Raw genomic sequence first — 72089 nt, 5'->3', positions numbered from 1 at the left:
GGAGCAGAGCCAGGCCGGTGCTCCCGAAGGCAGCAAGATGTTGCGAGCCACAGCTCCCTGCTGGTTCCCACCTGCATACCCAGAAGCTAAGAAGGTGGCCGAGGAGGCGCCCCACGTGGCAAGCCGCCATTTGGGAGTGGAGCAGAGCCAGGTCGGTGTTCCCGAAGGCAGCAAGATGTTGCGAGCCACAGCTCCCTGCTGGTTCCCTCCTGCATACCCAGAAGCCAAGAAGGTGGCCAGAACCATTGCTGTTTCCCCTCCATAGCCCTGCCACCCACTAAAGAAAGTTGGATGAGATTACTTAATGATTTCCCATTAAGTTGTATTTCCAAATATCATGATTACCATTTGAATGCAGTTGGTATGGAGCTTCGTGAGTGTGTGCTTCGTTTATTATGCATCACGTTCAGCTCCTTGTTATTTGCCTCCTAGTTATCATAGTAAAACTCTACTCCTCTACTCCGAGGAGCCCCTACCATCCGTATCGTCACTTTCCGGCCCAGCACTCTTCATGCTCGTTCGTTTAAAGCATTCTACATTGGGCAAATGAATCTTGGAAGGCAAAAGCTACTGAATTTATCGAGTTTGTGGAGGCGTTCCTACCGGTCAGCCAGGTGGAGTTCCACACACCCGATGACTGCACAACTCCTATAAGGCAGCAATATGTTGCAAACCCAGACGGCCACTCTTCTCACCCCTCGTCCCTTTGCTGTTCTGGATAATGAGGTCAATAGTCACCTAGGCAACTTGCAAAACTAACTGAAATGGAGAAAGGCCTTCCGGCTGGTGACTAGCCGAGGTCCACCTGGCCCCAACAAGCTGCTGAACAAGAAGGGCTGCCAGAAATTTCCCCCTAGGGAATTTGGTGGAGACGAAGACCTGCTCACTGGACAACGGTTCCTCCCAGGATACCCCCAAGCTGAAGAAGCGGGCTCTGAGCCACCCCCTTTCACCCTCCTTTTCCACACCCTGGCCTGGTGAAGGTGCGCGTCAGGATGTGGACTACTGAGCCCTAAAGAAATAAGTCCTTCCACTTTGACCCCACGGAGGATTGCCTGTGCCGACCTTCAACGAGTCTACCAGTGTCTAGACACGGGAGGAGTTCTGTCTGGCACAGCAGCTCCCTCAAGGAAGACAAGAGTGAGGAGAAAGGAAACTCAAGTCTGACCATTCTGTCCTGGGAGACAAGAGGAGGATCTCATCTCTCATCTTTCCAAGCAAGGCAACGAGACTTTCTCTCATCTTTCCAAGCAAGGCAAGGAGACTTTTTCTCATGAGGAAACAAAAAGAAGTTGGAAGGAACGAAACCAGCCTGGAAGGTGAATTCCTAAGGATTGCCCATTGAAACTGACAAAATGGCCCTTGTTTGATGAGAGGAATGAGCAGAGCATTGATGTGGTCAAAAAGGACTCGAGTGAGACTTTCCCAGCATGTTTCTACCAAAGCTTTGTCTAAGTTTCGCAAAACACTCTCCTAATAAGCAGATGTTTGGCTCTTCAGAAAGTCAACATGCAAAATGCCTTGAGCGTCCCATAACACTGATGCCATGAAGTTGCCTTTGTTCTGCCCTCCTTTTCCTTTGACTGGACCACTGCCATCTCTTGGTAGCCATCGCTTTGATGACGCTTTGTCTTCAGGATCATATTGGCAATGCCATGTTCCAAATTCCGGTTACAAATTGTCAAACAGGTGCCCCAGGATCGTGATCCCTCCTGTTGAAAATTTCCACTGATAGCTCTCGTCGTCACTGCAGCTGATCTGGGCACAATGGTTTTCACAGCCACTGCAGGATTCATCTTCCACATCTTCCCATCTGTTCTTGAAACAAGCCATACCTCCGTAAAGAGTTGATTTCTTTGGGCTAGTGTCCTTAGAAGCTTTTCTTCAAACATCAATGATTTCTTCATTCTTCCACCCAAGCTTCACCGTCAATTGGATGTTTGCTCTTGCTGCAATTTTAGCGGAATTCAAGTTGCACTGATAGGAGGCCTTTTCAGTGGATGTCTCATCCTTCTTAGTGCCTCCAATGAGATCCAGTTCAGAAAGGTTGTAAGAAGATAGTACATGTTTATTTTAGTGTAAACGAATTGAAATCCATGCATAGATTTCTCACCATGTACATTTTCTATGAACTTTCGGAAGACCCCCTGTACTGAATATTGCCCAAATCCTGGGAGAGAAGTGGATGCGGTCCACTTCCTGTCTTCAGTTTGCCCACAGTGGAGGAGTGCACAGAGCAGGGAAAGGCAACCCCAGAGAGAGGCATGCCCTCCAGCATGCAGCAGACTGCTGGCCCAGTCCTGGCTCCATGGGTTGCTGTGTGGGCCCAGCAAGCTGACCAACCTCCCTGAACCTTAATTTAATCCTAGGTAGCCCAATTCCACTCGCTATTATAGGACTGCTGTGCAGAGACAGTCAATTAACTTAAGAAAAGGAACCTAGCTCCAAGGTTGGCAACCGGGAATTCCAGTTGATTCCATGGGCGGACCCCCTGAGGAATTCCCAAGCTGAAGTCTCGTGGAAGATGAGGTTCAGTGTGACTAGACTGAAGCACCAATCCAATGAAGGGGAAGTCCCACCCACTCTGCCCTGTGCCTGTATAAAGGTGAGGCGGGGCGGCCGCGCCACTCATTGAAGCCGCCAGTTGGGAGAGGAGCAGAGCCAGGACGGTGCTCCCGAAGGCAGCAAGATGTTGCGAGCCACAGCTCCCTGCTGGTTCCCACCTGCATACCCAGAAGCTAAGAAGGTGGCCGAGGAGGCGGCCCACGAGGCAAGCCGCCATTTGGGAGAGGAGCAGAGCCAGGTCGGTGTTCCCGAAGGCAGCAAGATGTTGCGAGCCAAAGCTCCCTGCTGGTTCCCACCTGCATGCCCAGAAGCCAAGAAGGTGGCCGAGGAGGCGGGCCTAGAGGCAAGCCGCCAGTTGGGAGAGGAGAAGAGCCAGGCCGGTGCTCCCGAAGGCAGCAAGATGTTGCGAGCCACAGCTCCCTGCTGGTTCCCACCTGCATACCCAGAAGCTAAGAAGGTGGCCGAGGAGGCGCCCCACGAGGCAAGCCGCCATTTGGGAGTGGAGCAGAGCCAGGTCGGTGTTCCCGAAGGCAGCCACATGTTGCGAGCCACAGCTCCCTGCTGGTTCCCTCCTGCATACCCAGAAGCCAAGAAGGTGCCCGAGGAGGCGGCCCTCGGGGCTCCAGAATTCCCACTGCCCTCTCATCAGCCTGCCCAGAGCTTCGGGCTCTGCGTGCCCCAGATGCACAACCAGGCCTCAGCACTCGTGGACATCCGGGCGGAGCCCCAGAATAGGGTTCCGGCGGTGCCCCCAGCGTGGCCCAAGATGGCGACGGAGGCGTGGTACTTCCCCGCGCAGAGGGGGTCGGCCTGCTGCTTGCCAGCCGCCCCAAGGCTGACAGAGAGGCCCGGTGGAGTCCGCATCTCAGCCCCCAGGGAGAGGAAGAGGATCGCCCACTTTCCCAGCCCCTGCTTGGTCGCAGGTCGCACCGATGCCAAGAGAACCCGGGTGGCCGGCAGCAGCCAACGCTCCAATGGCTCCAGGGTCGGCACACAGCCACGGAAGACTGGTCGCAACAGACGGGGGAGGGCATGCAAGACCTCCACCACACTCAGCTCTAAGCGAATCGTCCGTCGTCCATCCTTACCGACTTGGAAGAAACCCATTATCCTCCGAAGGTCTCGCTGCCAAGTCCCCACCGTCATCCGCCGAGGCTATCTCCAACTGTTCACCAAAGAGTGTCTCAAGTTCTGCGCCTCCAAGCAGGAGGCCGAGGAGAAGGCGCTGAACGAGGAGAAGGTGGCCTACGACTGCAGCCCCAACAAGAACATGTACCTGAATGTGGTCCTGAACACCCTCAAGAGACTGAAGGGCCTGACCCCCAGCTCCATGCCGGGCCTCAGCAGGGCCGCCCTGTACAGCCGCCTCCAGGAGTTCCTGCTCACCCAGGACCAGCTCAAGGAGAACGGCTACCCCTTCCTGCACCCCGAGCGGCCCGGAGGCGCCGTCCTCTTCACTGGCCAGGGGAAGGGGCCCGGCCACTCCTCCTGCAGGGTCTGCTGCCGTTGTGGCACCGACTACCTGGTGTCCTCCTCGGGCCGCTGTCTACGCGACCAGTTGTGTTATTATCACTGGGGGCGGGTGCGCTCCAGCCAAGTGGCTGGAGGCCGGGTTCGCCAGTACACCTGCTGTGCAGCTGCTCCTGGCTCAGTGGGCTGCCAGGTGGCAAAGCAGCACGTGCGGGACGGCCGCAAGGAGAGCCTCCATGGCTTCGTGAAGACCTTCAAGAAAGAGTTTTCCACAGACGCTTATCCAGGAATCTACGCCTTGGACTGTGAGATGTGCTACACCACGCATGGCCTGGAGCTGACCCGCGTCACCGTGGTGGACGCCGACATGCAAGTGGTGTACGACACCTTCGTCAAGCCCGACAACGAGATCGTGGACTACAACACCAGGTTTTCCGGAGTGACCGAGGCCGACGTCGCCAAGACGAGCGTCACGTTGCCCGAAGTCCAAGCCATCCTGCTGAGCTTTTTCAGCGCCCAAACCATCCTCATCGGGCACAGCCTGGAGAGCGATCTGCTGGCCCACAAGCTGATCCACAGCACCGTGGTGGACACGGCCGTGCTCTTCCCGCACTACCTGGGTTTCCCCTACAAGCGTTCCCTCAGGAATCTCGCGGCCGACTACCTGGGACAGATCATCCAGGACAGCCAGGACGGCCACAACTCCAGCGAGGACGCAAACGCCTGCCTGCAGCTGGCGATGTGGAAGGTTCGACAGCGCGCCCAGATCCAGCCACGCCACCGGTCCGCCTCTCCCGCCGCCCTGGCCTGTCCTGAGCCCCAGGCCTCTTCCCAAACTGCCATCGATCCCGAGAGCTAGCCCTGTCCACCTCGCCGCAAAGCGAAAGAAACTGGAGCAGCCGGCGGCAGGAGAGGGCCAAAAGCCAAGACTAACCCCGACCCCGGACTCCCAGTCCCCCGGAGTCCCTGCCACGGGCCGTCGTCCCTGTCCCCATTCCTCTGCCCCTCCCAGAGCTCGGTCCTTCCACCAATGGGCTCCCCGAGGCCCCAGCCGCCACTCCCAGTCCCCGGAGACCCTGCCGCCGCCCCTGGCGCCTGTGCCCATCCCTCTGCCCCTCCCAGACCTCTGGCCTTCCACCACTAGCCTCCCCCAGCCCACCTGGACTTCCCCGGCCTCTGACAACAAGGCCAGCCCACAGGCCCACCAGCCTCCTGATCGTCTTCGTTCTTGGGCCTCTTCCCCTTCTGTGGGGCTGTCTGAACCTCCCCTCCCCCACCCGATTTTTCCCCCGCCCCCGGGGCAGGCGCAGAATAAATGTCTGTATGAAGTTAAAAATTAAAAATAAAAAAAAAGCTAAAAACTACTGAAAGTCCTTTGCTTTTGAATGTGCGCTTACCTGGTTTTCTCTAGAGGCACCACTGTGAGGTGGCTCAAGCCCTTAGGCTCTGGAGTTAGACATCTGGGTTCCCATTCCAATTCCACCACTTACTAGCTTTGTCATATTGGACGCATAACTTTTTTGCGCTTCTACTTCTTGATCTTTCAAGTGTCATCAGAAGATAATTAGGCACCGACACAATAGCAATGGGAGATTTTAACACCCCACCGTCAACATGAAACAGATCAACGAGACAGAAAGTTGGAAAGGATATCCAGGAACTGAACTGAGCTCTGCACCAAGCAGACCGAATAGACATCTACATTAACTCTCCACCCCAAATCAACAGAATATACATTCTTCTCAGCACCACATCACACTTATTCCAAAACTGACCACATAGTTGGAAGGAAAGCACTCCTCCGCAAATGCAAAAGAACAGAAATTACAACCAACCGTCTCTCAGACCACAGGGCAGTCAAACTGGACCTCAGGATGAAGAAACTCACTCAAAACCGCTCAACTACACGGAAAGGGAGCAATCTGCTCCTGAGTGACTACTGGGTACATAGCGAAATGAAGACAGAATAAAGATGTTCTTTGAAACCAATGAGAACAAAGACACAACATACCAGAATCTCTGGGATACATTGAAAGCAGTGTGTAGCGGGAAACATAGCATTAAATGCCCACAAGAGAAAGCAGGAAAGATCTAAAATGGACACCCTCACGTCCCAATTCAAAGAACCAGGGAAGCAAGAGCAAACACAATGTCTGAATCAGTCAGTCAACTTCCAACAGGGCTCCAAGAGAGAATGAACCACCATGCCTCTTTAAATCCACGTTTCTATTTGGAATCTTCAATGAGAGATGAGACACTAAGCAGCTAGTTTTGGTGGAATGGCTGATTTTGTCAATGTTTTCGGTGTGTGAGTGTGTGTGTGTGTGTGTATGTATAGATAACTAAATTAAAATGATAATCTGGATGCTTACATTGCCATTCATTTAATTTGTGTATGTGAGCCCACGCACACGTATATACACACACACTAACACTTCCAGAACACTGACTTAGTGAAGAACTGGATTTCCAGTGTGTCAGACAAATTTCAGAAAGCGCTGAAGAAGGGCATTTCTGATGGATTTCACCGTTCCTGGAATTTTACTTTCCTTTATAACTTACAGTTCTTCTCTGGAGATTTAATAGATAAAAGTCTTTTGCAGTGTACGTTATTTCATTGTATTTTTATAATTTATTTAAATTGTCATTTTAAATTGACAAATAAAAATGATATATATTTATGGTGTACAACATGAAGTTTCATATATGTATACATTGTGGAATGACACAAAAATCAAGCTAATTAACACATTCGTTTCCTCACATACTGATTTTATGGTGATGAGAACATGTTTCAAATCTACTCTGATAGCACATTTCAAGTATACAGTACATAGTTACCCACTGTCGTTGCCGTGCTGTTCAACATATCTCTAGAACTATTCGTATCTGGAATTTTGTATCATTAGACTAACATCTCCCAATCCCTCCCCGGCCCCTGCCTCGGGTCAGCAGCGTTCTGCTCTCTACGACTCTGAGTTCCACTTTTTTACATTGCACATAGAAGTGAGATCGTGCAGTGTTTGTATTTCTGTGTTTGCTTTTTAAAACTTTATGATGTATTGATGTATTTTTTCAGACAGTGTCGGAGTCTGTCACCAAGGCTGGAGTACAGTGACACAAACACGGCTCACCACGGCCTCCACCTCCCGGGGTCAAGAGATCCTCCCACTACAGCCTCCTGAGTAGCTAGGACTACAGGCGTCCAACACCACACCTGGCTAATTTTGGTATTTTTTGTAGAGATGGTTGATCTCCAACTCCTGGGCTCAACTCTTCCTCCTCCCTTCTCCTCCCAAAGTCCTGGGATTACAGGCCTGAGCCACTGTGTCTGGCCTTTGCTTTATTTCACACAGTAGAACATCCTCTAGGCTCATTCATGTTGCTAATGATAAGATTTCTTTCTTTTTCAAGGCTGAATAGGATTCTATTGGATATATGTACCTATATATATAGATAGATAGATAGATATACATTTATTATTATTGTTTTGGGGGGGATATGGTTTCGCTCGTGTTCCCCGGGCTGGAGTGCAGTGGCATGATTTCGGCTCACTACAACCTCTGCCTCCCAGGCTGAAGTGATTCTCCTGCCTCAGCTGAGATTAAAGGCATGTCCCATCATGTGCGGCCAATTTTGTGTTTCTAGGAGAGATGGGTTTTCACCATGTTGGCCAGGCTGGTCTCGAACTCCAACAATTCTACTTCAACTATTTATTGGATACAAATATTTATGTGTGAGAAACAAGATTTTCCAGAGTGAAAGATTTAAAAACGACTTAATTGTACATCAGTAAGAGGCTGGCTAACTAAATCAGAGTACGTTCATCCTTACAGAAGAATACTATGCAGCTAGAACAAAACCAAATGGAGGAAACTCTTCCAAATGGTAACTTGGAATGATGTTCAAGACTTATTGTAAAATAAGTTTACAGTAAGGTGTAAGGTACCTTATGGCAAAATTCTCTCAGAAATGTGTGTGTGGATTTCAAGTCATCCCAGTCCTAGAACATTGTGCTCTTTAGAGATGCCATACCTGTCTTTCCCTTTGTAATATCAAAGCAGTAATATCTTCTCTGGAGGCTTGTTGGGTGAATTGAATGGAAGAAAGTTAAGGAGGTACCAGAACTATTGCTGTTTCCCTTCCATAGCCCTGCCACCCACTAAAGAAAGTTGGATGAGATTACTTAATGATTTCCCATTAAGTTGTATTTCCAAATATCATGATTACCATTTGAATGTAGTTGGTATGGAGCTTCGTGAGTGTGTGCTTCGTTTATTATGCATCACGTTCAGCTGCTTGTTATTTGCCTCCTAGTTATCATAGTAAAACTCTACTCCTCTACTCCGAGGAGCCCCTACCATCCGTATCGTCACTTTCCGGCCCAGCACTCTTCATGCTCGTTCGTTTAAAGCATTCTACATTGGGCAAATAAATCTTGGAAGGCAAAAGCTACTGAATTTAGCGAGTTTGTGGAGGCGTTCCCACCGATCAGCCAGGTGGAGTTCCACACACCCGATGACTGCACAACTCCTAAAAGGCAGCAATATGCTGCAAACCCAGACGGCCACTCTTCTCACCCCTCGTCCCTTTGCTGTTCTGGATAATGAGGTCAATAGTCACCTAGGCAACTTGCAAAACTAACTGAAATGGAGAAAGGCCTTCCGGCTGGTGACTAGCCGAGGTCCTCCTGGCCCCAATAAGCTGCTGAACAAGAAGGGCTGCCAGAAATTTCCCCCTAGGGAATTTGGTGGAGACGAAGACCTGCTCACTGGACAACGGTTCCTCCCAGGATACCCCCAAGCTGAAGAAGCGGGCTCTGAGCCACCCCCTTTCACCCTCCTTTTCCCCACCCTGGCCTGGTGAAGGTGCGCGTCAGGATGTGGACTACTGAGCCCTAAAGAAATAAGTCCTTCCACTTTGACCCCACGGAGGATTGCCTGTGCGGATCTTCAAAGAGTCTACCAGTGTCTAGACACGGGAGCAGTTCTGTCTGGCACAGCAGCTCCCTCAAGGAAGACAAGAGTGAGGAGAAAGGAAACTCAAGTCTGACCATTCTGTCCTGGGAGACAAGAGGAGGATCTCATCTCTCATCTTTCCAAGCAAGGCAACGAGACTTTCTCTCATCTTTCCAAGCAAGGCAAGGAGACTTTTTCTCATGAGGAAACAAAAAGAAGTTGGAAGGAACGAAACCAGCCTGGAAGGTGAATTCCAAAGATTGCCCATTGAAACTGACAAAATGGCCCTTGTTTGATGAGAGGAATGAGCAGAGCATTGATGTGGTCAAAAAGGACTCGAGTGAGACTTTCCCAGCATGTTTCTACCAAAGCTTTGTCTAAGTTTCGCAAAACACTCTCCTAATAAGCAGATGTTTGGCTCTTCAGAAAGTCAACATGCAAAATGCCTTGAGCGTCCCATAACACTGATGCCATGATGTTGCGTTTGGTCTGCCCTCCTTTTCCTTTGACTGGACCACTGCCATCTCTTGGTAGCCATCGCTTTGCTGACGCTTTGTCTTCAGGATCATATTGGCAAAGCCATGTTCCAATTTCCGGTTACAATTTGTCAAACAGGTGCCCCAGGATCGTGATCCCTCCTGTTGAAAATTTCCACTGATAGCTCTCCTCGTCACTGCAGCTGATCTGGGCACAATGGTTTTCACAGCCACTGCAGGATTCATCTTCCACATCTTCTCATCTCTTCTTGAAACAAGCCATACCTCCGTAAAGAGTTGATTTCTTTGGGCTAGTGTCCTTAGAAGCTTTTCTTCAAACATCAATGATTTCTTCATTCTTCCACCCAAGCTTCACCGTCAATTGGATGTCTGCTCTTGCTGCAATTTTAGCGGAATTCAAGTTGCACTGATAGGAGGCCTTTTCAGTGGATGTCTCATCCTTCTTAGTGCCTCCAATGAGATCCAGTTCAGAAAGGTTGTAAGAAGTTAGTACATGTTTATTTTAGTGAAAACGAATTGAAATCCATGCATAGATTTCTCACCATGTACATTTTCTATGAACTTTCGGAAGACCCCCTGTACTGAATATTGCCCAAATCCTGGGAGAGAAGTGGATGCGGTCCACTTCCTGTCTTCAGTTTGCCCACAGTGGAGGAGTGCACAGAGCAGGGAAAGGCAACCCCAGAGAGAGGCATGCCCTCCAGCATGCAGCAGACTGCTGGCCCAGTCCTGGCTCCATGGGTTGCTGTGTGGGCCCAGCAAGCTGACCAACCTCCCTGAACCTTAATTTAATCCTAGGTAGCCCAATTCCACTCGCTATTATAGGACTGCTGTGCAGGGACAGTCAATTAACTTAAGAAAAGGAACCTAGCTCCAAGGTTGGCAACCGGGAATTCCAGTTGATTCCATGGGCGGACCCCCCGAGGAATTCCCAAGCTGAAGTCTCCTGGAAGATGAGGTTCAGTGTGACTAGACTGAAGCACCAATCCAATGAAGGGGAAGTCCCACCCACTCTGCCCTGTGCCTGTATAAAGGTGAGGCGGGGCGGCCGCGCCACTCATTGAAGCCGCCAGTTGGGAGAGGAGCAGAGCCAGGCCGGTGCTCCCGAAGGCAGCAAGATGTTGCGAGCCACAGCTCCCTGCTGGTTCCCACCTGCATACCCAGAAGCTAAGAAGGTGGCCGAGGAGGCGGCCCACGAGGCAAGCCTCCATTTGGGAGAGGAGCAGAGCCAGGTCGGTGTTCCCGAAGGCAGCAAGATGTTGCGAGCCACAGCTCCCTGCTGGTTCCCACCTGCATGCCCAGAAGCCAAGAAGGTGGCCGAGGAGGCGGCCCTCGAGGCAAGCCGCCAGTTGGGAGAGGAGCAGAGCCAGGCCGGTGCTCCCGAAGGCAGCAAGATGTTGCGAGCCACAGCTCCCTGCTGGTTCCCACCTGCATACCCAGAAGCTAAGAAGGTGGCCGAGGAGGCGCCCCACGAGGCAAGCCGCCATTTGGGAATGGAGCAGAGCCAGGTCGGTGTTCCCGAAGGCAGCAAGATGTTGTGAGCCACAGCTCCCTGCTGGTTCCCTCCTGCATACCCAGAAGCCAAGAAGGTGGCCGAGGAGGCGGCCCTCGAGGCTCCAGAATTCCCACTGCCCTCTCATCAGCCTGCCCAGAGCTTCGGGCTCTGCCTGCCCCAGATGCACAACCAGGTCTCAGCACTCGTGGACATCCGGGCGGAGCCCCAGAATAGGGGTCCGGCGGTGCCCCCAGCGTGGCCCCAGATGGCGACGGAGGCGTGGTACTTCCCCGCGCAGAGGGGGTCGGCCTGCTCCTTGCCAGCCGCCCCAAGGCTGACAGAGAGGCCCTGTGGAGTCCGCATCTCAGCCCCAAGGGAGAGGAAGAGGATCGCCCACTTTCCCAGCCCCTGCTTGGTCGCCGGTCGCACCGATGCCAAGAGAACCCGGGTGGCCGGCAGCAGCCAACGCTCCAATGGCTCCAGGGTCGGCACACAGCCACTGAAGACTGGTCGCAACAGACGGGGGAGGGCATGCAAGACCTCCACCACACTCAGCTCTAAGCGAATCGTCCGTCGTCCATCCTTACCGACTTGGAAGAAACCCATTCTCCTCCGAAGGTCTCGCTGCCAAGTCCCCACCGTCATCCGCCGAGGCTATCTCCAACTGTTCACCAAAGAGTGTCTCAAGTTCTGCGCCTCCAAGCAGGAGGCCGAGGAGAAGGCGCTGAACGAGGAGAAGGTGGCCTACGACTGCAGCCCCAACAAGAACATGTACCTGAATGTGGTCCTGAACACCCTCAAGAGACTGAAGGGCCTGACCCCCAGCTCCATGCCGGGCCTCAGCAGGGCCGCCCTGTACAGCCGACTCCAGGAGTTCCTGCTCACCCAGGACCAGCTCAAGGAGAACAGCTACCCCTTCCCGCACTCCGAGCGGCCCGGAGGCGCCGTCCTCTTCACTGGCCAGGGGAAGGGGCCCGGCGACTCCTCCTGCAGGGTCTGCTGCCGTTGTGGCACCGACTACCTGGTGTCCTCCTCGGGCCGCTGTCTACGCGACCAGTTGTGTTATTATCACTGGGGGCGGGTCCGCTCCAGCCAAGTGGCTGCAGGCCGGGTTAGCCAGTACACCTGCTGTGCAGCTGCTCCTGGCTCAGTGGGCTGCCAGGTGGCAAAGCAGCACGTGCGGGACGGCCGCAAGGAGAGCCTCCATGGCTTCGTGAAGACCTTCAAGAAAGAGTTTTCCACAGACGCTTATCCAGGAATCTACGCCTTGGACTGTGAGATGTGCTACACCACGCATGGCCTGGAGCTGACCCGCGTCACCGTGGTGGACGCCGACATGCAAGTGGTGTACGACACCTTCGTCAAGCCCGACAACGAGATCGTGGACTACAACACCAGGTTTTCCGGAGTGACCGAGGCCGACGTCGCCAAGACGAGCGTCACGTTGCCCGAAGTCCAAGCCATCCTGCTGAGCTTTTTCAGCGCCCAAACCATCCTCATCGGGCACAGCCTGGAGAGCGATCTGCTGGCCCTCAAGCTGATCCACAGCACCGTGGTGGACACGGCCGTGCTCTTCCCGCACTACCTGGGTTTCCCCTACAAGCGTTCCCTCAGGAATCTCGCTGCCGACTACCTGGGACAGATCATCCAGGACAGCCAGGACGGCCACAACTCCAGCGAGGACGCAAACGCCTGCCTGCAGCTGGCGATGTGGAAGGTTCGACAGCGCGCCCAGATCCAGCCACGCCACCGGTGCGCCTCTCCCGCCGCCCTGGCCTGTCCTGAGCCCCAGGCCTCTTCCCAAACTGCCATCGATCCCGAGAGCTAGCCCTGTCCACCTCGCCGCAAAGCGAAAGAAACTGGAGCAGCCGGCGGCAGGAGAGGGCCAGAAGCCAAGACTAACCCCGACCCCGGACTCCCAGTCCCCCGGAGTCCCTGCCGCGGGCCGTCGTCCCTGTCCCCATCCCTCTGCCCCTCCCAGACCTCTGTCCTTCCACCAATGGGCTCCCCGAGGCCCCAGCCGCCACTCCCAGTCCCCGGAGACCCTGCCGCCGCCCCTGGCGCCTGTGCCCATCCCTCTGCCCCTCCCAGACCTCTGGCCTTCCACCACTAGCCTCCCCCAGCCCACCTGGACTTCCCCGGCCTCTGACCACAAGGCCAGCCCCCAGGCCCACCAGCCTCCTGATCATCTTCGTTCTTGGGCCTCTTCCCCTTCTGTGGGGCTGTCTGAACCTCCCCTCCCCCACCCGATTTTTCCCCCGCCCCCGGGGCAGGCGCAGAATAAATGTCTGTATGAAGTTAAAAATTAAAAATAAAAAAAAAGCTAAAAACAACTGAAAGTCCTTTGCTTTTGAATGTGCGCTTACCTGGTTTTCTCTAGAGGCACCACTGTGAGGTGGCTCAAGCCCTTAGGCTCTGGAGTTAGACATCTGGGTTCCCATTCCAATTCCACCACTTACTAGCTTTGTCATATTGGACGCATAACTTTTTTGCGCTTCTACTTCTTGATCTTTCAAGTGTCATCAGAAGATAATTAGACACCCACACAATAGCAATGGGAGATTTTAACACCCCACCGTCAACATGAAACAGATCAACGAGACAGAAAGTTGAAAAGGATATCCAGGAACTGAACTTAGCTCTGCACCAAGCCGACCGAATAGACATCTACATTAACTCTCCACCCCAAATCAACAGAATATACATTCTTCTCAGCACCACATCACACTTATTCCAAAACTGACCACATAGTTGGAAGGAAAGCACTCCTCCGCAAATGCAAAAGAACAGAAATTACAACCAACTGTCTCTCAGACCACAGGGCAGTCAAACTGGACCTCAGGATGAAGAAACTCACTCAAAACCGCTCAACTACACGGAAACGGAGCAATCTGCTCCTGAGTGACTACTGGGTACATAGCGAAATGAAGACAGAATAAAGATGTTCTTTGAAACCAATGAGAACAAAGACACAACATACCAGAATCTCTGGGATACATTGAAGGCAGTGTGTAGACGGAAACATAGCATTAAATGCCCACAAGAGAAAGCAGGAAAGATCTAAAATGGACACCCTCACGTCCCAATTCAAAGAACCAGGGAAGCAAGAGCAAACACAATGTCTGAATCAGTCAGTCAACTTCCAACAGGGCTCCAAGAGAGAATGAACCACCATGCCTCTTTAAATCCACGTTTCTATTTGGAATCTTCAATGAGAGATGACACACTAAGCAGCTAGTTTTGGTGGAATGGCTGATTTTGTCAATGTTTTCGGCGTGTGAGTGTGTGTGTGTGTGTGTATGTATAGATAACTAAATTAAACTGATAATCTGGATGCTTACATTTCCATTCATTTAATTTGTGTATGTGAGCCCACGCACACGTATATACACACACACTACCACTTCCAGAACTCTGACTTAGTGAAGAACTGGATTTCCAGTGTGTCAGACAAATTTCAGAAAGCGCAGAAGAAGGGCATTTCTGATGGATTTCACCGTTCCTGGAATTTTACTTTCCTTTATAACTTAGAGTTCTTCTCTGGAGATTTAATAGATAAAAGTCTTTTGCAGTGTACGTTATTTCATTTTATTTTTAGAATTTATTTAAATTGTCATTTTAAATTGACAAATAAAAATGATATATATTTATGGTGTACAACATGATGTTTCATATATGTATACATTGTGGAATGACACAAAAATCAAGCTAATTAACACATTCGTTTCCTCACATACTGATTTTATGGTGATGAGAACATGTTTCAAATCTACTCTGATAGCACATTTCAAGTATACAGTACATAGATACCCACTGTCGTTGCCGTGCTGTTCAACATATCTCTAGAACTATTCGTATCTGAAATTTTGTATCATTAGACTAACATCTCCCAATCCCTCCCCGGCCCCTGCCTCGGGTAAGCAGCGTTCTGCTCTCTACGACTCTGAGTTCCACTTTTTTACATTGCACATAGAAGTGAGATCGTGCAGTATTTGTATTTCTGTGTTTGCTTTTTAAAACTTTATGATGTATTGATGTATTTTTTCAGACAGTGTCGGAGTCTGTCACCAAGGCTGGAGTACAGTGACACAAACACGGCTCACCACGGCCTCCACCTCCCGGGGTCAAGAGATCCTCCCACTTCAGCCTCCTGCGTAGCTAGGACAACAGGCGTCCAACACCACACCTGGCTAATTTTTGTATTTTTTGTAGAGATGGTTGATCTCCAACTCCTGGGCTCAACTCTTCCTCCTCCCTTCTCCTCCCAAAGTCCTGGGATTACAGGCCTGAGCCACTGTGTCTGGCCTTTGCTTTATTTCACACAGTAGAACATCCTCTAGGCTCATTCATGTTGCTAATGATAAGATTTCTTTCTTTTTCAAGGCTGAATAGGATTCTATTGGATATATGTACCTATATATATAGATAGATAGATAGATATACATTTATTATTATTGTTTTGGGGGGGATATGGTTTCGCTCGTGTTCCCCAGGCTGGAGTGCAGTGGCATGATTTCGGCTCACTACAACCTCTGCCTCCCAGGCTGAAGTGATTCTCCTGCCTCAGCTGAGATTAAAGGCATGTCCCATCATGTGCGGCCAATTTTGTGTTTCTAGGAGAGATGGGTTTTCACCATGTTGGCCAGGCTGCTCTCGAACTCCAACAATTCTACTTCAACTATTTATTAGATACAAATATTTATGTGTGAGAAACAAGATTTTCAAGAGTGAAAGATTTAAAAACGACTTAATTGTACATCAGTAAGAGGCTGGCTAACTAAATCAGAGTACGTTCATCCTTACAGAAGAATACTATGCAGCTAGAACAAAACCAAATGGAGGAAACTCTTCCAAATGGTAACTTGGAATGATGTTCAAGACTTATTGTAAAATAAGTTTACAGTAAGGTGTAAGGTACCTTATGGCAAAATTCTCTCAGAAATGTGTGTGTGGATTTCAAGTCATCCCAGTCCTAGAACATTGTGCTCTTTAGAGATGCCATACCTGTCTTTCCCTTTGTAATATCAAAGCAGTAATATCTTCTCTGGAGGCTTGTTGGGTGAATTGAATGGAAGAAAGTTAAGGAGGTACCAGAACCATTGCTGTTTCCCCTCCATAGCCCTGCCACCCACTAAAGAAAGTTGGATGAGATTACTTAATGATTTCCCATTAAGTTGTATTTCCAAATATCATGATTACCATTTGAATGTAGTTGGTATGGAGCTTCGTGAGTGTGTGCTTCGTTTATTATGCATCACGTTCAGCTCCTTGTTATTTGCCTCCTAGTTATCATAGTAAAACTCTACTCCTCTACTCCGAGGAGCCCCTACCATCCGTATCGTCACTTTCCGGCCTAGCACTCTTCATGCTCGTTCGTTTAAAGCATTCTATATTGGGCAAATGAATCTTGGAAGGCAAAAGCTACTGAATTTAGCGAGTTTGTGGAGGCGTTCCAACCGATCAGCCAGGTGGAGTTCCACACACCCGATGACTGCACAACTCCTATAAGGCAGCAATATGCTGCAAACCCAGACGGCCACCCTTCTCACCCCTCGTCCCTTTGCTGTTCTGGATAATGAGGTCAATAGTCACCTAGGCAACTTGCAAAACTAACTGAAATGGAGAAAGGCCTTCCGGCTGGTGACTAGCCGAGGTCCACCTGGCCCCAATAAGCTGCTGAACAAGAAGGGCTGCCAGAAATTTCCCCCTAGGGAATTTGGTGGAGACGAAGACCTGCTCACTGGACAACGGTTCCTCCCAGGATACCCCCAAGCTGAAGAAGCGGGCTCTGAGCCACCCCCTTTCACCCTCCTTTTCCCCACCCTGGCCTGCTGAAGGTGCGCGTCAGGATGTGGACTACTGAGCCCTAAAGAAATAAGTCCTTCCTCTTTGACCCCACGGAGGATTGCCTGTGCGGATCTTCAACGAGTCTACCAGTGTCTAGACACGGGAGCAGTTCTGTCAGGCACAGCAGCTCCCTCAAGGAAGACAAGAGTGAGGAGAAAGGAAACTCAAGTCTGACCATTCTGTCCTGGGAGACAAGAGGAGGATCTCATCTCTCATCATTCCAAGCAAGGCAACGAGACTTTCTCTCATCTTTCCAAGCAAGGCAAGGAGACTTTTTCTCATGAGGAAACAAAAAGAAGTTGGAAGGAACGAAACCAGCCTGGAAGGTGAATTCCTAAGGATTGCCCATTGAAACTGACAAAATGGCCCTTGTTTGATGAGAGGAATGAGCAGAGCATTGATGTGGTCAAAAAGGACTCGAGTGAGACTTTCCCAGCATGTTTCTACCAAAGCTTTGTCTAAGTTTCGCAAAACACTCTCCTAATAAGCAGATGTTTGGCTCTTCAGAAAGTCAACATGCAAAATGCCTTGAGCGTCCCATAACACTGATGCCATGATGTTGCCTTTGGTCTGCCCTCCTTTTCCTTTGACTGGACCACTGCCATCTCTTGGTAGCCATCGCTTTGATGACGCTTTGTCTTCAGGATCATATTGGCAAAGCCATGTTCCAAATTCCGGTTACAATTTGTCAAAGAGATGCCTCAGGATCGTGATCCCTCCTGTTGAAAATTTCCACTGATAGCTCTCGTCGTCACTGCAGCTGATCTGGGCACAATGGTTTTCACAGCCACTGCAGGATTCATCTTCCACATCTTCTCATCTCTTCTTGAAACAAGCCATACCTCCGTAAAGAGTTGATTTCTTTGGGCTAGTGTCCTTAGAAGCTTTTCTTCAAACATCAATGATTTCTTCATTCTTCCACCCAAGCTTCACCGTCAATTGGATGTTTGCTCTTGCTGCAATTTTAGCGGAATTCAAGTTGCACTGATAGGAGGCCTTTTCAGTGGATGTCTCATCCTTCTTAGTGCCTCCAATGAGATCCAGTTCAGAAAGGTTGTAAGAAGTTAGTACATGTTTATTTTAGTGAAAACGAATTGAAATCCATGCATAGATTTCTCACCATGTACATTTTCTATGAACTTTCGGAAGACCCCCTGTACTGAATATTGCCCAAATCCTGGGAGAGAAGTGGATGCGGTCCACTTCCTGTCTTCAGTTTGCCCACAGTGGAGGAGTGCACAGAGCAGGGAAAGGCAACCCCAGAGAGAGGCATGCCCTCCAGCATGCAGCAGACTGCTGGCCCAGTCCTGGCTCCATGGGTTGCTGTGTGGGCCCAGCAAGCTGACCAACCTCCCTGAACCTTAATTTAATCCTAGGTAGCCCAATTCCACTCGCTATTATAGGACTGCTGTGCAGGGACAGTCAATTAACTTAAGAAAAGGAACCTAGCTCCAAGGTTGGCAACCGGGAATTCCAGTTGATTCCATGGGCACACCCCCTGAGGAATTCCCAAGCTGAAGTCTCGTGGAAGATGAGGTTCAGTGTGACTAGACTGAAGCACCAATCCAATGAAGGGGAAGTCCCACCCACTCTGCCCTGTGCCTGTATAAATGTGAGGCGGGGCGGCCGCGCCACTCATTGAAGCCGCCAGTTGGGAGAGGAGCAGAGCCAGGCCGGTGCTCCCGAAGGCAGCAAGATGTTGCGAGCCACAGCTCCCTGCTGGTTCCCACCTGCATACCCAGAAGCTAAGAAGGTGGCCGAGGAGGCGGCCCACGAGGCAAGCCGCCATTTGGGAGAGGAGCAGAGCCAGGACAGTGTTCCCGAAGGCAGCAAGATGTTGCGAGGCACAGCTCCCAGCTGGTTCCCACCTGCATGCCCAGAAGCCAAGAAGGTGGCCGAGGAGGCGGTCCTCGAGGCAAGCCGCCAGTTGGGAGAGGAGCAGAGCCAGGTCGGTGTTCCCGAAGGCAGCAAGATGTTGCGAGCCACAGCTCCCTGCTGGTTCCCTCCTGCATACCCAGAAGCCAAGAAGGTGGCCGAGGAGGCGGCCTTCGAGGCTCCAGAATTCCCACTGCCCTCTCATCAGCCTGCCCAGAGCTTCGGGCTCTGCGTGCCCCAGATGCCCAACCAGGCCTCAGCACTCGTGGACATCCGGGCGGAGCCCCAGAATAGGGGTCCGGCGGTGCCCCCAGCGTGGCCCAAGATGGCGACGGAGGCGTGGTACTTCCCCGCGCAGAGGGGGTCGGCCTGCTGCTTGCCAGCCGCCCCAAGGCTGACAGAGAGGCCCCGTGGAGTCCGCATCTCAGCCCCCAGGGAGAGGAAGAGGATCGCCCACTTTCCCAGCCCCTGCTTGGTCGCAGGTCGCACCGATGCCAACAGAACCCGGGTGGCCGGCAGCAGCCAACGCTCCAATGGCTCCAGGGTCGGCACACAGCCACGGAAGACAGGTCGCAACAGACGGGGGAGGGCATGCAAGAACTCCACCACACTCAGCTCTAAGCGAATCGTCCGTCGTCCATCCTTACCGACTTGGAAGAAACCCATTATCCTCCGAAGGTCTCGCTGCCAAGTCCCCACCGTCATCGGCCGAGGCTATCTCCAACTGTTCACCAAAGAGTGTCTCAAGTTCTGCGCCTCCAAGCAGGAGGCCGAGGAGAAGGCGCTGAACGAGGAGAAGGTGGCCTACGACTGCAGCCCCAACAAGAACATGTACCTGAATGTGGTCCTGAACACCCTCAAGAGACTGAAGGGCCTGAACCCCAGCTCCATGCCGGGCCTCAGCAGGGCCGCCCTGTACAGCCGCCTCCAGGAGTTCCTGCTCACCCAGGACCAGCTCAAGGAGAACGGCTACCCCTTCCCGCACCCCGAGGGGCCCGGAGGCGCCGTCCTCTTCACTGGCCAGGGGAAGGGGCCCGGCGACTCCTCCTGCAGGGTCTGCTGCCGTTGTGGCACCGACTACCTGGTGTCCTCCTCGGGCCGCTGTCTACGCGACCAGTTGTGTTATTATCACTGGGGGCGGGTCCGCTCCAGCCAAGTGGCTGCAGGCCGGGTTCGCCAGTACACCTGCTGTGCAGCTGCTCCTGGCTCAGTGGGCTGCCAGGTGGCAAAGCAGCACGTGCGGGACGGCCGCAAGGAGAGCCTCCATGGCTTCGTGAAGACCTTCAAGAAAGAGTTTTCCACAGACACTTATCCAGGAATCTACGCCTTGGACTGTGAGATGTGCTACACCACGCATGGCCTGGAGCTGACCCGCGTCACCGTGGTGGACGCCGACATGCAAGTGGTGTACGACACCTTCGTCAAGCCCGACAACGAGATCGTGGACTACAACACCAGGTTTTCCGGAGTGACCGAGGCCGACGTCGCCAAGACGAGCGTCACGTTGCCCGAAGTCCAAGCCATCCTGCTGAGCTTTTTCAGCGCCCAAACCATCCTCATCGGGCACAGCCTGGAGAGCGATCTGCTGGCCCTCAAGCTGATCCACAGCACCGTGGTGGACACGGCCGTGCTCTTCCCGCACTACCTGGGTTTCCCCTACAAGCGTTCCCTCAGGAATCTCGCGGCCGACTACCTGGGACAGATCATCCAGGACAGCCAGGACGGCCACAACTCCAGCGAGGACGCAAACGCCTGCCTGCAGCTGGCGATGTGGAAGGTTCGACAGCGCGCCCAGATCCAGCCACGCCACCGGTCCGCCTCTCCCGCCGCCCTGGCCTGTCCTGAGCCCCAGGCCTCTTCCCAAACTGCCATCGATCCCGAGAGCTAGCCCTGTCCACCTCGCCGCAAAGCGAAAGAAACTGGAGCAGCCGGCGGCAGGAGAGGGCCAAAAGCCAAGACTAACCCCGACCCCGGACTCCCAGTCCCCCGGAGTCCCTGCCGCGGGCCGTCGTCCCTGTCCCCATCCCTCTGCCCCTCCCAGACCTCTGTCCTTCCACCAATGGGCTCCCCGAGGCCCCAGCCGCCACTCCCAGTCCCCGGAGACCCTGCCGCCGCCCCTGGCGCCTGTGCCCATCCCTCTGCCCCTCCCAGACCTCTGGCCTTCCACCACTAGCCTCCCCCAGCCCACCTGGACTTCCCCGGCCTCTGACAACAAGGCCAGCCCCCAGGCCCACCAGCCTCCTGATCGTCTTCGTTCTTGGGCCTCTTCCCCTTCTGTGGGGCTGTCTGAACCTCCCCTCCCCCACCCGATTTTTCCCCCGCCCCCGGGGCAGGCGCAGAATAAATGTCTGTATGAAGTTAAAACTTAAAAATAAAAAAAAAGCTAAAAACAACTGAAAGTCCTTTGCTTTTGAATGTGCGCTTACCTGGTTTTCTCTAGAGGCACCACTGTGAGGTGGCTCAAGCCCTTAGGCTCTGGAGTTAGACATCTGGGTTCCCATTCCAATTCCACCACTTACTAGCTTTGTCATATTGGACGCATAACTTTTTTGCGCTTCTACTTCTTGATCTTTCAAGTGTCATCAGAAGATAATTAGACACCCACACAATAGCAATGGGAGATTTTAACACCCCACCGTCAACATGAAACAGATCAACGAGACAGAAAGTTGAAAAGGATATCCAGGAACTGAACTTAGCTCTGCACCAAGCCGACTGAATAGACATCTACATTAACTCTCCACCCCAAATCAACAGAATATACATTCTTCTCAGCACCACATCACACTTATTCCAAAACTGACCACATAGTTGGAAGGAAAGCACTCCTCCGCAAATGCAAAAGAACAGAAATTACAACCAACTGTCTCTCAGTCCACAGGGCAGTCAAACTGGACCTCAGGATGAAGAAACTCACTCAAAACCGCTCAACTACACGGAAACGGAGCAATCTGCTCCTGAGTGACTACTGGGTACATAGCGAAATGAAGACAGAATAAAGATGTTCTTTGAAACCAATGAGAACAAAGACACAACATACCAGAATCTCTGGGATACATTGAAGGCAGTGTGTAGACGGAAACATAGCATTAAATGCCCACAAGAGAAAGCAGGAAAGATCTAAAATGGACACCCTCACGTCCCAATTCAAAGAACCAGGGAAGCAAGAGCAAAAACAATGTCTGAATCAGTCAGTCAACTTCCAACAGGGCTCCAAGAGAGAATGAACCACCATGCCTCTTTAAATCCACGTTTCTATTTGGAATCTTCAATGAGAGATGACACACTAAGCAGCTAGTTTTGGTGGAATGGCTGATTTTGTCAATGTTTTCGGCGTGTGAGTGTGTGTGTGTGTGTGTATGTATAGATAACTAAATTAAACTGATAATCTGGATGCTTACATTTCCATTCATTTAATTTGTGTATGTGAGCCCACGCACACGTATATACACACACACTACCACTTCCAGAACACTGACTTAGTGAAGAACTGGATTTCCAGTGTGTCAGACAAATTTCAGAAAGCGCAGAAGAAGGGCATTTCTGATGGATTTCACCGTTCCTGGAATTTTACTTTCCTTTATAACTTAGAGTTCTTCTCTGGAGATTTAATAGATAAAAGTCTTTTGCAGTGTACGTTATTTCATTTTATTTTTAGAATTTATTTAAATTGTCATTTTAAATTGACAAATAAAAATGATATATATTTATGGTGTACAACATGATGTTTCATATATGTATACATTGTGGAATGACACAAAAATCAAGCTAATTAACACATTCGTTTCCTCACATACTGATTTTATGGTGATGAGAACATGTTTCAAATCTACTCTGATAGCACATTTCAAGTATACAGTACATAGTTACCCACTGTCGTTGCCGTGCTGTTCAACATATCTCTAGAACTATTCGTATCTGAAATTTTGTATCATTAGACTAACATCTCCCAATCCCTCCCCGGCCCCTGCCTCGGGTAAGCAGCGTTCTGCTCTCTACGACTCTGAGTTCCACTTTTTTACATTGCACATAGAAGTGAGATCGTGCAGTATTTGTATTTCTGTGTTTGCTTTTTAAAACTTTATGATGTATTGATGTATTTTTTCAGACAGTGTCGGAGTCTGTCACCAAGGCTGGAGTACAGTGACACAAACACGGCTCACCACGGCCTCCACCTCCCGGGGTCAAGAGATCCTCCCACTTCAGCCTCCTGCGTAGCTAGGACAACAGGCGTCCAACACCACACCTGGCTAATTTTTGTATTTTTTGTAGAGATGGTTGATCTCCAACTCCTGGGCTCAACTCTTCCTCCTCCCTTCTCCTCCCAAAGTCCTGGGATTACAGGCCTGAGCCACTGTGTCTGGCCTTTGCTTTATTTCACACAGTAGAACATCCTCTAGGCTCATTCATGTTGCTAATGATAAGATTTCTTTCTTTTTCAAGGCTGAATAGGATTCTATTGGATATATGTACCTATATATATAGATAGATAGATAGATATACATTTATTATTATTGTTTTGAGGGGGATATGGTTTCGCTCGTGTTCCCCAGGCTGGAGTGCAGTGGCATGATTTCGGCTCACTACAACCTCTGCCTCCCAGGCTGAAGTGATTCTCCTGCCTCAGCTGAGATTAAAGGCATGTCCCATCATGTGCGGCCAATTTTGTGTTTCTAGGAGAGATGGGTTTTCACCATGTTGGCCAGGCTGCTCTCGAACTCCAACAATTCTACTTCAACTATTTATTAGATACAAATATTTATGTGTGAGAAACAAGATTTTCAAGAGTGAAAGATTTAAAAACGACTTAATTGTACATCAGTAAGAGGCTGGCTAACTAAATCAGAGTACGTTCATCCTTACAGAAGAATACTATGCAGCTAGAACAAAACCAAATGGAGGAAACTCTTCCAAATGGTAACTTGGAATGATGTTCAAGACTTATTGTAAAATAAGTTTACAGTAAGGTGTAAGGTACCTTATGGCAAAATTCTCTCAGAAATGTGTGTGTGGATTTCAAGTCATCCCAGTCCTAGAACATTGTGCTCTTTAGAGATGCCATACCTGTCTTTCCCTTTGTAATATCAAAGCAGTAATATCTTCTCTGGAGGCTTGTTGGGTGAATTGAATGGAAGAAAGTTAAGGAGGTACCAGAACCATTGCTGTTTCCCCTCCATAGCCCTGCCACCCACTAAAGAAAGTTGGATGAGATTACTTAATGATTTCCCATTAAGTTGTATTTCCAAATATCATGATTACCATTTGAATGTAGTTGGTATGGAGCTTCGTGAGTGTGTGCTTCGTTTATTATGCATCACGTTCAGCTCCTTGTTATTTGCCTCCTAGTTATCATAGTAAAACTCTACTCCTCTACTCCGAGGAGCCCCTACCATCCGTATCGTCACTTTCCGGCCTAGCACTCTTCATGCTCGTTCGTTTAAAGCATTCTATATTGGGCAAATGAATCTTGGAAGGCAAAAGCTACTGAATTTAGCGAGTTTGTGGAGGCGTTCCAACCGATCAGCCAGGTGGAGTTCCACACACCCGATGACTGCACAACTCCTATAAGGCAGCAATATGCTGCAAACCCAGACGGCCACCCTTCTCACCCCTCGTCCCTTTGCTGTTCTGGATAATGAGGTCAATAGTCACCTAGGCAACTTGCAAAACTAACTGAAATGGAGAAAGGCCTTCCGGCTGGTGACTAGCCGAGGTCCACCTGGCCCCAATAAGCTGCTGAACAAGAAGGGCTGCCAGAAATTTCCCCCTAGGGAATTTGGTGGAGACGAAGACCTGCTCACTGGACAACGGTTCCTCCCAGGATACCCCCAAGCTGAAGAAGCGGGCTCTGAGCCACCCCCTTTCACCCTCCTTTTCCCCACCCTGGCCTGCTGAAGGTGCGCGTCAGGATGTGGACTACTGAGCCCTAAAGAAATAAGTCCTTCCTCTTTGACCCCACGGAGGATTGCCTGTGCGGATCTTCAACGAGTCTACCAGTGTCTAGACACGGGAGCAGTTCTGTCAGGCACAGCAGCTCCCTCAAGGAAGACAAGAGTGAGGAGAAAGGAAACTCAAGTCTGACCATTCTGTCCTGGGAGACAAGAGGAGGATCTCATCTCTCATCATTCCAAGCAAGGCAATGAGACTTTCTCTCATCTTTCCAAGCAAGGCAAGGAGACTTTTTCTCATGAGGTAACAAAAAGAAGTTGGAAGGAACGAAACCAGCCTGGAAGGTGAATTCCTAAGGATTGCCCATTGAAACTGACAAAATGGCCCTTGTTTGATGAGAGGAATGAGCAGAGCATTGATGTGGTCAAAAAGGACTCGAGTGAGACTTTCCCAGCATGTTTCTACCAAAGCTTTGTCTAAGTTTCGCAAAACACTCTCGTAATAAGCAGATGTTTGGCTCTTCAGAAAGTCAACATGCAAAATGCCTTGAGCGTCCCATAACACTGATGCCATGATGTTGCCTTTGGTCTGCCCTCCTTTTCCTTTGACTGGACCACTGCCATCTCTTGGTAGCCATCGCTTTGATGACGCTTTGTCTTCAGGATCATATTGGCAAAGCCATGTTCCAAATTCCGGTTACAATTTGTCAAAGAGATGCCTCAGGATCGTGATCCCTCCTGTTGAAAATTTCCACTGATAGCTCTCGTCGTCACTGCAGCTGATCTGGGCACAATGGTTTTCACAGCCACTGCAGGATTCATCTTCCACATCTTCTCATCTCTTCTTGAAACAAGCCATACCTCCGTAAAGAGTTGATTTCTTTGGGCTAGTGTCCTTAGAAGCTTTTCTTCAAACATCAATGATTTCTTCATTCTTCCACCCAAGCTTCACCGTCAATTGGATGTTTGCTCTTGCTGCAATTTTAGCGGAATTCAAGTTGCACTGATAGGAGGCCTTTTCAGTGGATGTCTCATCCTTCTTAGTGCCTCCAATGAGATCCAGTTCAGAAAGGTTGTAAGAAGTTAGTACATGTTTATTTTAGTGAAAACGAATTGAAATCCATGCATAGATTTCTCACCATGTACATTTTCTATGAACTTTCGGAAGACCCCCTGTACTGAATATTGCCCAAATCCTGGGAGAGAAGTGGATGCGGTCCACTTCCTGTCTTCAGTTTGCCCACAGTGGAGGAGTGCACAGAGCAGGGAAAGGCAACCCCAGAGAGAGGCATGCCCTCCAGCATGCAGCAGACTGCTGGCCCAGTCCTGGCTCCATGGGTTGCTGTGTGGGCCCAGCAAGCTGACCAACCTCCCTGAACCTTAATTTAATCCTAGGTAGCCCAATTCCACTCGCTATTATAGGACTGCTGTGCAGGGACAGTCAATTAACTTAAGAAAAGGAACCTAGCTCCAAGGTTGGCAACCGGGAATTCCAGTTGATTCCATGGGCGGACCCCCTGAGGAATTCCCAAGCTGAAGTCTCGTGGAAGATGAGGTTCAGTGTGACTAGACTGAAGCACCAATCCAATGAAGGGGAAGTCCCACCCACTCTGCCCTGTGCCTGTATAAAGGTGAGGCGGGGCGGCCGCGCCACTCATTGAAGCCGCGAGTTGGGAGAGGAGCAGAGCCAGGCCGGTGCTCCCGAAGGCAGCAAGATGTTGCGAGCCACAGCTCCCTGCTGGTTCCCACCTGCATACCCAGAAGCTAAGAAGGTGGCCGAGGAGGCGGCCCACGAGGCAAGCCGCCATTTGGGAGAGGAGCAGAGCCAGGACAGTGTTCCCGAAGGCAGCAAGATGTTGCGAGGCACAGCTCCCAGCTGGTTCCCACCTGCATGCCCAGAAGCCAAGAAGGTGGCCGAGGAGGCGGTCCTCGAGGCAAGCCGCCAGTTGGGAGAGGAGCAGAGCCAGGCCGGTGCTCCCGAAGGCAGCAAGATGTTGCGAGCCACAGCTCCCTGCTGGTTCCCACCTGCACACCCAGAAGCTAAGAAGGTGGTCGAGGAGGCGCCCCACGAGGCAAGCCGCCATTTGGGAGTGGAGCAGAGCCAGGTCGGTGTTCCCGAAGGCAGCAAGATGTTGCGAGCCACAGCTCCCTGTTGGTTCCCTCCTGCATACCCAGAAGCCAAGAAGGTGGCCGAGGAGGCGGCCCTCGAGGCTCCAGAATTCCCACTGCCCTCTCATCAGCCTGCCCAGAGCTTCGGGCTCTGCGTGCCCCAGATGCCCAACCAGGCCTCAGCACTCTTGGACATCCGGGCGGAGCCCCAGAATAGGGGTCCGGCGGTGCCCCCAGCGTGGCCCAAGATGGCGACGGAGGCGTGGTACTTCCCCGCGCAGAGGGGGTCGGCCTGCTGCTTGCCAGCCGCCCCAAGGCTGACAGAGAGGCCCCGTGGAGTCCGCATCTCAGCCCCCAGGGAGAGGAAGAGGATCGCCCACTTTCCCAGCCCCTGCTTGGTCGCAGGTCGCACCGATGCCAAGAGAACCCGGGTGGCCGGCAGCAGCCAACGCTCCAATGGCTCCAGGGTCGGCACACAGCCACGGAAGACTGGTCGCAACAGACGGGGGAGGGCATGCAAGACCTCCACCACACTCAGCTCTAAGCGAATCGTCCGTCGTCCATCCTTACCGACTTGGAAGAAACCCATTATCCTCCGAAGGTCTCGCTGCCAAGTCCCCACCGTCATCGGCCGAGGCTATCTCCAACTGTTCACCAAAGAGTGTCTCAAGTTCTGCGCCTCCAAGCAGGAGGCCGAGGAGAAGGCGCTGAACGAGGAGAAGGTGGCCTACGACTGCAGCCCCAACAAGAACATGTACCTGAATGTGGTCCTGAACACCCTCAAGAGACTGAAGGGCCTGAACCCCAGCTCCATGCCGGGCCTCAGCAGGGCCGCCCTGTACAGCCGCCTCCAGGAGTTCCTGCTCACCCAGGACCAGCTCAAGGAGAACGGCTACCCCTTCCCGCACCCCGAGGGGCCCGGAGGCGCCGTCCTCTTCACTGGCCAGGGGAAGGGGCCCGGCGACTCCTCCTGCAGGGTCTGCTGCCGTTGTGGCACCGACTACCTGGTGTCCTCCTCGGGCCGCTGTCTACGCGACCAGTTGTGTTATTATCACTGGGGGCGGGTCCGCTCCAGCCAAGTGGCTGCAGGCCGGGTTCGCCAGTACACCTGCTGTGCAGCTGCTCCTGGCTCAGTGGGCTGCCAGGTGGCAAAGCAGCACGTGCGGGACGGCCGCAAGGAGAGCCTCCATGGCTTCGTGAAGACCTTCAAGAAAGAGTTTTCCACAGACACTTATCCAGGAATCTACGCCTTGGACTGTGAGATGTGCTACACCACGCATGGCCTGGAGCTGACCCGCGTCACCGTGGTGGACGCCGACATGCAAGTGGTGTACGACACCTTCGTCAAGCCCGACAACGAGATCGTGGACTACAACACCAGGTTTTCCGGAGTGACCGAGGCCGACGTCGCCAAGACGAGCGTCACGTTGCCCGAAGTCCAAGCCATCCTGCTGAGCTTTTCCAGCGTCCAAACCATCCTCATCGGGCACAGCCTGGAGAGCGATCTGCTGGCCCTCAAGCTGATCCACAGCACCGTGGTGGACACGGCCGTGCTCTTCCCGCACTACCTGGGTTTCCCCTACAAGCGTTCCCTCAGGAATCTCGCGGCCGACTACCTGGGACAGATCATCCAGGACAGCCAGGACGGCCACAACTCCAGCGAGGACGCAAACGCCTGCCTGCAGCTGGCGATGTGGAAGGTTCGACAGCGCGCCCAGATCCAGCCACGCCACCGGTCCGCCTCTCCCGCCGCCCTGGCCTGTCCTGAGCCCCAGGCCTCTTCCCAAACTGCCATCGATCCCGAGAGCTAGCCCTGTCCACCTCGCCGCAAAGCGAAAGAAACTGGAGCAGCCGGCGGCAGGAGAGGGCCAAAAGCCAAGACTAACCCCGACCCCGGACTCCCAGTCCCCCGGAGTCCCTGCCGCGGGCCGTCGTCCCTGTCCCCATCCCTCTGCCCCTCCCAGACCTCTGTCCTTCCACCAATGGGCTCCCCGAGGCCCCAGCCGCCACTCCCAGTCCCCGGAGACCCTGCCGCCGCCCCTGGCGCCTGTGCCCATCCCTCTGCCCCTCCCAGACCTCTGGCCTTCCACCACTAGCCTCCCCCAGCCCACCTGGACTTCCCCGGCCTCTGACAACAAGGCCAGCCCCCAGGCCCACCAGCCTCCTGATCGTCTTCGTTCTTGGGCCTCTTCCCCTTCTGTGGGGCTGTCTGAACCTCCCCTCCCCCACCCGATTTTTCCCCCGCCCCCGGGGCAGGCGCAGAATAAATGTCTGTATGAAGTTAAAAATTAAAAATAAAAAAAAGCTAAAAACAACTGAAAGTCCTTTGCTTTCGAATGTGCGCTTACCTGGTTTTCTCTAGAGGCACCACTGTGAGGTGGCTCAAGCCCTTAGGCTCTGGAGTTAGACATCTGGGTTCCCATTCCAATTCCACCACTTACTAGCTTTGTCATATTGGACGCATAACTTTTTTGCGCTTCTACTTCTTGATCTTTCACGTGTCATCAGAAGATAATTAGACACCCACACAATAGCAATGGGAGATTTTAACACCCCACCGTCAACATGAAACAGATCAACGAGACAGAAAGTTGAAAAGGATATCCAGGAACTGAACTTAGCTCTGCACCAAGCCGACCGAATAGACATCTACATTAACTCTCCACCCCAAATCAACAGAATATACATTCTTCTCAGCACCACATCACACTTATTCCAAAACTGACCACATAGTTGGAAGGAAAGCACTCCTCCGCAAATGCAAAAGAACAGAAATTACAACCAACTGTCTCTCAGACCACAGGGCAGTCAAACTGGACCTCAGGATGAAGAAACTCACTCAAAACCGCTCAACTACACGGAAACGGAGCAATCTGCTCCTGAGTGACTACTGGGTACATAGCGAAATGAAGACAGAATAAAGATGTTCTTTGAAACCAATGAGAACAAAGACACAACATACCAGAATCTCTGGGATACATTGAAGGCAGTGTGTAGACGGAAACATAGCATTAAATGCCCACAAGAGAAAGCAGGAAAGATCTAAAATGGACACCCTCACGTCCCAATTCAAAGAACCAGGGAAGCAAGAGCAAAAACAATGTCTGAATCAGTCAGTCAACTTCCAACAGGGCTCCAAGAGAGAATGAACCACCATGCCTCTTTAAATCCACGTTTCTATTTGGAATCTTCAATGAGAGATGAGACACTAAGCAGCTAGTTTTGGTGGAATGGCTGATTTTGTCAATGTTTTCGGCGTGTGAGTGTGTGTGTGTGTGTGTATGTATAGATAACTAAATTAAACTGATAATCTGGATGCTTACATTTCCATTCATTTAATTTGTGTATGTGAGCCCACGCACACGTATATACACACACACTACCACTTCCAGAACACTGACTTAGTGAAGAACTGGATTTCCAGTGTGTCAGACAAATTTCAGAAAGCGCAGAAGAAGGGCATTTCTGATGGATTTCACCGTTCCTGGAATTTTACTTTCCTTTATAACTTAGAGTTCTTCTCTGGAGATTTAATAGATAAAAGTCTTTTGCAGTGTACGTTATTTCATTTTATTTTTAGAATTTATTTAAATTGTCATTTTAAATTGACAAATAAAAATGATATATATTTATGGTGTACAACATGATGTTTCATATATGTATACATTGTGGAATGACACAAAAATCAAGCTAATTAACACATTCGTTTCCTCACATACTGATTTTATGGTGATGAGAACATGTTTCAAATCTACTCTGATAGCACATTTCAAGTATACAGTACATAGATACCCACTGTCGTTGCCGTGCTGTTCAACATATCTCTAGAACTATTCGTATCTGAAATTTTGTATCATTAGACTAACATCTCCCAATCCCTCCCCGGCCCCTGCCTCGGGTAAGCAGCGTTCTGCTCTCTACGACTCTGAGTTCCACTTTTTTACATTGCACATAGAAGTGAGATCGTGCAGTATTTGTATTTCTGTGTTTGCTTTTTAAAACTTTATGATGTATTGATGTATTTTTTCAGACAGTGTCGGAGTCTGTCACCAAGGCTGGAGTACAGTGACACAAACACGGCTCACCACGGCCTCCACCTCCCGGGGTCAAGAGATCCTCCCACTTCAGCCTCCTGCGTAGCTAGGACAACAGGCGTCCAACACCACACCTGGCTAATTTTTGTATTTTTTGTAGAGATGGTTGATCTCCAACTCCTGGGCTCAACTCTTCCTCCTCCCTTCTCCTCCCAAAGTCCTGGGATTACAGGCCTGAGCCACTGTGTCTGGCCTTTGCTTTATTTCACACAGTAGAACATCCTCTAGGCTCATTCATGTTGCTAATGATAAGATTTCTTTCTTTTTCAAGGCTGAATAGGATTCTATTGGATATATGTACCTATATATATAGATAGATAGATAGATATACATTTATTATTATTGTTTTGGGGGGGATATGGTTTCGCTCGTGTTCCCCAGGCTGGAGTGCAGTGGCATGATTTCGGCTCACTACAACCTCTGCCTCCCAGGCTGAAGTGATTCTCCTGCCTCAGCTGAGATTAAAGGCATGTCCCATCATGTGCGGCCAATTTTGTGTTTCTAGGAGAGATGGGTTTTCACCATGTTGGCCAGGCTGCTCTCGAACTCCAACAATTCTACTTCAACTATTTATTAGATACAAATATTTATGTGTGAGAAACAAGATTTTCAAGAGTGAAAGATTTAAAAACGACTTAATTGTACATCAGTAAGAGGCTGGCTAACTAAATCAGAGTACGTTCATCCTTACAGAAGAATACTATGCAGCTAGAACAAAACCAAATGGAGGAAACTCTTCCAAATGGTAACTTGGAATGATGTTCAAGACTTATTGTAAAATAAGTTTACAGTAAGGTGTAAGGTACCTTATGGCAAAATTCTCTCAGAAATGTGTGTGTGGATTTCAAGTCATCCCAGTCCTAGAACATTGTGCTCTTTAGAGATGCCATACCTGTCTTTCCCTTTGTAATATCAAAGCAGTAATATCTTCTCTGGAGGCTTGTTGGGTGAATTGAATGGAAGAAAGTTAAGGAGGTACCAGAACCATTGCTGTTTCCCCTCCATAGCCCTGCCACCCACTAAAGAAAGTTGGATGAGATTACTTAATGATTTCCCATTAAGTTGTATTTCCAAATATCATGATTACCATTTGAATGTAGTTGGTATGGAGCTTCGTGAGTGTGTGCTTCGTTTATTATGCATCACGTTCAGCTCCTTGTTATTTGCCTCCTAGTTATCATAGTAAAACTCTACTCCTCTACTCCGAGGAGCCCCTACCATCCGTATCGTCACTTTCCGGCCTAGCACTCTTCATGCTCGTTCGTTTAAAGCATTCTATATTGGGCAAATGAATCTTGGAAGGCAAAAGCTACTGAATTTAGCGAGTTTGTGGAGGCGTTCCCACCGATCAGCCAGGTGGAGTTCCACACACCCGATGACTGCACAACTCCTATAAGGCAGCAATATGCTGCAAACCCAGACGGCCACCCTTCTCACCCCTCGTCCCTTTGCTGTTCTGGATAATGAGGTCAATAGTCACCTAGGCAACTTGCAAAACTAACTGAAATGGAGAAAGGCCTTCCGGCTGGTGACTAGCCGAGGTCCACCTGGCCCCAATTAGCTGCTGAACAAGAAGGGCTGCCAGAAATTTCCCCCTAGGGAATTTGGTGGAGACGAAGACCTGCTCACTGGACAACGGTTCCTCCCAGGATACCCCCAAGCTGAAGAAGCGGGCTCTGAGCCACCCCCTTTCACCCTCCTTTTCCCCACCCTGGCCTGCTGAAGGTGCGCGTCAGGATGCGGACTACTGAGCCCTAAAGAAATAAGTCCTTCCTCTTTGACCCCACGGAGGATTGCCTGTGCGGATCTTCAACGAGTCTACCAGTGTCTAGACACGGGAGCAGTTCTGTCTGGCACAGCAGCTCCCTCAAGGAAGACAAGAGTGAGGAGAAAGGAAACTCAAGTCTGACCATTCTGTCCTGGGAGACAAGAGGAGGATCTCATCTCTCATCATTCCAAGCAAGGCAACGAGACTTTCTCTCATCTTTCCAAGCAAGGCAAGGAGACTTTTTCTCATGAGGTAACAAAAAGAAGTTGGAAGGAACGAAACCAGCCTGGAAGGTGAATTCCTAAGGATTGCCCATTGAAACTGACAAAATGGCCCTTGTTTGATGAGAGGAATGAGCAGAGCATTGATGTGGTCAAAAAGGACTCGAGTGAGACTTTCCCAGCATGTTTCTACCAAAGCTTTGTCTAAGTTTCGCAAAACACTCTCGTAATAAGCAGATGTTTGGCTCTTCAGAAAGTCAACATGCAAAATGCCTTGAGCGTCCCATAACACTGATGCCATGATGTTGCCTTTGGTCTGCCCTCCTTTTCCTTTGACTGGACCACTGCCATCTCTTGGTAGCCATCGCTTTGATGACGCTTTGTCTTCAGGATCATATTGGCAAAGCCATGTTCCAAATTCCGGTTACAATTTGTCAAAGAGATGCCTCAGGATCGTGATCCCTCCTGTTGAAAATTTCCACTGATAGCTCTCGTCGTCACTGCAGCTGATCTGGGCACAATGGTTTTCACAGCCACTGCAGGATTCATCTTCCACATCTTCTCATCTCTTCCTGAAACAAGCCATACCTCCGTAAAGAGTTGATTTCTTTGGGCTAGTGTCCTTAGAAGCTTTTCTTCAAACATCAATGATTTCTTCATTCTTCCACCCAAGCTTCACCGTCAATTGGATGTTTGCTCTTGCTGCAATTTTAGCGGAATTCAAGTTGCACTGATAGGAGGCCTTTTCAGTGGATGTCTCATCCTTCTTAGTGCCTCCAATGAGATCCAGTTCAGAAAGGTTGTAAGAAGTTAGTACATGTTTATTTTAGTGAAAACGAATTGAAATCCATGCATAGATTTCTCACCATGTACATTTTCTATGAACTTTCGGAAGACCCCCTGTACTGAATATTGCCCAAATCCTGGGAGAGAAGTGGATGCGGTCCACTTCCTGTCTTCAGTTTGCCCACAGTGGAGGAGTGCACAGAGCAGGGAAAGGCAACCCCAGAGAGAGGCATGCCCTCCAGCATGCAGCAGACTGCTGGCCCAGTCCTGGCTCCATGGGTTGCTGTGTGGGCCCAGCAAGCTGACCAACCTCCCTGAACCTTAATTTAATCCTAGGTAGCCCAATTCCACTCGCTACTATTGGACTGCTGTGCAGGGACAGTCAATTAACTTAAGAAAAGGAACCTAGCTCCAAGGTTGGCAACCGGGAATTCCAGTTGATTCCATGGGCGGACCCCCTGAGGAATTCCCAAGCTGAAGTCTCGTGGAAGATGAGGTTCAGTGTGACTAGACTGAAGCACCAATCCAATGAAGGGGAAGTCCCACCCACTCTGCCCTGTGCCTGTATAAAGGTGAGGCGGGGCGGCCGCGCCACTCATTGAAGCCGCGAGTTGGGAGAGGAGCAGAGCCAGGCCGGTGCTCCCGAAGGCAGCAAGATGTTGCGAGCCACAGCTCCCTGCTGGTTCCCACCTGCATACCCAGAAGCTAAGAAGGTGGCCGAGGAGGCGGCCCACGAGGCAAGCCGCCATTTGGGAGAGGAGCAGAGCCAGGACAGTGTTCCCGAAGGCAGCAAGATGTTGCGAGGCACAGCTCCCAGCTGGTTCCCACCTGCATGCCCAGAAGCCAAGAAGGTGGCCGAGGAGGCGGTCCTCGAGGCAAGCCGCCAGTTGGGAGAGGAGCAGAGCCAGGCCGGTGCTCCCGAAGGCAGCAAGATGTTGCGAGCCACAGCTCCCTGCTGGTTCCCACCTGCACACCCAGAAGCTAAGAAGGTGGTCGAGGAGGCGCCCCACGAGGCAAGCCGCCATTTGGGAGTGGAGCAGAGCCAGGTCGGTGTTCCCGAAGGCAGCAAGATGTTGCGAGCCACAGCTCCCTGTTGGTTCCCTCCTGCATACCCAGAAGCCAAGAAGGTGGCCGAGGAGGCGGCCCTCGAGGCTCCAGAATTCCCACTGCCCTCTCATCAGCCTGCCCAGAGCTTCGGGCTCTGCGTGCCCCAGATGCCCAACCAGGCCTCAGCACTCTTGGACATCCGGGCGGAGCCCCAGAATAGGGGTCCGGCGGTGCCCCCAGCGTGGCCCAAGATGGCGACGGAGGCGTGGTACTTCCCCGCGCAGAGGGGGTCGGCCTGCTGCTTGCCAGCCGCCCCAAGGCTGACAGAGAGGCCCCGTGGAGTCCGCATCTCAGCCCCCAGGGAGAGGAAGAGGATCGCCCACTTTCCCAGCCCCTGCTTGGTCGCAGGTCGCACCGATGCCAAGAGAACCCGGGTGGCCGGCAGCAGCCAACGCTCCAATGGCTCCAGGGTCGGCACACAGCCACGGAAGACTGGTCGCAACAGACGGGGGAGGGCATGCAAGACCTCCACCACACTCAGCTCTAAGCGAATCGTCCGTCGTCCATCCTTACCGACTTGGAAGAAACCCATTATCCTCCGAAGGTCTCGCTGCCAAGTCCCCACCGTCATCGGCCGAGGCTATCTCCAACTGTTCACCAAAGAGTGTCTCAAGTTCTGCGCCTCCAAGCAGGAGGCCGAGGAGAAGGCGCTGAACGAGGAGAAGGTGGCCTACGACTGCAGCCCCAACAAGAACATGTACCTGAATGTGGTCCTGAACACCCTCAAGAGACTGAAGGGCCTGAACCCCAGCTCCATGCCGGGCCTCAGCAGGGCCGCCCTGTACAGCCGCCTCCAGGAGTTCCTGCTCACCCAGGACCAGCTCAAGGAGAACGGCTACCCCTTCCCGCACCCCGAGGGGCCCGGAGGCGCCGTCCTCTTCACTGGCCAGGGGAAGGGGCCCGGCGACTCCTCCTGCAGGGTCTGCTGCCGTTGTGGCACCGACTACCTGGTGTCCTCCTCGGGCCGCTGTCTACGCGACCAGTTGTGTTATTATCACTGGGGGCGGGTCCGCTCCAGCCAAGTGGCTGCAGGCCGGGTTCGCCAGTACACCTGCTGTGCAGCTGCTCCTGGCTCAGTGGGCTGCCAGGTGGCAAAGCAGCACGTGCGGGACGGCCGCAAGGAGAGCCTCCATGGCTTCGTGAAGACCTTCAAGAAAGAGTTTTCCACAGACACTTATCCAGGAATCTACGCCTTGGACTGTGAGATGTGCTACACCACGCATGGCCTGGAGCTGACCCGCGTCACCGTGGTGGACGCCGACATGCAAGTGGTGTACGACACCTTCGTCAAGCCCGACAACGAGATCGTGGACTACAACACCAGGTTTTCCGGAGTGACCGAGGCCGACGTCGCCAAGACGAGCGTCACGTTGCCCGAAGTCCAAGCCATCCTGCTGAGCTTTTCCAGCGTCCAAACCATCCTCATCGGGCACAGCCTGGAGAGCGATCTGCTGGCCCTCAAGCTGATCCACAGCACCGTGGTGGACACGGCCGTGCTCTTCCCGCACTACCTGGGTTTCCCCTACAAGCGTTCCCTCAGGAATCTCGCGGCCGACTACCTGGGACAGATCATCCAGGACAGCCAGGACGGCCACAACTCCAGCGAGGACGCAAACGCCTGCCTGCAGCTGGCGATGTGGAAGGTTCGACAGCGCGCCCAGATCCAGCCACGCCACCGGTCCGCCTCTCCCGCCGCCCTGGCCTGTCCTGAGCCCCAGGCCTCTTCCCAAACTGCCATCGATCCCGAGAGCTAGCCCTGTCCACCTCGCCGCAAAGCGAAAGAAACTGGAGCAGCCGGCGGCAGGAGAGGGCCAAAAGCCAAGACTAACCCCGACCCCGGACTCCCAGTCCCCCGGAGTCCCTGCCGCGGGCCGTCGTCCCTGTCCCCATCCCTCTGCCCCTCCCAGACCTCTGTCCTTCCACCAATGGGCTCCCCGAGGCCCCAGCCGCCACTCCCAGTCCCCGGAGACCCTGCCGCCGCCCCTGGCGCCTGTGCCCATCCCTCTGCCCCTCCCAGACCTCTGGCCTTCCACCACTAGCCTCCCCCAGCCCACCTGGACTTCCCCGGCCTCTGACAACAAGGCCAGCCCCCAGGCCCACCAGCCTCCTGATCGTCTTCGTTCTTGGGCCTCTTCCCCTTCTGTGGGGCTGTCTGAACCTCCCCTCCCCCACCCGATTTTTCCCCCGCCCCCGGGGCAGGCGCAGAATAAATGTCTGTATGAAGTTAAAAATTAAAAATAAAAAAAAGCTAAAAACAACTGAAAGTCCTTTGCTTTCGAATGTGCGCTTACCTGGTTTTCTCTAGAGGCACCACTGTGAGGTGGCTCAAGCCCTTAGGCTCTGGAGTTAGACATCTGGGTTCCCATTCCAATTCCACCACTTACTAGCTTTGTCATATTGGACGCATAACTTTTTTGCGCTTCTACTTCTTGATCTTTCACGTGTCATCAGAAGATAATTAGACACCCACACAATAGCAATGGGAGATTTTAACACCCCACCGTCAACATGAAACAGATCAACGAGACAGAAAGTTGAAAAGGATATCCAGGAACTGAACTTAGCTCTGCACCAAGCCGACCGAATAGACATCTACATTAACTCTCCACCCCAAATCAACAGAATATACATTCTTCTCAGCACCACATCACACTTATTCCAAAACTGACCACATAGTTGGAAGGAAAGCACTCCTCCGCAAATGCAAAAGAACAGAAATTACAACCAACTGTCTCTCAGACCACAGGGCAGTCAAACTGGACCTCAGGATGAAGAAACTCACTCAAAACCGCTCAACTACACGGAAACGGAGCAATCTGCTCCTGAGTGACTACTGGGTACATAGCGAAATGAAGACAGAATAAAGATGTTCTTTGAAACCAATGAGAACAAAGACACAACATACCAGAATCTCTGGGATACATTGAAGGCAGTGTGTAGACGGAAACATAGCATTAAATGCCCACAAGAGAAAGCAGGAAAGATCTAAAATGGACACCCTCACGTCCCAATTCAAAGAACCAGGGAAGCAAGAGCAAAAACAATGTCTGAATCAGTCAGTCAACTTCCAACAGGGCTCCAAGAGAGAATGAACCACCATGCCTCTTTAAATCCACGTTTCTATTTGGAATCTTCAATGAGAGATGAGACACTAAGCAGCTAGTTTTGGTGGAATGGCTGATTTTGTCAATGTTTTCGGCGTGTGAGTGTGTGTGTGTGTGTGTATGTATAGATAACTAAATTAAACTGATAATCTGGATGCTTACATTTCCATTCATTTAATTTGTGTATGTGAGCCCACGCACACGTATATACACACACACTACCACTTCCAGAACACTGACTTAGTGAAGAACTGGATTTCCAGTGTGTCAGACAAATTTCAGAAAGCGCAGAAGAAGGGCATTTCTGATGGATTTCACCGTTCCTGGAATTTTACTTTCCTTTATAACTTAGAGTTCTTCTCTGGAGATTTAATAGATAAAAGTCTTTTGCAGTGTACGTTATTTCATTTTATTTTTAGAATTTATTTAAATTGTCATTTTAAATTGACAAATAAAAATGATATATATTTATGGTGTACAACATGATGTTTCATATATGTATACATTGTGGAATGACACAAAAATCAAGCTAATTAACACATTCGTTTCCTCACATACTGATTTTATGGTGATGAGAACATGTTTCAAATCTACTCTGATAGCACATTTCAAGTATACAGTACATAGATACCCACTGTCGTTGCCGTGCTGTTCAACATATCTCTAGAACTATTCGTATCTGAAATTTTGTATCATTAGACTAACATCTCCCAATCCCTCCCCGGCCCCTGCCTCGGGTAAGCAGCGTTCTGCTCTCTACGACTCTGAGTTCCACTTTTTTACATTGCACATAGAAGTGAGATCGTGCAGTATTTGTATTTCTGTGTTTGCTTTTTAAAACTTTATGATGTATTGATGTATTTTTTCAGACAGTGTCGGAGTCTGTCACCAAGGCTGGAGTACAGTGACACAAACACGGCTCACCACGGCCTCCACCTCCCGGGGTCAAGAGATCCTCCCACTTCAGCCTCCTGCGTAGCTAGGACAACAGGCGTCCAACACCACACCTGGCTAATTTTTGTATTTTTTGTAGAGATGGTTGATCTCCAACTCCTGGGCTCAACTCTTCCTCCTCCCTTCTCCTCCCAAAGTCCTGGGATTACAGGCCTGAGCCACTGTGTCTGGCCTTTGCTTTATTTCACACAGTAGAACATCCTCTAGGCTCATTCATGTTGCTAATGATAAGATTTCTTTCTTTTTCAAGGCTGAATAGGATTCTATTGGATATATGTACCTATATATATAGATAGATAGATAGATATACATTTATTATTATTGTTTTGGGGGGGATATGGTTTCGCTCGTGTTCCCCAGGCTGGAGTGCAGTGGCATGATTTCGGCTCACTACAACCTCTGCCTCCCAGGCTGAAGTGATTCTCCTGCCTCAGCTGAGATTAAAGGCATGTCCCATCATGTGCGGCCAATTTTGTGTTTCTAGGAGAGATGGGTTTTCACCATGTTGGCCAGGCTGCTCTCGAACTCCAACAATTCTACTTCAACTATTTATTAGATACAAATATTTATGTGTGAGAAACAAGATTTTCAAGAGTGAAAGATTTAAAAACGACTTAATTGTACATCAGTAAGAGGCTGGCTAACTAAATCAGAGTACGTTCATCCTTACAGAAGAATACTATGCAGCTAGAACAAAACCAAATGGAGGAAACTCTTCCAAATGGTAACTTGGAATGATGTTCAAGACTTATTGTAAAATAAGTTTACAGTAAGGTGTAAGGTACCTTATGGCAAAATTCTCTCAGAAATGTGTGTGTGGATTTCAAGTCATCCCAGTCCTAGAACATTGTGCTCTTTAGAGATGCCATACCTGTCTTTCCCTTTGTAATATCAAAGCAGTAATATCTTCTCTGGAGGCTTGTTGGGTGAATTGAATGGAAGAAAGTTAAGGAGGTACCAGAACCATTGCTGTTTCCCCTCCATAGCCCTGCCACCCACTAAAGAAAGTTGGATGAGATTACTTAATGATTTCCCATTAAGTTGTATTTCCAAATATCATGATTACCATTTGAATGTAGTTGGTATGGAGCTTCGTGAGTGTGTGCTTCGTTTATTATGCATCACGTTCAGCTCCTTGTTATTTGCCTCCTAGTTATCATAGTAAAACTCTACTCCTCTACTCCGAGGAGCCCCTACCATCCGTATCGTCACTTTCCGGCCTAGCACTCTTCATGCTCGTTCGTTTAAAGCATTCTATATTGGGCAAATGAATCTTGGAAGGCAAAAGCTACTGAATTTAGCGAGTTTGTGGAGGCGTTCCCACCGATCAGCCAGGTGGAGTTCCACACACCCGATGACTGCACAACTCCTATAAGGCAGCAATATGCTGCAAACCCAGACGGCCACCCTTCTCACCCCTCGTCCCTTTGCTGTTCTGGATAATGAGGTCAATAGTCACCTAGGCAACTTGCAAAACTAACTGAAATGGAGAAAGGCCTTCCGGCTGGTGACTAGCCGAGGTCCACCTGGCCCCAATTAGCTGCTGAACAAGAAGGGCTGCCAGAAATTTCCCCCTAGGGAATTTGGTGGAGACGAAGACCTGCTCACTGGACAACGGTTCCTCCCAGGATACCCCCAAGCTGAAGAAGCGGGCTCTGAGCCACCCCCTTTCACCCTCCTTTTCCCCACCCTGGCCTGCTGAAGGTGCGCGTCAGGATGCGGACTACTGAGCCCTAAAGAAATAAGTCCTTCCTCTTTGACCCCACGGAGGATTGCCTGTGCGGATCTTCAACGAGTCTACCAGTGTCTAGACACGGGAGCAGTTCTGTCTGGCACAGCAGCTCCCTCAAGGAAGACAAGAGTGAGGAGAAAGGAAACTCAAGTCTGACCATTCTGTCCTGGGAGACAAGAGGAGGATCTCATCTCTCATCATTCCAAGCAAGGCAACGAGACTTTCTCTCATCTTTCCAAGCAAGGCAAGGAGACTTTTTCTCATGAGGTAACAAAAAGAAGTTGGAAGGAACGAAACCAGCCTGGAAGGTGAATTCCTAAGGATTGCCCATTGAAACTGACAAAATGGCCCTTGTTTGATGAGAGGAATGAGCAGAGCATTGATGTGGTCAAAAAGGACTCGAGTGAGACTTTCCCAGCATGTTTCTACCAAAGCTTTGTCTAAGTTTCGCAAAACACTCTCGTAATAAGCAGATGTTTGGCTCTTCAGAAAGTCAACATGCAAAATGCCTTGAGCGTCCCATAACACTGATGCCATGATGTTGCCTTTGGTCTGCCCTCCTTTTCCTTTGACTGGACCACTGCCATCTCTTGGTAGCCATCGCTTTGATGACGCTTTGTCTTCAGGATCATATTGGCAAAGCCATGTTCCAAATTCCGGTTACAATTTGTCAAAGAGATGCCTCAGGATCGTGATCCCTCCTGTTGAAAATTTCCACTGATAGCTCTCGTCGTCACTGCAGCTGATCTGGGCACAATGGTTTTCACAGCCACTGCAGGATTCATCTTCCACATCTTCTCATCTCTTCCTGAAACAAGCCATACCTCCGTAAAGAGTTGATTTCTTTGGGCTAGTGTCCTTAGAAGCTTTTCTTCAAACATCAATGATTTCTTCATTCTTCCACCCAAGCTTCACCGTCAATTGGATGTTTGCTCTTGCTGCAATTTTAGCGGAATTCAAGTTGCACTGATAGGAGGCCTTTTCAGTGGATGTCTCATCCTTCTTAGTGCCTCCAATGAGATCCAGTTCAGAAAGGTTGTAAGAAGTTAGTACATGTTTATTTTAGTGAAAACGAATTGAAATCCATGCATAGATTTCTCACCATGTACATTTTCTATGAACTTTCGGAAGACCCCCTGTACTGAATATTGCCCAAATCCTGGGAGAGAAGTGGATGCGGTCCACTTCCTGTCTTCAGTTTGCCCACAGTGGAGGAGTGCACAGAGCAGGGAAAGGCAACCCCAGAGAGAGGCATGCCCTCCAGCATGCAGCAGACTGCTGGCCCAGTCCTGGCTCCATGGGTTGCTGTGTGGGCCCAGCAAGCTGACCAACCTCCCTGAACCTTAATTTAATCCTAGGTAGCCCAATTCCACTCGCTACTATTGGACTGCTGTGCAGGGACAGTCAATTAACTTAAGAAAAGGAACCTAGCTCCAAGGTTGGCAACCGGGAATTCCAGTTGATTCCATGGGCGGACCCCCTGAGGAATTCCCAAGCTGAAGTCTCGTGGAAGATGAGGTTCAGTGTGACTAGACTGAAGCACCAATCCAATGAAGGGGAAGTCCCACCCACTCTGCCCTGTGCCTGTATAAAGGTGAGGCGGGGCGGCCGCGCCACTCATTGAAGCCGCCAGTTGGGAGAGGAGCAGAGCCAGGCCGGTGCTCCCGAAGGCAGCAAGATGTTGCGAGCCACAGCTCCCTGCTGGTTCCCACCTGCATACCCAGAAGCTAAGAAGGTGGCCGAGGAGGCGGCCCACGAGGCAAGCCGCCATTTGGGAGAGGAGCAGAGCCAGGTCGGTGTTCCCGAAGGCAGCAAGATGTTGCGAGCCACAGCTCCCTGCTGGTTCCCACCTGCATGCCCAGAAGCCAAGAAGGTGGCCGAGGAGGCGGCCCTCGAGGCAAGCCGCCAGTTGGGAGAGGAGCAGAGCCAGGCCGGTGCTCCCGAAGGCAGCAAGATGTTGCGAGCCACAGCTCCCTGCTGGTTCCCACCTGCATACCCAGAAGCTAAGAAGGTGGCCGAGGAGGCGACCCACGAGGCAAGCCGCCATTTGGGAGAGGAGCAGAGCCAGGTCGGTGTTCCCGAAGGCAGCAAGATGTTGCGAGCCACAGCTCCCTGCTGGTTCCCTCCTGCATACCCAGAAGCCAAGAAGGTGGCCGAGGAGGCGGCCCTCGAGGCTCCAGAATTCCCACTGCCCTCTCATCAGCCTGCCCAGAGCTTCGGGCTCTGCGTGCCCCAGATGCACAACCAGGCCTCAGCACTCGTGGACATCCGGGCGGAGCCCCAGAATAGGGGTCCGGCGGTGCCCCCAGCGTGGCCCCAGATGGCGACGGAGGCGTGGTACTTCCCCGCGCAGAGGGGGTCGGCCTGCTGCTTGCCAGCCGCCCCAAGGCTGACAGAGAGGCCCTGTGGAGTCCGCATCTCAGCCCCCAGGGAGAGGAAGAGGATCGCCCACTTTCCCAGCCCCTGCTTGGTCGCAGGACGCACCGATGCCAAGAGAACCCGGGTGGCCGGCAGCAGCCAACGCTCCAATGGCTCCAGGGTCGGCACACAGCCACGGAAGACTGGTCGCAACAGACGGGGGAGGGCATGCAAGACCTCCACCACACTCAGCTCTAAGCGAATCGTCCGTCGTCCATCCTTACCGACTTGGAAGAAACCCATTATCCTCCGAAGGTCTCGCTGCCAAGTCCCCACCGTCATCCGCCGAGGCTATCTCCAACTGTTCACCAAAGAGTGTCTCAAGTTCTGCGCCTCCAAGCAGGAGGCCGAGGAGAAGGCGCTGAACGAGGAGAAGGTGGCCTACGACTGCAGCCCCAACAAGAACATGTACCTGAATGTGGTCCTGAACACCCTCAAGAGACTGAAGGGCCTGAACCCCAGCTCCATGCCGGGCCTCAGCAGGGCCGCCCTGTACAGCCGCCTCCAGGAGTTCCTGCTCACCCAGGACCAGCTCAAGGAGAACGGCTACCCCTTCCCGCACCCCGAGCGGCCCGGAGGCGCCGTCCTCTTCACTGGCCAGGGGAAGGGGCCTGGCGACTCCTCCTGCAGGGTCTGCTGCCGTTGTGGCACCGACTACCTGGTGTCCTCCTCGGGCCGCTGTCTACGCGACCAGTTGTGTTATTATCACTGGGGGCGGGTCCGCTCCAGCCAAGTGGCTGCAGGCCGGGTTCGCCAGTACACCTGCTGTGCAGCTGCTCCTGGCTCAGTGGGCTGCCAGGTGGCAAAGCAGCACGTGCGGGACGGCCGCAAGGAGAGCCTCCATGGCTTCGTGAAGACCTTCAAGAAAGAGTTTTCCACAGACGCTTATCCAGGAATCTACGCCTTGGACTGTGAGATGTGCTACACCACGCATGGCCTGGAGCTGACCCGCGTCACCGTGGTGGACGCCGACATGCAAGTGGTGTACGACACCTTCGTCAAGCCCGACAACGAGATCGTGGACTACAACACCAGGTTTTCCGGAGTGACCGAGGCCGACGTCGCCAAGACGAGGGTCACGTTGCCCGAAGTCCAAGCCATCCTGCTGTGCTTTTTCAGCGTCCAAACCATCCTCATCGGGCACAGCCTGGAGAGCGATCTGCTGGCCCTCAAGCTGATCCACAGCACCGTGGTGGACACGGCCGTGCTCTTCCCGCACTACCTGGGTTTCCCCTACAAGCGTTCCCTCAGGAATCTCGCGGCCGACTACCTGGGACAGATCATCCAGGACAGCCAGGACGGCCACAACTCCAGCGAGGACGCAAACGCCTGCCTGCAGCTGGCGATGTGGAAGGTTCGACAGCGCGCCCAGATCCAGCCACGCCACCGGTCCTCCTCTCCCGCCGCCCTGGCCTGTCCTGAGCCCCAGGCCTCTTCCCAAACTGCCATCGATCCCGAGAGCTAGCCCTGTCCACCTCGCCGCAAAGCGAAAGAAACTGGAGCAGCCGGCGGCAGGAGAGGGCCAAAAGCCAAGACTAACCCCGACCCCGGACTCCCAGTCCCCCGGAGTCCCTGCCGCGGGCCGTCGTCCCTGTCCCCATCCCTCTGCCCCTCCCAGACCTCTGTCCTTCCACCAATGGGCTCCCCGAGGCCCCAGCCGCCACTCCCAGTCCTCGGAGACCCTGCCGCCGCCCCTGGCGCCTGTGCCCATCCCTCTGCCCCTCCCAGACCTCTGGCCTTCCACCACTAGCCTCCCCCAGCCCACCTGGACTTCCCCGGCCTCTGACAACAAGGCCAGCCCCCAGGCTCACCAGCCTCCTGATCGTCTTCGTTCTTGGGCCTCTTCCCCTTCTGTGGGGCTGTCTGAACCTCCCCTCCCCCACCCGATTTTTCCCCCGCCCCCGGGGCAGGCGCAGAATAAATGTCTGTATGAAGTTAAAAATTAAAAATAAAAAAAAAGCTAAAAACAACTGAAAGTCCTTTGCTTTTGAATGTGCGCTTACCTGGTTTTCTCTAGAGGCACCACTGTGAGGTGGCTCAAGCCCTTAGGCTCTGGAGTTAGACATCTGGGTTCCCATTCCAATTCCACCACTTACTAGCTTTGTCATATTGGACGCATAACTTTTTTGCGCTTCTACTTCTTGATCTTTCAAGTGTCATCAGAAGATAATTAGACACCCACACAATAGCAATGGGAGATTTTAACACCCCACCGTCAACATGACACAGATCAACGAGACAGAAAGTTGAAAAGGATATCCAGGAACTGAACTTAGCTCTGCACGAAGCCGACCGAATAGACATCTACATTAACTCTCCACCCCAAATCAACAGAATATACATTCTTCTCAGCACCACATCACACTTATTCCAAAACTGACCACATAGTTGGAAGGAAAGCACTCCTCCGCAAATGCAAAAGAACAGAAATTACAACCAACTGTCTCTCAGACCACAGGGCAGTCAAACTGGACCTCAGGATGAAGAAACTCACTCAAAACCGCTCAACTACACGGAAACGGAGCAATCTGCTCCTGAGTGACTACTGGGTACATAGCGAAATGAAGACAGAATAAAGATGTTCTTTGAAACCAATGAGAACAAAGACACAACATACCAGAATCTCTGGGATACATTGAAGGCAGTGTGTAGACGGAAACATAGCATTAAATGCCCACAAGAGAAAGCAGGAAAGATCTAAAATGGACACCCTCACGTCCCAATTCAAAGAACCAGGGAAGCAAGAGCAAACACAATGTCTGAATCAGTCAGTCAACTTCCAACAGGGCTCCAAGAGAGAATGAACCACCATGCCTCTTTAAATCCACGTTTCTATTTGGAATCTTCAATGAGAGATGACACACTAAGCAGCTAGTTTTGGTGGAATGGCTGATTTTGTCAATGTTTTCGGCGTGTGAGTGTGTGTGTGTGTGTGTATGTATAGATAACTAAATTAAACTGATAATCTGGATGCTTACATTGCCATTCATTTAATTTGTGTATGTGAGCCCACGCACACGTATATACACACACACTAACACTTCCAGAACACTGACTTAGTGAAGAACTGGATTTCCAGTGTGTCAGACAAATTTCAGAAAGCGCAGAAGAAGGGCATTTCTGATGGATTTCACCGTTCCTGGAATTTTACTTTCCTTTATAACTTAGAGTTCTTCTCTGGAGATTTAATAGATAAAAGTCTTTTGCAGTGTACGTTATTTCATTTTATTTTTATAATTTATTTAAATTGTCATTTTAAATTGACAAATAAAAATGATATATATTTATGGTGTACAACATGATGTTTCATATATGTATACATTGTGGAATGACACAAAAATCAAGCTAATTAACACATTCGTTTCCTCACATACTGATTTTATGGTGATGAGAACATGTTTCAAATCTACTCTGATAGCACATTTCAAGTATACAGTACATAGATACCCACTGTCGTTGCCGTGCTGTTCAACATATCTCTAGAACTATTCGTATCTGAAATTTTGTATCATTAGACTAACATCTCCCAATCCCTCCCCGGCCCCTGCCTCGGGTAAGCAGCGTTCTGCTCTCTACGACTCTGAGTTCCACTTTTTTACATTGCACATAGAAGTGAGATCGTGCAGTATTTGTATTTCTGTGTTTGCTTTTTAAAACTTTATGATGTATTGATGTATTTTTTCAGACAGTGTCAGAGTCTGTCACCAAGGCTGGAGTACAGTGACACAAACACGGCTCACCACGGCCTCCACCTCCCGGAGTCAAGAGATCCACCCCCTTCAGCCTCCTGCGTAGATAGGACAACAGGCGTCCAACACCACACCTGGCTAATTTTTGTATTTTTTGTAGAGATGGTTGATCTCCAACTCCTGGGCTCAACTCTTCCTCCTCCCTTCTCCTCCCAAAGTCCTGGGATTACAGGCCTGAGCCACTGTGTCTGGCCTTTGCTTTATTTCACACAGTAGAACATCCTCTAGGCTCATTCATGTTGCTAATGATAAGATTTCTTTCTTTTTCAAGGCTGAATAGGATTCTATTGGATATATGTACCTATATATATAGATAGATAGATAGATATACATTTATTATTATTGTTTTGGGGGGGATATGGTTTCGCTCGTGTTCCCCAGGCTGGAGTGCAGTGGCATGATTTCGGCTCACTACAACCTCTGCCTCCCAGGCTGAAGTGATTCTCCTGCCTCAGCTGAGATTAAAGGCATGTCCCATCATGTGCGGCCAATTTTGTGTTTCTAGGAGAGATGGGTTTTCACCATGTTGGCCAGGCTGCTCTCGAACTCCAACAATTCTACTTCAACTATTTATTAGATACAAATATTTATGTGTGAGAAACAAGATTTTCAAGAGTGAAAGATTTAAAAACGACTTAATTGTACATCAGTAAGAGGCTGGCTAACTAAATCAGAGTACGTTCATCCTTACAGAAGAATACTATGCAGCTAGAACAAAACCAAATGGAGGAAACTCTTCCAAATGGTAACTTGGAATGATGTTCAAGACTTATTGTAAAATAAGTTTACAGTAAGGTGTAAGGTACCTTATGGCAAAATTCTCTCAGAAATGTGTGTGTGGATTTCAAGTCATCCCAGTCCTAGAACATTGTGCTCTTTAGAGATGCCATACCTGTCTTTCCCTTTGTAATATCAAAGCAGTAATATCTTCTCTGGAGGCTTGTTGGGTGAATTTAATGGAAGAAAGTTAAGGAGGTACTAGAACCATTGCTGTTTCCCCTCCATAGCCCTGCCACCCACTAAAGAAAGTTGGATGAGATTACTTAATGATTTCCCATTAAGTTGTATTTCCAAATATCATGATTACCATTTGAATGTAGTTGGTATGGAGCTTCGTGAGTGTGTGCTTCGTTTATTATGCATCACGTTCAGCTCCTTGTTATTTGCCTCCTAGTTATCATAGTAAAACTCTACTCCTCTACTCCGAGGAGCCCCTACCATCCGTATCGTCACTTTCCGGCCTAGCACTCTTCATGCTCGTTCGTTTAAAGCATTCTATATTGGGCAAATGAATCTTGGAAGGCAAAAGCTACTGAATTTAGCGAGTTTGTGGAGGCGTTCCCACCGATCAGCCAGGTGGAGTTCCACACACCCGATGACTGCACAACTCCTATAAGGCAGCAATATGCTGCAAACCCAGATGGCCACCCTTCTCACCCCTCGTCCCTTTGCTGTTCTGGATAATGAGGTCAATAGTCACCTAGGCAACTTGCAAAACTAACTGAAATGGAGAAAGGCCTTCCGGCTGGTGACTAGCCGAGGTCCACCTGGCCCCAATTAGCTGCTGAACAAGAAGGGCTGCCAGAAATTTCCCCCTAGGGAATTTGGTGGAGACGAAGACCTGCTCACTGGACAACGGTTCCTCCCAGGATACCCCCAAGCTGAAGAAGCGGGCTCTGAGCCACCCCCTTTCACCCTCCTTTTCCCCACCCTGGCCTGCTGAAGGTGCGCGTCAGGATGTGGACTACTGAGCCCTAAAGAAATAAGTCCTTCCTCTTTGACCCCACGGAGGATTGCCTGTGCGGATCTTCAACGAGTCTACCAGTGTCTAGACACGGGAGCAGTTCTGTCTGGCACAGCAGCTCCCTCAAGGAAGACAAGAGTGAGGAGAAAGGAAACTCAAGTCTGACCATTCTGTCCAGGGAGACAAGAGGAGGATCTCATCTCTCATCATTCCAAACAAGGCAACGAGACTTTCTCTCATCTTTCCAAGCAAGGCAAGGAGACTTTTTCTCATGAGGTAACAAAAAGAAGTTGGAAGGAACGAAACCAGCCTGGAAGGTGAATTCCTAAGGATTGCCCATTGAAACTGACAAAATGGCCCTTGTTTGATGAGAGGAATGAGCAGAGCATTGATGTGGTCAAAAAGGACTCGAGTGAGACTTTCCCAGCATGTTTCTACCAAAGCTTTGTCTAAGTTTCGCAAAACACTCTCGTAATAAGCAGATGTTTGGCTCTTCAGAAAGTCAACATGCAAAATGCCTTGAGCGTCCCATAACACTGATGCCATGATGTTGCCTTTGGTCTGCCCTCCTTTTCCTTTGACTGGACCACTGCCATCTCTTGGTAGCCATCGCTTTGATGACGCTTTGTCTTCAGGATCATATTGGCAAAGCCATGTTCCAAATTCCGGTTACAATTTGTCAAAGAGATGCCTCAGGATCGTGATCCCTCCTGTTGAAAATTTCCACTGATAGCTCTCGTCGTCACTGCAGCTGATCTGGGCACAATGGTTTTCACAGCCACTGCAGGATTCATCTTCCACATCTTCTCATCTCTTCTTGAAACAAGCCATACCTCCGTAAAGAGTTGATTTCTTTGGGCTAGTGTCCTTAGAAGCTTTTCTTCAAACATCAATGATTTCTTCATTCTTCCACCCAAGCTTCACCGTCAATTGGATGTTTGCTCTTGCTGCAATTTTAGCGGAATTCAAGTTGCACTGATAGGAGGCCTTTTCAGTGGATGTCTCATCCTTCTTAGTGCCTCCAATGAGATCCAGTTCAGAAAGGTTGTAAGAAGTTAGTACATGTTTATTTTAGTGAAAACGAATTGAAATCCATGCATAGATTTCTCACCATGTACATTTTCTATGAACTTTCGGAAGACCCCCTGTACTGAATATTGCCCAAATCCTGGGAGAGAAGTGGATGCGGTCCACTTCCTGTCTTCAGTTTGCCCACAGTGGAGGAGTGCACAGAGCAGGGAAAGGCAACCCCAGAGAGAGGCATGCCCTCCAGCATGCAGCAGACTGCTGGCCCAGTCCTGGCTCCATGGGTTGCTGTGTGGGCCCAGCAAGCTGACCAACCTCCCCGAACCTTAATTTAATCCTAGGTAGCCCAATTCCACTCGCTATTATAGGACTGCTGTGCAGGGACAGTCAATTAACTTAAGAAAAGGAACCTAGCTCCAAGGTTGGCAACCGGGAATTCCAGTTGATTCCATGGGCGGACCCCCTGAGGAATTCCCAAGCTGAAGTCTCGTGGAAGATGAGGTTCAGTGTGACTAGACTGAAGCACCAATCCAATGAAGGGGAAGTCCCACCCACTCTGCCCTGTGCCTGTATAAAGGTGAGGCGGGGCGGCCGCGCCACTCATTGAAGCCGCCAGTTGGGAGAGGAGCAGAGCCAGGCCGGTGCTCCCGAAGGCAGCAAGATGTTGCGAGCCACAGCTCCCTGCTGGTTCCCACCTGCATACCCGGAAGCTAAGAAGGTGGCCGAGGAGGCGGCCCACGAGGCAAGCCGCCATTTGGGAGAGGAGCAGAGCCAGGACAGTGTTCCCGAAGGCAGCAAGATGTTGCGAGCCACAGCTCCCAGCTGGTTCCCACCTGCAGGCCCAGAAGCCAAGAAGGTGGCCGAGGAGGCGGTCCTCGAGGCAAGCCGCCAGTTGGGAGAGGAGCAGAGCCAGGCCGGTGCTCCCGAAGGCAGCAAGATGTTGCGAGCCACAGCTCCCTGCTGGTTCCCACCTGCATACCCAGAAGCTAAGAAGGTGGCCGAGGAGGCGCCCCACGAGGCAAGCCGCCATTTGGGAGTGGAGCAGAGCCAGGTCGGTGTTCCCGAAGGCAGCAAGATGTTGCGAGCCACAGCTCCCTGCTGGTTCCCTCCTGCATACCCAGAAGCCAAGAAGGTGGCCGAGGAGGCGGCCCTCGAGGCTCCAGAATTCCCACTGCCCTCTCATCAGCCTGCCCAGAGCTTCGGGCTCTGCGTGCCCCAGATGCCCAACCAGGCCTCAGCACTCGTGGACATCCGGGCGGAGCCCCAGAATAGGGGTCCGGCGGTGCCCCCAGCGTGGCCCAAGATGGCGACGGAGGCTTGGTACTTCCCCGCCCAGAGGGGGTCGGCCTGCTGCTTGCCAGCCGCCCCAAGGCTGACAGAGAGGCCCCGTGGAGTCCGCATCTCAGCCCCCAGGGAGAGGAAGAGGATCGCCCACTTTCCCAGCCCCTGCTTGGTCGCAGGTCGCACCGATGCCAAGAGAACCCGGGTGGCCGGCAGCAGCCAACGCTCCAATGGCTCCAGGGTCGGCACACAGCCACGGAAGACTGGTCGCAACAGACGGGGGAGGGCATGCAAGACCTCCACCACACTCAGCTCTAAGCGAATCGTCCGTCGTCCATCCTTACCGACTTGGAAGAAACCCATTATCCTCCGAAGGTCTCGCTGCCAAGTCCCCACCGTCATCCGCCGAGGCTATCTCCAACTGTTCACCAAAGAGTGTCTCAAGTTCTGCGCCTCCAAGCAGGAGGCCGAGGAGAAGGCGCTGAACGAGGAGAAGGTGGCCTACGACTGCAGCCCCAACAAGAACATGTACCTGAATGTGGTCCTGAACACCCTCAAGAGACTGAAGGGCCTGACCCCCAGCTCCATGCCGGGCCTCAGCAGGGCCGCCCTGTACAGCCGCCTCCAGGAGTTCCTGCTCACCCAGGACCAGCTCAAGGAGAACGGCTACCCCTTCCCGCACCCCGAGCGGCCCGGAGGCGCCGTCCTCTTCACTGGCCAGGGGAAGGGGCCCGGCGACTCCTCCTGCAGGGTCTGCTGCCGTTGTGGCACCGACTACCTGGTGTCCTCCTCGGGCCGCTGTCTACGCGACCAGTTGTGTTATTATCACTGGGGGCGGGTCCGCTCCAGCCAAGTGGCTGGAGGCCGGGTTAGCCAGTACACCTGCTGTGCAGCTGCTCCTGGCTCAGTGGGCTGCCAGGTGGCAAAGCAGCACGTGCGGGACGGCCGCAAGGAGAGCCTCCATGGCTTCGTGAAGACCTTCAAGAAAGAGTTTTCCACAGACGCTTATCCAGGAATCTACGCCTTGGACTGTGAGATGTGCTACACCACGCATGGCCTGGAGCTGACCCGCGTCACCGTGGTGGACGCCGACATGCAAGTGGTGTACGACACCTTCGTCAAGCCCGACAACGAGATCGTGGACTACAACACCAGGTTTTCCGGAGTGACCGAGGCCGACGTCGCCAAGACGAGCGTCACGTTGCCCGAAGTCCAAGCCATCCTGCTGAGCTTTTTCAGCGCCCAAACCATCCTCATCGGGCACAGCCTGGAGAGCGATCTGCTGGCCCTCAAGCTGATCCACAGCACCGTGGTGGACACGGCCGTGCTCTTCCCGCACTACCTGGGTTTCCCCTACAAGCGTTCCCTCAGGAATCTCGCGGCCGACTACCTGGGACAGATCATCCAGGACAGCCAGGACGGCCACAACTCCAGCGAGGACGCAAACGCCTGCCTGCAGCTGGCGATGTGGAAGGTTCGACAGCGCGCCCAGATCCAGCCACGCCACCGGTCCGCCTCTCCCGCCGCCCTGGCCTGTCCTGAGCCCCAGGCCTCTTCCCAAACTGCCATCGATCCCGAGAGCTAGCCCTGTCCACCTCGCCGCAAAGCGAAAGAAACTGGAGCAGCCGGTGGCAGGAGAGGGCCAAAAGCCAAGACTAACCCCGACCCCGGACTCCCAGTCCCCCGGAGTCCCTGCCGCGGGCCGTCGTCCCTGTCCCCATCCCTCTGCCGCTCCCAGACCTCTGTCCTTCCACCAATGGGCTCCCCGAGGCCCCAGCCGCCACTCCCAGTCCCCGGAGACCCTGCCGCCGCCCCTGGCGCCTGTGCCCATCCCTCTGCACCTCCCAGACCTCTGGCCTTCCACCACTAGCCTCCCCCAGCCCACCTGGACTTCCCCGGCCTCTGACCACAAGGCCAGCCCCCAGGCCCACCAGCCTCCTGATCGTCTTCGTTCTTGGGCCTCTTCCCCTTCTGTGGGGCTGTCTGAACCTCCCCACCCCCACCCGATTTTTCCCCCGCCCCCGGGGCAGGCGCAGAATAAATGTCTGTATGAAGTTAAAAATTAAAAATAAAAAAAAAGCTAAAAACAACTGGAAGTCCTTTGCTTTTGAATGTGCGCTTACCTGGTTTTCTCTAGAGGCACCACTGTGAGGTGGCTCAAGCGCTTAGGCTCTGGAGTTAGACATCTGGGTTCCCATTCCAATTCCACCACTTACTAGCTTTGTCATATTGGACGCATAACTTTTTTGCGCTTCTACTTCTTGATCTTTCACGTGTCATCAGAAGATAATTAGACACCCACACAATAGCAATGGGAGATTTTAACACCCCACCGTCAACATGAAACAGATCAACGAGACAGAAAGTTGAAAAGGATATCCAGGAACTGAACTTAGCTCTGCACCAAGCAGACCGAATAGACATCTACATTAACTCTCCACCCCAAATCAACAGAATATACATTCTTCTCAGCACCACATCACACTTATTCCAAAACTGACCACATAGTTGGAAGGAAAGCACTCCTCCGCAAATGCAAAAGAACAGAAATTACAACCAACTGTCTCTCAGACCACAGGGCAGTCAAACTGGACCTCAGGATGAAGAAACTCACTCAAAACCGCTCAACTACACGGAAACGGAGCAATCTGCTCCTGAGTGACTACTGGGTACATAGCGAAATGAAGACAGAATAAAGATGTTCTTTGAAACCAATGAGAACAAAGACACAACATACCGGAATCTCTGGGATACATTGAAAGCAGTGTGTAGAGGGAAACATAGCATTAAATGTCCACGAGAGAAAGCAGGAAAGATCTAAAATGGACACCCTCACGTCCCAATTCAAAGAACCAGGGAAGCAAGAGCAAACACAATGTCTGAATCAGTCAATCAACTTCCAACAGGGCTCCAAGAGAGAATGAACCACCATGCCTCTTTAAATCCACGTTTCTATTTGGAATCTTCATTGAGAGATGAGACACTAAGCAGCTAGTTTTGGTGGAATGGCTGATTTTGTCAATGATTTCGGTGTGTGAGTGTGTGTGTGTGTGTGTATGTATAGATAACTAAATTAAACTGATAATCTGGATGCTTACATTGCCATTCATTTAATTTGTGTATGTGAGCCCACGCACACGTATATACACACACACTAACACTTCCAGAACACTGACTTAGTGAAGAACTGGATTTCCAGTTTGTCAGACAAATTTCAGAAAGCGCTGAAGAAGGGCATTTCTGATGGATTTCACCGTTCCTGGAATTTTACTTTCCTTTATAACTTAGAGTTCTTCTCTGGAGATTTAATAGATAAAAGTCTTTTGCAGTGTACGTTATTTCATTGTATTTTTATAATCTATTTAAATTGTCATTTTAAATTGACAAATAAAAATGATATATATTTATGGTGTACAACATGATGTTTCATATATGTATACATTGTGGAATGACACAAAAATCAAGCTAATTAACACATTCGTTTCCTCACATACTGATTTTATGGTGATGAGAACATGTTTCAAATCCACTCTGATAGCACATTTCAAGTATACAGTACATAGTTACCCACTGTCGTTGCCGTGCTGTTCAACATATCTCTAGAACTATTCGTATCTGAAATTTTGTATCATTAGACTAACATCTCCCAATCCCTCCCCGGCCCCTGCCTCGGGTAAGCAGCGTTCTGCTCTCTACGACTCTGAGTTCCACTTTTTTACATTGCACATAGAAGTGAGATCGTGCAGTGTTTGTATTTCTGTGTTTGCTTTTTAAAACTTTATGATGTATTGATGTATTTTTTCAGACAGTGTCGGAGTCTGTCACCAAGGCTGGAGTACAGTGACACAAACACGGCTCTCCACGGCCTCCACCTCCCGGGGTCAAGAGATCCTCCCACTTCAGCCTCCTGAGTAGCTAGGACTACAGGCGTCCAACACCACACCTGGCTAATTTTTGTATTTTTGGTAGAGATGGTTGATCTCCAACTCCTGGGCTCAACTCTTCCTCCTCCCTTCTCCTCCCAAAGTCCTGGGATTACAGGCCTGAGCCACTGTGTCTGGCCTTTGCTTTATTTCACACAGTAGAACATCCTCTAGGCTCATTCATGTTGCTAATGATAAGATTTCTTTCTTTTTCAAGGCTGAATAGGATTCTATTGGATATATGTACCTATATATATAGATAGATAGATAGATATACATTTATTTTTATTGTTTTGGGGGGGATATGGTTTCGCTCGTGTTCCCCAGGCTGGAGTGCAGTGGCATGATTTCGGCTCACTACAACCTCTGCCTCCCAGGCTGAAGTGATTCTCCTGCCTCAGCTGAGATTAAAGGCATGTCCCATCATGTGCGGCCAATTTTGTGTTTCTAGGAGAGATGGGTTTTCACCATGTTGGCCAGGCTGGTCTCGAACTCCAACAATTCTACTTCAACTATTTATTGGATACAAATATTTATGTGTGAGAAACAAGATTTTCAAGAGTGAAAGATTTAAAAACGACTTAATTGTACATCAGTAAGAGGCTGGCTAACTAAATCAGAGTACGTTCATCCTTACAGAAGAATACTATGCAGCTAGAACAAAACCAAATGGAGGAAACTCTTCCAAATGGTAACTTGGAATGATGTTCAAGACTTATTGTAAAAGAAGTTTACAGTAAGGTGTAAGGTACCTTATGGCAAAATTCTCTCAGAAATGTGTGTGTGGATTTCAAGTCATCCCAGTCCTAGAACATTGTGCTCTTTAGAGATGCCATACCTGTCTTTCCCTTTGTAATATCAAAGCAGTAATATCTTCTCTGGAGGCTTGTTGGGTGAATTGAATGGAAGAAAGTTAAGGAGGTACTAGAACCATTGCTGTTTCCCCTCCATAGCCCTGCCACCCACTAAAGAAAGTTGGATGAGATTACTTAATGATTTCCCATTAAGTTGTATTTCCAAATATCATGATTACCATTTGAATGTAGTTGGTATGGAGCTTCGTGAGTGTGTGCTTCTTTTATTATGCATCACGTTCAGCTCCTTGTTATTTGCCTCCTAGTTATCATAGTAAAACTCTACTCCTCTACTCCGAGGAGCCCCTACCATCCGTATCGTCACTTTCCGGCCTAGCACTCTTCATGCTCGTTCGTTTAAAGCATTCTATATTGGGCAAATGAATCTTGGAAGGCAAAAGCTACTGAATTTAGCGAGTTTGTGGAGTCGTTCCCACCGATCAGCCAGGTGGAGTTCCACACACCCGATGACTGCACAACTCCTATAAGGCAGCAATATGCTGCAAACCCAGACGGCCACCCTTCTCACCCCTCGTCCCTTTGCTGTTCTGGATAATGAGGTCAATAGTCACCTAGGCAACTTGCAAAACTAACTGAAATGGAGAAAGGCCTTCCGGCTGGTGACTAGCCGAGGTCCACCTGGCCCCAATTAGCTGCTGAACAAGAAGGGCTGCCAGAAATTTCCCCCTAGGGAATTTGGTGGAGACGAAGACCTGCTCACTGGACAACGGTTCCTCCCAGGATACCCCCAAGCTGAAGAAGCGGGCTCTGAGCCACCCCCTTTCACCCTCCTTTTCCCCACCCTGGCCTGCTGAAGGTGCGCGTCAGGATGTGGACTACTGAGCCCTAAAGAAATAAGTCCTTCCTCTTTGACCCCACGGAGGATTGCCTGTGCGGATCTTCAACGAGTCTACCAGTGTCTAGACACGGGAGCAGTTCTGTCTGGCACAGCAGCTCCCTCAAGGAAGACAAGAGTGAGGAGAAAGGAAACTCAAGTCTGACCATTCTGTCCTGGGAGACAAGAGGAGGATCTCATCTCTCATCATTCCAAGCAAGGCAACGAGACTTTCTCTCATCTTTCCAAGCAAGGCAAGGAGACTTTTTCTCATGAGGTAACAAAAAGAAGTTGGAAGGAACGAAACCAGCCTGGAAGGTGAATTCCTAAGGATTGCCCATTGAAACTGACAAAATGGCCCTTGTTTGATGAGAGGAATGAGCAGAGCATTGATGTGGTCAAAAAGGACTCGAGTGAGGCTTTCCCAGCATGTTTCTACCAAAGCTTTGTCTAAGTTTCGCAAAACACTCTCGTAATAAGCAGATGTTTGGCTCTTCAGAAAGTCAACATGCAAAATGCCTTGAGCGTCCCATAACACTGATGCCATGATGTTGCCTTTGGTCTGCCCTCCTTTTCCTTTGACTGGACCACTGCCATCTCTTGGTAGCCATCGCTTTGATGACGCTTTGTCTTCAGGATCATATTGGCAAAGCCATGTTCCAAATTCCGGTTACAATTTGTCAAAGAGATGCCTCAGGATCGTGATCCCTCCTGTTGAAAATTTCCACTGATAGCTCTCGTCGTCACTGCAGCTGATCTGGGCACAATGGTTTTCACAGCCACTGCAGGATTCATCTTCCACATCTTCTCATCTCTTCTTGAAACAAGCCATACCTCCGTAAAGAGTTGATTTCTTTGGGCTAGTGTCCTTAGAAGCTTTTCTTCAAACATCAATGATTTCTTCATTCTTCCACCCAAGCTTCACCGTCAATTGGATGTTTGCTCTTGCTGCAATTTTAGCGGAATTCAAGTTGCACTGATAGGAGGCCTTTTCAGTGGATGTCTCATCCTTCTTAGTGCCTCCAATGAGATCCAGTTCAGAAAGGTTGTAAGAAGTTAGTACATGTTTATTTTAGTGAAAACGAATTGAAATCCATGCATAGATTTCTCACCATGTACATTTTCTATGAACTTTCGGAAGACCCCCTGTACTGAATATTGCCCAAATCCTGGGAGAGAAGTGGATGCGGTCCACTTCCTGTCTTCAGTTTGCCCACAGTGGAGGAGTGCACAGAGCAGGGAAAGGCAACCCCAGAGAGAGGCATGCCCTCCAGCATGCAGCAGACTGCTGGCCCAGTCCTGGCTCCATGGGTTGCTGTGTGGGCCCAGCAAGCTGACCAACCTCCCCGAACCTTAATTTAATCCTAGGTAGCCCAATTCCACTCGCTATTATAGGACTGCTGTGCAGGGACAGTCAATTAACTTAAGAAAAGGAACCTAGCTCCAAGGTTGGCAACCGGGAATTCCAGTTGATTCCATGGGCGGACCCCCTGAGGAATTCCCAAGCTGAAGTCTCGTGGAAGATGAGGTTCAGTGTGACTAGACTGAAGCACCAATCCAATGAAGGGGAAGTCCCACCCACTCTGCCCTGTGCCTGTATAAAGGTGAGGCGGGGCGGCCGCGCCACTCATTGAAGCCGCCAGTTGGGAGAGGGGCAGAGCCAGGCCGGTGCTCCCGAAGGCAGCAAGATGTTGCGAGCCACAGCTCCCTGCTGGTTCCCACCTGCATACCCGGAAGCTAAGAAGGTGGCCGAGGAGGCAGCCCACGAGGCAAGCCGCCATTTGGGAGAGGAGCAGAGCCAGGACAGTGTTCCCGAAGGCAGCAAGATGTTGCGAGCCACAGCTCCCAGCTGGTTCCCACCTGCAGGCCCAGAAGCCAAGAAGGTGGCCGAGGAGGCGGTCCTCGAGGCAAGCCGCCAGTTGGGAGAGGAGCAGAGCCAGGCCGGTGCTCCCGAAGGCAGCAAGATGTTGCGAGCCACAGCTCCCTGCTGGTTCCCACCTGCATACCCAGAAGCTAAGAAGGTGGCCGAGGAGGCGCCCCACGAGGCAAGCCGCCATTTGGGAGTGGAGCAGAGCCAGGTCGGTGTTCCCGAAGGCAGCAAGATGTTGCGAGCCACAGCTCCCTGCTGGTTCCCTCCTGCATACCCAGAAGCCAAGAAGGTGGCCGAGGAGGCGGCCCTCGAGGCTCCAGAATTCCCACTGCCCTCTCATCAGCCTGCCCAGAGCTTCGGGCTCTGCGTGCCCCAGATGCCCAACCAGGCCTCAGCACTCGTGGACATCCGGGCGGAGCCCCAGAATAGGGGTCCGGCGGTGCCCCCAGCGTGGCCCAAGATGGCGACGGAGGCTTGGTACTTCCCCGCCCAGAGGGGGTCGGCCTGCTGCTTGCCAGCCGCCCCAAGGCTGACAGAGAGGCCCCGTGGAGTCCGCATCTCAGCCCCCAGGGAGAGGAAGAGGATCGCCCACTTTCCCAGCCCCTGCTTGGTCGCAGGTCGCACCGATGCCAAGAGAACCCGGGTGGCCGGCAGCAGCCAACGCTCCAATGGCTCCAGGGTCGGCACACAGCCACGGAAGACTGGTCGCAACAGACGGGGGAGGGCATGCAAGACCTCCACCACACTCAGCTCTAAGCGAATCGTCCGTCGTCCATCCTTACCGACTTGGAAGAAACCCATTATCCTCCGAAGGTCTCGCTGCCAAGTCCCCACCGTCATCCGCCGAGGCTATCTCCAACTGTTCACCAAAGAGTGTCTCAAGTTCTGCGCCTCCAAGCAGGAGGCCGAGGAGAAGGCGCTGAACGAGGAGAAGGTGGCCTACGACTGCAGCCCCAACAAGAACATGTACCTGAATGTGGTCCTGAACACCCTCAAGAGACTGAAGGGCCTGACCCCCAGCTCCATGCCGGGCCTCAGCAGGGCCGCCCTGTACAGCCGCCTCCAGGAGTTCCTGCTCACCCAGGACCAGCTCAAGGAGAACGGCTACCCCTTCCCGCACCCCGAGCGGCCCGGAGGCGCCGTCCTCTTCACTGGCCAGGGGAAGGGGCCCGGCGACTCCTCCTGCAGGGTCTGCTGCCGTTGTGGCACCGACTACCTGGTGTCCTCCTCGGGCCGCTGTCTACGCGACCAGTTGTGTTATTATCACTGGGGGCGGGTCCGCTCCAGCCAAGTGGCTGGAGGCCGGGTTAGCCAGTACACCTGCTGTGCAGCTGCTCCTGGCTCAGTGGGCTGCCAGGTGGCAAAGCAGCACGTGCGGGACGGCCGCAAGGAGAGCCTCCATGGCTTCGTGAAGACCTTCAAGAAAGAGTTTTCCACAGACGCTTATCCAGGAATCTACGCCTTGGACTGTGAGATGTGCTACACCACGCATGGCCTGGAGCTGACCCGCGTCACCGTGGTGGACGCCGACATGCAAGTGGTGTACGACACCTTCGTCAAGCCCGACAACGAGATCGTGGACTACAACACCAGGTTTTCCGGAGTGACCGAGGCCGACGTCGCCAAGACGAGCGTCACGTTGCCCGAAGTCCAAGCCATCCTGCTGAGCTTTTTCAGCGCCCAAACCATCCTCATCGGGCACAGCCTGGAGAGCGATCTGCTGGCCCTCAAGCTGATCCACAGCACCGTGGTGGACACGGCCGTGCTCTTCCCGCACTACCTGGGTTTCCCCTACAAGCGTTCCCTCAGGAATCTCGCGGCCGACTACCTGGGACAGATCATCCAGGACAGCCAGGACGGCCACAACTCCAGCGAGGACGCAAACGCCTGCCTGCAGCTGGCGATGTGGAAGGTTCGACAGCGCGCCCAGATCCAGCCACGCCACCGGTCCGCCTCTCCCGCCGCCCTGGCCTGTCCTGAGCCCCAGGCCTCTTCCCAAACTGCCATCGATCCCGAGAGCTAGCCCTGTCCACCTCGCCGCAAAGCGAAAGAAACTGGAGCAGCCGGTGGCAGGAGAGGGCCAAAAGCCAAGACTAACCCCGACCCCGGACTCCCAGTCCCCCGGAGTCCCTGCCGCGGGCCGTCGTCCCTGTCCCCATCCCTCTGCCGCTCCCAGACCTCTGTCCTTCCACCAATGGGCTCCCCGAGGCCCCAGCCGCCACTCCCAGTCCCCGGAGACCCTGCCGCCGCCCCTGGCGCCTGTGCCCATCCCTCTGCACCTCCCAGACCTCTGGCCTTCCACCACTAGCCTCCCCCAGCCCACCTGGACTTCCCCGGCCTCTGACCACAAGGCCAGCCCCCAGGCCCACCAGCCTCCTGATCGTCTTCGTTCTTGGGCCTCTTCCCCTTCTGTGGGGCTGTCTGAACCTCCCCACCCCCACCCGATTTTTCCCCCGCCCCCGGGGCAGGCGCAGAATAAATGTCTGTATGAAGTTAAAAATTAAAAATAAAAAAAAAGCTAAAAACAACTGGAAGTCCTTTGCTTTTGAATGTGCGCTTACCTGGTTTTCTCTAGAGGCACCACTGTGAGGTGGCTCAAGCGCTTAGGCTCTGGAGTTAGACATCTGGGTTCCCATTCCAATTCCACCACTTACTAGCTTTGTCATATTGGACGCATAACTTTTTTGCGCTTCTACTTCTTGATCTTTCACGTGTCATCAGAAGATAATTAGACACCCACACAATAGCAATGGGAGATTTTAACACCCCACCGTCAACATGAAACAGATCAACGAGACAGAAAGTTGAAAAGGATATCCAGGAACTGAACTTAGCTCTGCACCAAGCAGACCGAATAGACATCTACATTAACTCTCCACCCCAAATCAACAGAATATACATTCTTCTCAGCACCACATCACACTTATTCCAAAACTGACCACATAGTTGGAAGGAAAGCACTCCTCCGCAAATGCAAAAGAACAGAAATTACAACCAACTGTCTCTCAGACCACAGGGCAGTCAAACTGGACCTCAGGATGAAGAAACTCACTCAAAACCGCTCAACTACACGGAAACGGAGCAATCTGCTCCTGAGTGACTACTGGGTACATAGCGAAATGAAGACAGAATAAAGATGTTCTTTGAAACCAATGAGAACAAAGACACAACATACCGGAATCTCTGGGATACATTGAAAGCAGTGTGTAGAGGGAAACATAGCATTAAATGCCCACAAGAGAAAGCAGGAAAGATCTAAAATGGACACCCTCACGTCCCAATTCAAAGAACCAGGGAAGCAAGAGCAAACACAATGTCTGAATCAGTCAGTCAACTTCCAACAGGGCTCCAAGAGAGAATGAACCACCATGCCTCTTTAAATCCACGTTTCTATTTGGAATCTTCATTGAGAGATGAGACACTAAGCAGCTAGTTTTGGTGGAATGGCTGATTTTGTCAATGATTTCGGTGTGTGAGTGTGTGTGTGTGTGTGTATGTATAGATAACTAAATTAAACTGATAATCTGGATGCTTACATTGCCATTCATTTAATTTGTGTATGTGAGCCCACGCACACGTATATACACACACACTAACACTTCCAGAACACTGACTTAGTGAAGAACTGGATTTCCAGTTTGTCAGACAAATTTCAGAAAGCGCTGAAGAAGGGCATTTCTGATGGATTTCACCGTTCCTGGAATTTTACTTTCCTTTATAACTTAGAGTTCTTCTCTGGAGATTTAATAGATAAAAGTCTTTTGCAGTGTACGTTATTTCATTGTATTTTTATAATTTATTTAAATTGTCATTTTAAATTGACAAATAAAAATGATATATATTTATGGTGTACAACATGATGTTTCATATATGTATACATTGTGGAATGACACAAAAATCAAGCTAATTAACACATTCGTTTCCTCACATACTGATTTTATGGTGATGAGAACATGTTTCAAATCCACTCTGATAGCACATTTCAAGTATACAGTACATAGTTACCCACTGTCGTTGCCGTGCTGTTCAACATATCTCTAGAACTATTCGTATCTGAAATTTTGTATCATTAGACTAACATCTCCCAATCCCTCCCCGGCCCCTGCCTCGGGTAAGCAGCGTTCTGCTCTCTACGACTCTGAGTTCCACTTTTTTACATTGCACATAGAAGTGAGATCGTGCAGTGTTTGTATTTCTGTGTTTGCTTTTTAAAACTTTATGATGTATTGATGTATTTTTTCAGACAGTGTCGGAGTCTGTCACCAAGGCTGGAGTACAGTGACACAAACACGGCTCTCCACGGCCTCCACCTCCCGGGGTCAAGAGATCCTCCCACTTCAGCCTCCTGAGTAGCTAGGACTACAGGCGTCCAACACCACACCTGGCTAATTTTTGTATTTTTGGTAGAGATGGTTGATCTCCAACTCCTGGGCTCAACTCTTCCTCCTCCCTTCTCCTCCCAAAGTCCTGGGATTACAGGCCTGAGCCACTGTGTCTGGCCTTTGCTTTATTTCACACAGTAGAACATCCTCTAGGCTCATTCATGTTGCTAATGATAAGATTTCTTTCTTTTTCAAGGCTGAATAGGATTCTATTGGACATATGTACCTATATATATAGATAGATAGATAGATATACATTTATTTTTATTGTTTTGGGGGGGATATGGTTTCGCTCGTGTTCCCCAGGCTGGAGTGCAGTGGCATGATTTCGGCTCACTACAACCTCTGCCTCCCAGGCTGAAGTGATTCTCCTGCCTCAGCTGAGATTAAAGGCATGTCCCATCATGTGCGGCCAATTTTGTGTTTCTAGGCGAGATGGGTTTTCACCATGTTGGCCAGGCTGGTCTCGAACTCCAACAATTCTACTTCAACTATTTATTGGATACAAATATTTATGTGTGAGAAACAAGATTTTCAAGAGTGAAAGATTTAAAAACGACTTAATTGTACATCAGTAAGAGGCTGGCTAACTAAATCAGAGTACGTTCATCCTTACAGAAGAATACTATGCAGCTAGAACAAAACCAAATGGAGGAAACTCTTCCAAATGGTAACTTGGAATGATGTTCAAGACTTATTGTAAAAGAAGTTTACAGTAAGGTGTAAGGTACCTTATGGCAAAATTCTCTCAGAAATGTGTGTGTGGATTTCAAGTCATCCCAGTCCTAGAACATTGTGCTCTTTAGAGATGCCATACCTGTCTTTCCCTTTGTAATATCAAAGCAGTAATATCTTCTCTGGAGGCTTGTTGGGTGAATTGAATGGAAGAAAGTTAAGGAGGTACCAGAACCATTGCTGTTTCCCCTCCATAGCCCTGCCACCCACTAAAGAAAGTTGGATGAGATTACTTAATGATTTCCCATTAAGTTGTATTTCCAAATATCATGATTACCATTTGAATGTAGTTGGTATGGAGCTTCGTGAGTGTGTGCTTCTTTTATTATGCATCACGTTCAGCTCCTTGTTATTTGCCTCCTAGTTATCATAGTAAAACTCTACTCCTCTACTCCGAGGAGCCCCTACCATCCGTATCGTCACTTTCCGGCCTAGCACTCTTCATGCTCGTTCGTTTAAAGCATTCTATATTGGGCAAATGAATCTTGGAAGGCAAAAGCTACTGAATTTAGCGAGTTTGTGGAGGCGTTCCCACCGATCAGCCAGGTGGAGTTCCACACACCCGATGACTGCACAACTCCTATAAGGCAGCAATATGCTGCAAACCCAGACGGCCACCCTTCTCACCCCTCGTCCCTTTGCTGTTCTGGATAATGAGGTCAATAGTCACCTAGGCAACTTGCAAAACTAACTGAAATGGAGAAAGGCCTTCCGGCTGGTGACTAGCCGAGGTCCACCTGGCCCCAATAAGCTGCTGAACAAGAAGGGCTGCCAGAAATTTCCCCCTAGGGAATTTGGTGGAGACGAAGACCTGCTCACTGGACAACGGTTCCTCCCAGGATACCCCCAAGCTGAAGAAGCGGGCTCTGAGCCACCCCCTTTCACCCTCCTTTTCCCCACCCTGGCCTGCTGAAGGTGCGCGTCAGGATGTGGACTACTGAGCCCTAAAGAAATAAGTCCTTCCTCTTTGACCCCACGGAGGATTGCCTGTGCGGATCTTCAACGAGTCTACCAGTGTCTAGACACGGGAGCAGTTCTGTCTGGCACAGCAGCTCCCTCAAGGAAGACAAGAGTGAGGAGAAAGGAAACTCAAGTCTGACCATTCTGTCCTGGGAGACAAGAGGAGGATCTCATCTCTCATCATTCCAAGCAAGGCAACGAGACTTTCTCTCATCTTTCCAAGCAAGGCAAGGAGACTTTTTCTCATGAGGTAACAAAAAGAAGTTGGAAGGAACGAAACCAGCCTGGAAGGTGAATTCCTAAGGATTGCCCATTGAAACTGACAAAATGGCCCTTGTTTGATGAGAGGAATGAGCAGAGCATTGATGTGGTCAAAAAGGACTCGAGTGAGGCTTTCCCAGCATGTTTCTACCAAAGCTTTGTCTAAGTTTCGCAAAACACTCTCCTAATAAGCAGATGTTTGGCTCTTCAGAAAGTCAACATGCAAAATGCCTTGAGCGTCCCATAACACTGATGCCATGATGTTGCCTTTGGTCTGCCCTCCTTTTCCTTTGACTGGACCACTGCCATCTCTTGGTAGCCATCGCTTTGATGACGCTTTGTCTTCAGGATCATATTGGCAAAGCCATGTTCCAAATTCCGGTTACAATTTGTCAAAGAGATGCCTCAGGATCGTGATCCCTCCTGTTGAAAATTTCCACTGATAGCTCTCGTCGTCACTGCAGCTGATCTAGGCACAATGGTTTTCACAGCCACTGCAGGATTCATCTTCCACATCTTCTCATCTCTTCCTGAAACAAGCCATACCTCCGTAAAGAGTTGATTTCTTTGGGCTAGTGTCCTTAGAAGCTTTTCTTCAAACATCAATGATTTCTTCATTCTTCCACCCAAGCTTCACCGTCAATTGGATGTTTGCTCTTGCTGCAATTTTAGCGGAATTCAAGTTGCACTGATAGGAGGCCTTTTCAGTGGATGTCTCATCCTTCTTAGTGCCTCCAATGAGATCCAGTTCAGAAAGGTTGTAAGAAGTTAGTACATGTTTATTTTAGTGAAAACGAATTGAAATCCATGCATAGATTTCTCACCATGTACATTTTCTATGAACTTTCGGAAGACCCCCTGTACTGAATATTGCCCAAATCCTGGGAGAGAAGTGGATGCGGTCCACTTCCTGTCTTCAGTTTGCCCACAGTGGAGGAGTGCACAGAGCAGGGAAAGGCAACCCCAGAGAGAGGCATGCCCTCCAGCATGCAGCAGACTGCTGGCCCAGTCCTGGCTCCATGGGTTGCTGTGTGGGCCCAGCAAGCTGACCAACCTCCCCGAACCTTAATTTAATCCTAGGTAGCCCAATTCCACTCGCTATTATAGGACTGCTGTGCAGGGACAGTCAATTAACTTAAGAAAAGGAACCTAGCTCCAAGGTTGGCAACCGGGAATTCCAGTTGATTCCATGGGCGGACCCCCTGAGGAATTCCCAAGCTGAAGTCTCGTGGAAGATGAGGTTCAGTGTGACTAGACTGAAGCACCAATCCAATGAAGGGGAAGTCCCACCCACTCTGCCCTGTGCCTGTATAAAGGTGAGGCGGGGCGGCCGCGCCACTCATTGAAGCCGCCAGTTGGGAGAGGAGCAGAGCCAGGCCGGTGCTCCCGAAGGCAGCAAGATGTTGCGAGCCGCAGCTCCCTGCTGGTTCCCACCTGCATACCCGGAAGCTAAGAAGTTGGCCGAGGAGGCGGCCCACGAGGCAAGCCGCCATTTGGGAGAGGAGCAGAGCCAGGACAGTGTTCCCGAAGGCAGCAAGATGTTGCGAGCCACAGCTCCCAGCTGGTTCCCACCTGCATGCCCAGAAGCCAAGAAGGTGGCCGAGGAGGCGGTCCTCGAGGCAAGCCGCCAGTTGGGAGAGGAGCAGAGCCAGGCCGGTGCTCCCGAAGGCAGCAAGATGTTGCGAGCCACAGCTCCCTGCTGGTTCCCACCTGCATACCCAGAAGCTAAGAAGGTGGCCGAGGAGGCGCCCCACGAGGCAAGCCGCCATTTGGGAGTGGAGCAGAGCCAGGTCGGTGTTCCCGAAGGCAGCAAGATGTTGTGAGCCACAGCTCCCTGCTGGTTCCCTCCTGCATACCCGGAAGCCAAGAAGGTGGCCGAGGAGGCGGCCCTCGAGGCTCCAGAATTCCCACTGCCCTCTCATCAGCCTGCCCAGAGCTTCGGGCTCTGCGTGCCCCAGATGCCCAACCAGGCCTCAGCACTCGTGGACATCCGGGCGGAGCCCCAGAATAGGGGTCCGGCGGTGCCCCCAGCTTGGCCCAAGATGGCGACGGAGGCGTGGTACTTCCCCGCCCAGAGGGGGTCGGCCTGCTGCTTGCCAGCCGCCCCAAGGGTGACAGAGAGGCCCCGTGGAGTCCGCATCTCAGCCCCCAGGGAGAGGAAGAGGATCACCCACTTTCCCAGCCCCTGCTTGGTCGCAGGTCGCACCGATGCCAAGAGAACCCGGGTGGCCGGCAGCAGCCAACGCTCCAATGGCTCCAGGGTCGGCACACAGCCACGGAAGACTGGTCGCAACAGACGGGGGAGGGCATGCAAGACCTCCACCACACCCAGCTGTAAGCGAATCGTCCGTCGTCCATCCTTACCGACTTGGAAGAAACCCATTATCCTCCGAAGGTCTCGCTGCCAAGTCCCCACCGTCATCCGCCGAGGCTATCTCCAACTGTTCACCAAAGAGTGTCTCAAGTTCTGCGCCTCCAAGCAGGAGGCCGAGGAGAAGGCGCTGAACGAGGAGAAGGTGGCCTACGACTGCAGCCCCAACAAGAACATGTACCTGAATGTGGTCCTGAACACCCTCAAGAGACTGAAGGGCCTGACCCCCAGCTCCATGCCGGGCCTCAGCAGGGCCGCCCTGTACAGCCGCCTCCAGGAGTTCCTGCTCACCCAGGACCAGCTCAAGGAGAACGGCTACCCCTTCCCGCACCCCGAGCGGCCCGGAGGCGCCGTCCTCTTCACTGGCCAGGGGAAGGGGCCCGGCGACTCCTCCTGCAGGGTCTGCTGCCGTTGTGGCACCGACTACCTGGTGTCCTCCTCGGGCCGCTGTCTACGCGACCAGTTGTGTTATTATCACTGGGGGCGGGTCCGCTCCAGCCAAGTGGCTGGAGGCCGGGTTAGCCAGTACACCTGCTGTGCAGCTGCTCCTGGCTCAGTGGGCTGCCAGGTGGCAAAGCAGCACGTGCGGGACGGCCGCAAGGAGAGCCTCCATGGCTTCGTGAAGACCTTCAAGAAAGAGTTTTCCACAGACGCTTATCCAGGAATCTACGCCTTGGACTGTGAGATGTGCTACACCACGCATGGCCTGGAGCTGACCCGCGTCACCGTGGTGGACGCCGACATGCAAGTGGTGTACGACACCTTCGTCAAGCCCGACAACGAGATCGTGGACTACAACACCAGGTTTTCCGGAGTGACCGAGGCCGACGTCGCCAAGACGAGCGTCACGTTGCCCGAAGTCCAAGCCATCCTGCTGAGCTTTTTCAGCGCCCAAACCATCCTCATCGGGCACAGCCTGGAGAGCGATCTGCTGGCCCTCAAGCTGATCCACAGCACCGTGGTGGACACGGCCGTGCTCTTCCCGCACTACCTGGGTTTCCCCTACAAGCGTTCCCTCAGGAATCTCGCGGCCGACTACCTGGGACAGATCATCCAAGACAGCCAGGACGGCCACAACTCCAGCGAGGACGCAAACGCCTGCCTGCAGCTGGCGATGTGGAAGGTTCGACAGCGCGCCCAGATCCAGCCACGCCACCGGTCCGCCTCTCCCGCCGCCCTGGCCTGTCCTGAGCCCCAGGCCTCTTCCCAAACTGCCATCGATCCCGAGAGCTAGCCCTGTCCACCTCGCCGCAAAGCGAAAGAAACTGGAGCAGCCGGTGGCAGGAGAGGGCCAAAAGCCAAGACTAACCCCGACCCCGGACTCCCAGTCCCCCGGAGTCCCTGCCGCGGGCCGTCGTCCCTGTCCCCATCCCTCTGCCGCTCCCAGACCTCTGTCCTTCCACCAATGGGCTCCCCGAGGCCCCAGCCGCCACTCCCAGTCCCCGGAGACCCTGCCGCCGCCCCTGGCGCCTGTGCCCATCCCTCTGCACCTCCCAGACCTCTGGCCTTCCACCACTAGCCTCCCCCAGCCCACCTGGACTTCCCCGGCCTCTGACCACAAGGCCAGCCCCCAGGCCCACCAGCCTCCTGATCGTCTTCGTTCTTGGGCCTCTTCCCCTTCTGTGGGGCTGTCTGAACCTCCCCACCCCCACCCGATTTTTCCCCCGCCCCCGGGGCAGGCGCAGAATAAATGTCTGTATGAAGTTAAAAATTAAAAATAAAAAAAAAGCTAAAAACAACTGGAAGTCCTTTGCTTTTGAATGTGCGCTTACCTGGTTTTCTCTAGAGGCACCACTGTGAGGTGGCTCAAGCGCTTAGGCTCTGGAGTTAGACATCTGGGTTCCCATTCCAATTCCACCACTTACTAGCTTTGTCATATTGGACGCATAACTTTTTTGCGCTTCTACTTCTTGATCTTTCACGTGTCATCAGAAGATAATTAGACACCCACACAATAGCAATGGGAGATTTTAACACCCCACCGTCAACATGAAACAGATCAACGAGACAGAAAGTTGAAAAGGATATCCAGGAACTGAACTTAGCTCTGCACCAAGCAGACCGAATAGACATCTACATTAACTCTCCACCCCAAATCAACAGAATATACATTCTTCTCAGCACCACATCACACTTATTCCAAAACTGACCACATAGTTGGAAGGAAAGCACTCCTCCGCAAATGCAAAAGAACAGAAATTACAACCAACTGTCTCTCAGACCACAGGGCAGTCAAACTGGACCTCAGGATGAAGAAACTCACTCAAAACCGCTCAACTACACGGAAACGGAGCAATCTGCTCCTGAGTGACTACTGGGTACATAGCGAAATGAAGACAGAATAAAGATGTTCTTTGAAACCAATGAGAACAAAGACACAACATACCGGAATCTCTGGGATACATTGAAAGCAGTGTGTAGAGGGAAACATAGCATTAAATGCCCACAAGAGAAAGCAGGAAAGATCTAAAATGGACACCCTCACGTCCCAATTCAAAGAACCAGGGAAGCAAGAGCAAACACAATGTCTGAATCAGTCAGTCAACTTCCAACAGGGCTCCAAGAGAGAATGAACCACCATGCCTCTTTAAATCCACGTTTCTATTTGGAATCTTCATTGAGAGATGAGACACTAAGCAGCTAGTTTTGGTGGAATGGCTGATTTTGTCAATGATTTCGGTGTGTGAGTGTGTGTGTGTGTGTGTATGTATAGATAACTAAATTAAACTGATAATCTGGATGCTTACATTGCCATTCATTTAATTTGTGTATGTGAGCCCACGCACACGTATATACACACACACTAACACTTCCAGAACACTGACTTAGTGAAGAACTGGATTTCCAGTTTGTCAGACAAATTTCAGAAAGCGCTGAAGAAGGGCATTTCTGATGGATTTCACCGTTCCTGGAATTTTACTTTCCTTTATAACTTAGAGTTCTTCTCTGGAGATTTAATAGATAAAAGTCTTTTGCAGTGTACGTTATTTCATTGTATTTTTATAATTTATTTAAATTGTCATTTTAAATTGACAAATAAAAATGATATATATTTATGGTGTACAACATGATGTTTCATATATGTATACATTGTGGAATGACACAAAAATCAAGCTAATTAACACATTCGTTTCCTCACATACTGATTTTATGGTGATGAGAACATGTTTCAAATCCACTCTGATAGCACATTTCAAGTATACAGTACATAGTTACCCACTGTCGTTGCCGTGCTGTTCAACATATCTCTAGAACTATTCGTATCTGAAATTTTGTATCATTAGACTAACATCTCCCAATCCCTCCCCGGCCCCTGCCTCGGGTAAGCAGCGTTCTGCTCTCTACGACTCTGAGTTCCACTTTTTTACATTGCACATAGAAGTGAGATCGTGCAGTGTTTGTATTTCTGTGTTTGCTTTTTAAAACTTTATGATGTATTGATGTATTTTTTCAGACAGTGTCGGAGTCTGTCACCAAGGCTGGAGTACAGTGACACAAACACGGCTCTCCACGGCCTCCACCTCCCGGGGTCAAGAGATCCTCCCACTTCAGCCTCCTGAGTAGCTAGGACTACAGGCGTCCAACACCACACCTGGCTAATTTTTGTATTTTTGGTAGAGATGGTTGATCTCCAACTCCTGGGCTCAACTCTTCCTCCTCCCTTCTCCTCCCAAAGTCCTGGGATTACAGGCCTGAGCCACTGTGTCTGGCCTTTGCTTTATTTCACACAGTAGAACATCCTCTAGGCTCATTCATGTTCCTAATGATAAGATTTCTTTCTTTTTCAAGGCTGAATAGGATTCTATTGGATATATGTACCTATATATATAGATAGATAGATAGATATACATTTATTTTTATTGTTTTGGGGGGGATATGGTTTCGCTCGTGTTCCCCAGGCTGGAGTGCAGTGGCATGATTTCGGCTCACTACAACCTCTGCCTCCCAGGCTGAAGTGATTCTCCTGCCTCAGCTGAGATTAAAGGCATGTCCCATCATGTGCGGCCAATTTTGTGTTTCTAGGCGAGATGGGTTTTCACCATGTTGGCCAGGCTGGTCTCGAACTCCAACAATTCTACTTCAACTATTTATTGGATACAAATATTTATGTGTGAGAAACAAGATTTTCAAGAGTGAAAGATTGAAAAACGACTTAATTGTACATCAGTAAGAGGCTGGCTAACTAAATCAGAGTACGTTCATCCTTACAGAAGAATACTATGCAGCTAGAACAAAACCAAATGGAGGAAACTCTTCCAAATGGTAACTTGGAATGATGTTCAAGACTTATTGTAAAAGAAGTTTACAGTAAGGTGTAAGGTACCTTATGGCAAAATTCTCTCAGAAATGTGTGTGTGGATTTCAAGTCATCCCAGTCCTAGAACATTGTGCTCTTTAGAGATGCCATACCTGTCTTTCCCTTTGTAATATCAAAGCAGTAATATCTTCTCTGGAGGCTTGTTGGGTGAATTGAATGGAAGAAAGTTAAGGAGGTAAAAGAACCATTGCTGTTTCCCCTCCATAGCCCTGCCACCCACTAAAGAAAGTTGGATGAGATTACTTAATGATTTCCCATTAAGTTGTATTTCCAAATATCATGATTACCATTTGAATGTAGTTGGTATGGAGCTTCGTGAGTGTGTGCTTCTTTTATTATGCATCACGTTCAGCTCCTTGTTATTTGCCTCCTAGTTATCATAGTAAAACTCTACTCCTCTACTCCGAGGAGCCCCTACCATCCGTATCGTCACTTTCCGGCCTAGCACTCTTCATGCTCGTTCGTTTAAAGCATTCTATATTGGGCAAATGAATCTTGGAAGGCAAAAGCTACTGAATTTAGCGAGTTTGTGGAGGCGTTCCCACCGATCAGCCAGGTGGAGTTCCACACACCCGATGACTGCACAACTCCTATAAGGCAGCAATATGCTGCAAACCCAGACGGCCACCCTTCTCACCCCTCGTCCCTTTGCTGTTCTGGATAATGAGGTCAATAGTCACCTAGGCAACTTGCAAAACTAACTGAAATGGAGAAAGGCCTTCCGGCTGGTGACTAGCCGAGGTCCACCTGGCCCCAATAAGCTGCTGAACAAGAAGGGCTGCCAGAAATTTCCCCCTAGGGAATTTGGTGGAGACGAAGACCTGCTCACTGGACAACGGTTCCTCCCAGGATACCCCCAAGCTGAAGAAGCGGGCTCTGAGCCACCCCCTTT

This window comes from Pongo abelii, chromosome 7 (genome assembly GCF_028885655.2).
Source record: "Pongo abelii isolate AG06213 chromosome 7, NHGRI_mPonAbe1-v2.0_pri, whole genome shotgun sequence".
NCBI lineage: Eukaryota > Metazoa > Chordata > Mammalia > Primates > Hominidae > Pongo > Pongo abelii.
The sequence above is the reverse complement of the archived record's forward strand: the minus strand, read 5'-3'. Positions refer to the sequence as shown.